We start from the raw sequence: 63,395 nt of genomic DNA on the forward strand, positions 1-63,395 counted from the left end.
GAAAACCTTTAAGTAAAAAGGGAACTTTACATGAGAGAGAACTGGAGAACTAAATTTGATGATTTAATTTCGAGTACAAGCTCCTCTATTTATAGTAGAGGAAAGTGGTAAAGTCTATATACAATTAAACTTCATTCTCCTAATTATATTCCAACTCTAACTCTTAAAGATAAGCCTATCATGATAAGATAACTCAACATAATTAGAAGTCTAACATAACTCAAAGACGTGACCATAGGCTGAAGATGTCAGTTTTTGGTTTATCTTTGTGGGTCCTACTTGATCTTCCAGCTCATGTGATAAGGATACCAGCTCGTGGTATCTTTGTGGGTCCCACTTGATCTTCAAATCTTCCAATTCATTCCAGCTTGTGCTTCTTATCTTCCAACTCATACTAGCTTGTGTGATGACTCCTCTTGGCTTCTCACGTCCTCGTGGTGGGTCCCACCAACTCGTGCAACCATGGTGAGTCCCACATTATAACAATGGGTTTGTTAGGTCCTACAATGGGGATGCAATCCAATTCAAAAAAATGATGCACCAATCAATCAACCACAATAACATAGAGATCTACAGTGGTTCACACTCTTTGTGTACTACTTGCCCATTTCCAAGGTGCTTGCACCTCAAAGTTAATTCACTATGTTCAGTAGCCTAATGCCATCTATAATGGCAAGTCACAAAGGTCAAAGTACAACACCTACCCACATACAGGACTAATTGTCAACAACAACCATGTATAGACACTTAGATCACCATGGGATTTCCAGCTATTTCTAAGTGTGCAGCTCACTAAGTTACAAAACAAATTAGAGCCTCAAAATATGAGAGTTCGTCAAAGCTAGAAGTGTTTGAGTGAGAAAATGAAAAGATCAATGTCATAGGTGCAAAGCTTTGAGAGTAGAATAAGGAAATGTTTGTGAGAAGATGCTAGAGCTCCAAGAGGAGAATGAACTCCTAAACTCCCAAAACCATAAGGCTAAAGAAAAGCCATTGAATTATCCTTTAGAGAAAATAACTCTAAAGATGCCAATTCTCCAAGAAAAATCCAACTAGGACAGAGACAACATGAGAACAAGAAATAGTAGCAGCACAATAGGTTGAATGTGGCAAGGACCACATTGAATTCCTCTTATACTAATACATATCACTATTGGATGTCATAGTAATTATATGTATGAGGGCTCAATTAGGAGATATGAGCTAAAGGGGATGAACAAAGAGTGATCAAAACTTGACTTCAAATGTAAGGATTGTGGAACCTAAGAAAATTTTGGTAGCCAAGATCACTTGACCACCATGAGTAGTGAGCATGCTCTAACACAAGTCAATTTAGGAGACATTACCAAGTTTATTTTTGAATTTATGGAAAAGAGAAATACTTCATTGACTTCATTAACTTATTATAATCAGAGTACATGAACCTCTATTTATAATAGAGGAAGGTAGTAGAGTCCAATTACAATAAAACTACCTTTGTCCCAATTACACCTAAACTCTAACACTTAAGGATAAACCTTAGCATAATTAAATAACTCAATATAGATAAAAGACAAACATAACTCAAACTGGAACTCTTCTAGGACATGACCATAAGATAAAGGTGCCTTTGTGAGTCCTTCTTGATCTTCCAACTTATAGGATAAGGATGTCAACTCATGGTAATCATGGTGGATCCTACTTTTTATGGACTTGGGCCCATCTTATGGGCCTTCCTTGGTCATGTGTGTTGGAGCCCATTTTCCAAGACTCCCCCTCAAGCTAAGGGTGAGAGAACATCATGAACTACCAGCTTGCTGCAAATTATGTATAGAATCTTTTTGTATAAAATGACACATCTTCCAATATGCTTTCATCTTCCAACACTCTCCCTCACATTGTTGCGTCCTTCCATGAGGCCTTGCTGGCATGATATAAGTGAGAGTAAAAATCACTCCTAGATGGTAAGATATTGCTCCATACTCCAGTCCTAATGCTGGATGTAGGGCACACTCCATCTTCTGTAAGTAGTGTGTCTATCGGCATTGCCTTGAAGTGTTCACCACCGTGTCCCTCCACGGGACAATGACTCTCAAGTGGTATGAGTAATAAAATCCATTACAGGGGGTAGTGGGTTTCTTTATAATGGTGTACCAATCCGAACACTGACTCTCATGGGATGTTTTTGAGAGTTAAATTTATCATGGTGTCCCAATCCGGTCACTGACTCTCATGGTGTCCCAACCGTGATATTTTTGAGAGTCAAATAAATTATGGTATGAGAAAAGGTACTGAGGCCACCTCTTCTTCGATAATAATGTCTCATCCAAAGAGACATAATAGCAACAATTTTAATGTAACCCGACCATCTTCCAACACATATAACACGAACCAAAATAATAAACCTTATAGAAGCACACATGATATAATCATAATCTGATATAAATATTTTTTCTTAGATGTAGAAGCTTCATATTTTGTGCTCCTTTCTTGAATATTTTGGTCACATAAACTTATCCCCAACATATGGGATAAAATACTTCTTTCTTGTACTTCTTCTACTTCTCCCCCTCTAGCTAGGATATAATGGCAGTGATTAGGGGTGGCATTGAGCCGAGCTGAGCCCGAACCTGCTTATGTTCGAGTCGAGCTTGATTTAAATATTTCGAGCCAAGCTTCGAGCCGAGCCTAAAATTGTTATCGAGCTCGAGCCCAACGAGTTCGAGCCGAGCTCGAGCCTCAACATACATTTAAAACTTTTCAAAAAATATATATCGAATAAAATATATATAAAATTATACATACATTTTACATAAAATTGGGCATGACCTCTACATAAAATTGGGCATAACTTATATATATAATATGTGTATAAGATTGGGCATAACCTCTACTTAAAATTGAGCATAATCTATATATATATAATACTTGTATAAAATTCGGCATGACCTCTACTTAAAATTGGGCATAATCAATATACATAATACCTGCATAAACACTCCATAAACACTCCATAAAATTGTCTATACATTTCATAAACACTTCATGAAATTGTTTATCCACTCCATAAAATAATCTAAACACTCCATACACTGCATAACATTATAAATAAACTCCATACAATAATCAAACACAAAAAAATTAAATAAAATATCACTATCAATTTACAATCACCCAAATAAAAACTATAAATCCTTTAAATAAAATCTTATTACTATTACAGACTTACTAGAAAATTACAAGAAATATTTTAAATTTTTCTTAGGAAAGTTAAATGGACCTCTTATTGCCTTTTCTAAGGAAATAAATAAAAATTAATAATTAATCTAATATATTATTATACTTATCGATAAATTTTTAATCACATAAAATGTCAAACACAAAATTGCTATGAAAATTGCCTCATGCTCAAAGTATTATATCATCAACTGTCAAATAATTATTCAAAAATTTTCAATATGGTTTTCTAACCCATCTTGGCAAGAAAATCTTACTTGGAAAATTATATGATTTTTAAAAAATAATTTATAATTAGAAAAATATTTTGAAAAAATATGAGGCACTAATGGTCCCTATATTTCTATTAAAAATGTCTTTTCAACATTTATTGAAAAAACCACTAATAATCTCTAGAAACGTATTTCTACTAACATATCTTTTCAATTTATTTAAGAGCCATGAGGAAGGGACAAAGAGTTTTTTTTTTCCTTGTTTATGATCTCGCACATAGGGGTGGCTTTGAATAAATTATATATAAAATTATGCATACATTTTTTAAAAATATAATGATAGGGGAGGTTCAGGATTGAATTTCAATAATGAATTAAAATACACCAATATTAATATTTTTTACTCCAATTGTTGTCTAGCTTGTTTTGTAATTTTTGAATCTGGCCATAATTTATTATGGCCTCCTTAGTACCCCTAGATAAAAATTTATATTCTAGGAAAAACTAAAAATATTTTTCCTATGATACATATTCCAAAAAAAAACCTTTAAATAAAATCTTATTACTATTAGTGACTCATTAGAAAATTACAGGAAATATTTTAAAATTTTCTTAGGAAAGTTAAATGGACCTTTTATTGTCTCTTCTAGGGAAATAAATAAAAATTAATAATCGATCTAATATATTATTATACTTATCGATAAATTTTTAATTAAATAAAATATCAAACACAAAATTGCAATGAAAATTGCTTCATGCTAAAAGTATTACAGCATCAACTGTTAAATACTTATTCAAAAATTTTCTATACAGTTTTCTACCCCTTCTTGGTACGAAAAATCTTACTTAGAAAATTATATGATTTTTAATAAAAAATTTCAATTAGAAAAATGTTTAAAAAAACATGAGACACTAATAGTTTATAGAAAATTATTTCTATAAAATTTGTTTTTAATTTCTTTCCAGAGGAAAAAGTTTTTTTATTTTTTTATTTTATGATCTCGCACGTGCGAAATCACACGTGCGAGATCATCTTCTAGCGAGGAAGGGGGAGATTATTTCTCCCCTGTTCTGGTTTTTCGCTGACAACGCGGAGGGAAGGGGGTTACGGCGCCGGGGGGGACCTATCGTCGGGGATGACGGCCACGATGGAGTCGGCGGCGACGGAAGTGGCGGTGACGAAAGCGGCGGCGACGGAAATAGAGGTGACGACAAGGAGAGGAAGAAATCGAACAGACGGCCATAGAGGTGGCCGACGAGCAGCTGCGACGGCAGTATAGACGCCGACGAATAGCTACGACAGCGGTAGAGGCGGCGACAACAACCGATGGGAGGGGTTGGCGGTGACAAAGGAGGAGGAAAAAATTTTCCCCCCTCGCTCTCGCTCCCACTCCCCCGCTCGCTAGCGATCCCCTTACTGATTCATACCGATCCGACTCATTTCGAGCCGGCTCGCGAGCCGACGAACCGAACCTAGCTTCGGTCGAGCTCGGCTCGTTAAGGTAAATGAGCCAATTTCGGTGCTTGAGCTCGGCTCGAGCTCGATAAATGACGAATCGAACCGAGCCGAACCGAGCCGGCTCACGAACCGGCTTGGTTTGAAGCCACCCCTAGCAGTGATCCTAGCTTGAACCAAATATCATAGATGTAGCAATAAGAAAAAATAATATAGATGTATAAATAAGCCCTCAAACCCATGAGAAGTGAGAAATTTTTCAGATATATCAACTCAAAAAGTGACGCAAAACAATGGGCATAAATTCGGATTTTTCAATGCGACAAAATACCAACATGACATTTGATTCTTCCAATGCTAATATATCTTTAAATATAGATTAGATTAACATGAAATTTTCTCCTTATGAAACTAGAATTAGATATATTTCATCCAAGTATAACTTCCCTTCATAAAATATAATTATCAGAAGATAAATAATCTGATAGATTTCGGCCTTTGTCATTTGGCCGAACTAAGCATTGTTTCTCCTTTTTTTAGCATGACCATTGACTCTTCCAAGATCCATATCTCCTTATAAAAAACTCAGATCGAGAATTGGTTAAATAGGTAAGAAAATAGTTACCGATATTTATTTTGATATATAATTATCCATATAAATTCTAGTTCTTGATAGCATAAAATACCTCGGAAGTTGAATCTTTCTGCTATTAGTCGAACCTTTTTTTCAATCTGACCTTCACTTCTTCAAATATCGATTTCTCTTTGTAGATAAATCCGATTGAAAATTGGTTGAAGATGTAAGAGAATAGACTTATAGATATATATATATATATATATATATATATATATATATATATATATAAAATCTCGTTCTTGATAGTATAAAATACCTCTGAAGTTAAAGCTTTCTGCTGCTGCTCTAACCTCTTTTGCAATCTGACATTCTCTCATTCAAATATTGATTTCTCTTTATAGGTAACTCCGATTAGAAAAAATAGTTTTTCCTGGAAAGTAGACTCAAATATATTTCCGTAAATATATAATTTGTATCATTAAAATCTCATTATAGAGGTGAAAAACGCAAAGCAAACCGGGTGTTAGGACTAAAAAAATAACTACAAACCTAAACTTAGGGTTTAGGGTTTAGAGAAAAGGATCTCATTATCTCTGTGGGTTGACCAAGTCAACTCACAAAACCTACTCTGATACCATGTTGAATTTATGGAAAAGAGAAATACTTCATTAACTTCATTAACTTATCATAATCAGAGTACACAAACCTCTATTTATAATAGAGGAAGGCTGTAGAGTCCAATTACAATAAAACTACCTTTGTCCCAATTACACCCAAACTCTAACACTTAAAGATAAGCCTTAACATAATTAAATAACTCAATATTGATAAAAGACAAACATACTCAAACTAACTCTTCTATGACTTGACCATAAGATAAAGATGCATTTGTGAGTCCTTGATCTTCCAACTTATGTGATAAGGATGCCAACTTGTGGTAATCATGGTGGGTCTTCCTTATTATGGGTTTGGGCCCATCTTGTAGGCCTTCCTTGGTCTTGTGGTCCATCTTATAATACTATTAGATATGTGGATCTTTCTTGGTCGTGTGGGTCGGAGCCCATCTTCCAACATTTATAAGGCATAGACCATGGACTACAGTGATCATTAGAGGAGTGAGCACTCATACTTTAAAAATATTTAAAACCTCCTCAAGCAAAGCATATGATCTCTCCTCTACCTATGGTGATTTGCATATCCAAGTCAATGAGCCACGTGATTTAATAATGGAAAATCTTAATTGTAATTTAGGTCTTTAATGGACCCAACTACTCCATGAGAGAGTAGCATCTCCAAGCTCAACGATTGGTTTTGAAATTTTAAAATCATGTGTGCTTGAGAAATTTGACTACTAGGTGATGATCATCTTGGAGTTATTAATCGTAACTTCAACATTTGGACTTGGATTTTAAAATCAACTCTATGCAATCTTGATAATTTAATTGTGTAGAAGTGTGCTCACCTTTGAAATTATTTGTCATTCACATTTTGAGATTTACATTTAGCATTAGGTTTCAATTGAACCTGAAATTTGAAATATTGAAACCACATGTTTTTAATGGTTGAATGTATTTGTGTGCTACATTTTAGTTTTGATACTACTCCTTGAATTTCATATCCTTAGACCAAGATGAAGTCACATAATTCCCCCCAATATGGTGACTTTAGTTGAGAGAGCCACTTTATCAATTTAGGAAAATTAGATTGTAAAATAGATAAGTTGAGCATACACTTTAAATGGCCACATAACTAATTAGACCACCTTGAGATAAAATAGCTTCTAGTCAAGTAGGTAATCTAAGTACAGACATTACTTTATGGATAAGTGAACCGATGCTTCCTTTAAATTCTACTACATAGTAGTAGGATCACTATTGTTAGACAATGAGCCAAATAGATATTCATAAATATTATAGGCATTGATTAAGTAAAATTTCAAATATAAAATGAAAATCAAGCACTTACTCATTCAATAAGTCATGGAAGATCTTAAATCAACATAACAAAATCTATAAAGTGTTAGAGTGGTTCCATCCACTCTTGTAGGCGGTAGATTTCCGCACCTAAAAGATCGGTCTTTTGGGTTGTATTGGCTAGCCGCTGTCATGGTATCAAAGCTGGGTACGCACGTCCTGTGTTCGAATCCCGTGAGAAGCGGTCAAGAATGGGCAGGGTGGGTGTCATAGTGGTTCTGTCCACTCTTGTAGGCGGTAGCTTTCTGCACCTAAAAGATTGGTCTCTTGGATTGTATTGGCTAGCCGTTGTCCAGCTCTGATACCATGACAACGGGATGTGGCGTACCCAGCTCTGATACCATGATAGCGGCTACCCAATACAACCCAAGAGACCGATCTTTTAGGTGTGGAAAGTTACCGCCTACAAGAATGGACGGAACCACTCTGACACCCACCCCGCCCATTCTTGACCGCTTCTCACGGGATTCGAACGCGGGACGTGGCGTACCCAACTCTGATATCATGACAGCGGCTAGCCAGTACACCCCAACAGACCGATCTGTTAGGTGCGGAAAGCTACCACCTACAAGAGTGGACGGAACCACTCTGATATGAAGATCTTATCAAAAAGCATATTTGATCTACATCAAGTCTTAATGATCTTCAAAACCTAGGTTTGAACTTAAATTGTGAAACTAAACTATACTTAACCAAAATGACTATTGGTATTGGCCTACTTATCCATTGAGTTCTGAGGTATATAGGCAAATCCTCATAAAGCTCATATAATCAAAAAGTTCTAGAATGAGCACGAAAATGCCTTGGATATGAATTTGAATTAAACATGAACATTAGACTCTGGTAGATAAGGAATGAAGGTAACCTTTCTTATCCTATCTGAGAATTAGTCAAAGAGAAATAAAATGGCTAATGACAGCCATCACTGAATTTCTTTACGGATTGAACCATAAAATTTAAAATCATGTTTTAAGTTATTAAATAATTTAGTATATTGTAATTATGCTTGCTTGAATGTATGAAGCTGAGTGTTTAGAGAAATGAGACAATTAGATGTCTCAAGTTATGCCCTATCCTTAAGTATCAAATTTAAGGATTGAGAGTAAACCTCTTTTGGAGATGAGAATTGAGGTCTTATGGTAAATTTATCAGTAAAACCGAAGAGTTTAAGGATTGATAGTAAATCTCTTTTAGAGATGAGAATCGAGGTCTTGTGGTGAATCTATCAAATTGACCATGTTGAACATGAATTATAACATCTAGAAAATTCTCAAAAAGAAACCTCTCTAAGAGATGAAATTAGAATAAAAATTTCCCTTTAGAAATGAAAATGAATGTCTTGAAAGGTACAAGAATCCTTCAAAAATATTTAGGTATATCAATGTCACAAGCCCTTAAATTCCCATAGGCTCACAAATGAACCAGAAAAAAAAATTAGACAAAGGCAAAACTAGAAAAGTTTTATTGGAACATATTGTTTGAATGACTAAAGTCATCCAATCATTGCATGTAACACTTCGTCCTCAGCACCAGATGATACAACAACGTATCAAACAATGTACCAAACAATGAGAAATAGAGAGGTATAAATAGAAAATGTTTAGTAAGATTGATCAAATGATGAATTGGACAAATGAAACCTGAGAGATAATAATAGAGTTAATATTTAAACTCATTATTGTTTTGGCAAGAAGTAGAACTTTGTGCATCACTATTCAATAGAGTTTTGGCAACCATGTCTAGCCTCTACTATGGAACAAAAGGAATTTGACAAACAGATCAATTTTGAACTTTGGAAATGTAAAGTTTGAGTTCAAAAAATCCAATAAGTGGCTAAAGGTTCTAGGCTCGATGACACCATTTATAGTGTATGAGAGAGAAGATGATGACCTCACTCAAGGAAAAAATATTCATAAACAAACTAAAGAAAGAGGAACCTCTAAATCGTGGAGTATGTCTTCTAAATGTACTTTACAGGAGTTGGATCAACAAGGCTATTTTACTTAGTCATGTGTGGCTTCTGACTCATTTTATAGAATATAGTGAACTAAAAATGAGCAAGAAGTAAACAAAAAAACTTATGGATTTTTATCATATCAGTGATATCAAATGTTCTTATGATAAAGGAAATGGAAGCAAGTAGAGTGAAAAATGAAATGAGCCATGAGGTTGTACCACTGGTGCATCGGAAAAGAAGAAAAAGGAGAAGAAAAAGTTTACAAAAGAGCTTATTGCATTACTAAAGGAGATTCATAGCTATATGGGCAACTGAAATGAATAATAGAAAGAAAAAAACAGTGTAGGATATAAGTGTGAAAGTTGATCGAATACAAATAGACATGTTTCGGTTCTTCAATAGAGATAGAAATCAAGCATAAATCGGTCCAACACACACTTTCTCCATCAGTGATATGAGATCCAACATGTCTCAATAGGCTTCTAACTCAATGCACAATGACAATAATGTTGAAGTGTCACAAGATGAGAAGGGAGCAGAGCTAGCTCAAAATAAACAATGGAGAAGGATTTGAAGTTACAAAATAGAAGATGTAGCAAAGAGACACTTATATCTCACTTAGGATAATAGTATCTTTTTTGTGTTGAACTTAGGGTGTATGATGTTTTGGACAGATTTGTTTGGTGTCCACTTTGAATGGATGTTTTTGAAATATTGATGACTACATATGTGGATGATTTGTGTATAAATGTTGTGATTGTGTTATAAATTTGTAGCCTATAAATTGCATATGAAAATTTGCCTCCAATGTGTGTGAATTATGAGACATGATGATTAATCTCAAGATCCCTCAAAGAAGGGATATGCATTGAATACCCATAATGATTGCATGTTTTTGAGTTCTAATTGTAATATCTTGTATCTCTAAATGATTGCATGCATGGAAATATGCGGGAGTGTAAATGAAAGAGAGTGAGAGCAGCTATATATAATAGAAATGTATATGCTAGAAAAAGAGAGCAATCCAAGGTGATAAGGGAAGAAAATTTTTTTGAAATAAATTGGAAGTCAGTGGATGGAAATAACAGGAGTATACTATAGCCACCATAGAAATTTTGAGGATGTCATAAGGGGGAAATTTATTTTAAATAATCATATGAAAATTATAACAAAAGATTAAGAGAAATTTGAGAAGAATTCTCATATTGAATGAATAAAAGAGGAAATTGGACCTAAGGTGTTAAGTTGGAAAAAATAGATATATAATTTTGGGGAGATTTTTTAAATTTTCCTCATGATTATGCATTCACATGAGCTTATATTTTAAAAAATTTCTTAGTATTTTCATCATTAAAAAGGTGAGAATTTGTATGCTCAAGATCTCCATGAAGATAACTTTGATGGTAACAAATAAAATCAACTAATGAAATGCATTAAGATTGATTTGCGTCTCATGAAAACCCAAAAAAAACTTTCTGGCAGTATACAGGTTTCGATGGGCACATGACCGACTAAAAGACTCATATAAGAGGGAAGCAAACAGCTTATGCCAAAAAGCACACTACCAAATAGCCTAGGACCATCACATTCTCAAGTAGTAGAGCTTAGTACAGTAAGCAAGTAAATCCTTGTGAAGAACAACAAAATGAAAAATAAAAAGAAGGAAAGTAGTAAATCGTCCAAAGGGCTCAGAGTCAATCGAATGACCCATGTAAATCATACTAGAAAAATAAAATTGAATGAAGAAACTCAGTCCATCCAAGTCAAGCATGCAAAATCCGAAGGAGAAGATAATGAAGGTCAACAGTTCTCCAAGACAATTGGACAAGTAAGTTGTAAGATGACATAAAATAAAAGGGGACTAAAAAGTCAACCAAATGATTCAGAGTTGACTTGAAGAGTTGAGAGGGAAAAATCTCTATTTGAAGTCAATTTATGCACACTATTATGACAACATGATCAGACTACCAGTTGAAATAAAGACGAAAAAGAAAAAGACTCCAATGAAGATCAACCGACCAAGTAAGAGATGATCAAATGATGCCTTCCAGAAAAGTTTGAAAATGAGATTGAAGGCTTCAATTTTGGCCAAGACAACTCTCCAATATGTGTAAGTGACATATCCATGTGATTTAGCTACTAATTGTGAGAATTATAAGTATTTTCTCAAGATTTTTAATAGAGTTTTATCAAGATTTCAAAATAAGAAAATGTGTTGCTTTATGAGCTCCATGACTAGTTTGTTTAATGTTGAGAACTCAAGTATTTAAGGCGATTTAGGTTTGAAATTTATCTTTTGAACTCTTGAAGTAAAACTGAGGACTCCAAAGAGCTCTCATAATTTGAAAAACTATCTAACAAAGAGTTAAGTACTTCTTATGCTTTTATTTTTGTTGAATTTAGGATCACTTTTTCCATCATCACGAAAAAGAGAAAGAAGAAAGAAAAAAGAGAAAAGGGAAGGAAAGCTCTGGGGTAGAGAGAAGAAAAAAATAAAAGGACAAGAGGAGGTTGCGCCAATCAAGGAGAGGGAGAGAGAGAACCAACTCGGGATTGAATGTGTGACTTGATTAATTCCGAATTACAACACCTCTCTTTATAGTAGAGGAGGAGGAAGAGTCCTTATACAACTTGTCCTTCAATCCAAATTACATTCCAACTCTAACTCTTCAATATAAGTAAGTCTATTCAAACTAAACTACTAGAAGACTAACTTGAGTAGAACTAGGAGTCCTTCATTATTCATGTGAATATAATGGATAAGCCAGCTCGTAGTCTTATCCTTGTGGGCCCCTCTTGATCTCCCAGTGCACCTTGATAAGAGTGCCAGCTCGTGAGATCTTTGTGGGACCCACTTGATCTTCAAGTCTTCTAAATCAATTCAGCTTGTGCTTCTTGCTTCCTTAACTCGTGCTTGCTTTGGGTGAGGACTCTTCTTGGTGTCCCACGTCCTCTAGGACTCTTCTTGATGACTTACGTCCTCATAGTGGGTCCCACCAGCTCGAACACCATGGTGGGTCCCACATTGTAACACTTCCCCTCAAGCTGGGGGTGAGAAGACATCATAAATGCCAACCTTGCTGCATATGGTAGACATAATCTTGTGAGTGACTGGTTTGGTGAGAATGTCTGCAACTTGATTTTGTGATGATATGTGCTTCAGGGATAAGAGACCAGCTTGGAATTTTTCTCGTATAAAGTGGTAATCTACCTCAATGTACTTTGTCCGCTCATGGAAGACTGGATTCGATGTAATATGTATTGCTGCTTGATTATCACAGTATATATCCATTGGAGCTTCTTTATAGAATCCCAATTCAGTGAGAAGAAATCTTATCCATAAGAGTTCACTTATAGTGTGTACCATGGTTGTGTATTCTGCTTCAGCACTTGACCGTGCTACTACTTTTTGTTTTTTGTTTTTCCACGTAACCATATTTCCTCCAACCATCGTGCAAAATCCATAAGTAGATTTTCTATCATCTGGGGATCTGGCCCAGTCTGCATCCAAGAATCCCTCAATGTTGAAGTGACCATGTTTTTTATAGAGGAGTCCCCTTCCAGGAGCTCCTTTCAGATAACGTAGTATCCTCTCAAGTGCTTGCCAATGACTAAATTGTGGCTTGTGCATGTACTAACTTACCACACTTACTGCATATGAAATGTCTAGCCTCGTTACATCTAGGTAAATAAGTTGTCCCACTAACCTTTGATATTTTCCAATATTCTTCTCCAGTGCCTCCACATAATTTTGTATTTTCTTCCATAGGAGTGTCTACCGGTTTGCATCCCATCATACTTGTTTCTTCTAGTAGATCAAGGGCATATTTTCTTAGGGATAGAACAATCCCATGTTTGGATTGTAAGATCTCAATACCCAAAAAATATTTCAGTAATCCAAGATCCTTCGTCTTGAATTCAGCACATATTCTTTCTTTTATTTTTTGGATGACCTCAGAGTTAAAATAATATCATCAACATAAACAGCTAGAATCACCTTACCTCGTGTTGTGTTCTCAACAAATATTGAGTGATCTGCAGAGCATCTGTAAAAACCTGCCCGTTTGATGGCTTGACTAAATTTCTCAAACCATGCATGTGGGAACTGCTTTAGTCCATATAGAGATGTTTTAAGGCAACACACGGACTCCCCCTCAACCACAAATCCAGGTGGTTGTTGCATATAAATCTCTTCTTTGATATCATCATTGAGAAATGCATTTTTAACATCCAGTTGATATATTGGCCATGATGAATTAGCTGCCAAGGACAATAAGATACGTGCCAAGGTCATTTTTGCCACTAGGGAGAATGTTTCATCATAATCAATGTCATAGCATTAAGTGTAACCTTTTGCAACCAATCATGCAATAGTCCCATTTGGATTATGTTTTACTGTATAAATCCACTTGCAACTAACGGGTTTTTTATCTATAGGTAGAGGAACCAGTGACCATGTGTGATTATCATTGAGTGCCTTTATTTTTTCATCCATTGCTGCCTTCCACCCTGGATGTTGTAGAGCCTCCTGATATGACAGTATGGAGGAAATAGAAGAAAGAAACTGACAACATAATGGTGAGAGGCGATGATGAGACACAAAATTGTAAATAGGATGAGAAGTAGAAGGTTGAGTGCATGATCGAGGTTATTTTCTTATAGCAATAGGACGAGTATCAAATTGAGAACCAAAAATGACTGGTGATGAAGGACTTACCTCTGGTGGATCCAACAACTCGGCAAGTGTGGTATCGGCCACTGTCTCTGGGGGCTGAACAATCTTTGTATCACGAGGCACAACCGGTCAAGGAAAACTTGGTACTGATGACATACCAGGTAGAGAGCTATCAGAATAATATGAGTCTTCAAAGAATGTTACATCTCTGGACACAAATAAGCGTTGCAAATGAGGACTATAACAAACACAACCCTTTTGTGTACGAGAGTATCCCAAAAAAACGCATTTGATAGATTTAGGGTCAAGTTTGTTGTGTCTAGACAATGTATTATGAACAAAACATTGACAATCGAAGACTTTCAATGGTAATGCAAACGGATCATCATGTGGTAATAGTTTAGAGTAGGGAATTTATTCCCAAGAATGGTAGACGGTAGACGATTTATAAGAAAACATGTTGTAAGGACAGCATGGGGCCAATAAAAGTATTGAACTTTCATGGCATATAATAGACCTCGAGCTACCTCAAGAATATGATGATTTTTCCGTTCAGCTACACCGTCTTGTTGATGAGTGTAGGCACATGATGTTTGATGGATAATGTAATTCTCTTGACGAAATGAGTCAAGGTCTTTTGAAATATACTCTTTGGCATTATCAGACTGGAGGATTTTTATCTTCTGACCAAATTGTGTGAGTACCATCGTATAAAAAGATTTAAAAATAGATAGTATCTCAAAACGCTTCTTAAAAATAAACAACCAAGTTGTGCAAGTGAAATCATCAATAAAAGAGATAAAATATGTGGCTTGAGAAATATTAGAGACACTCAAAGGCCCCCCAAACATCAATATGAATCAACAAAAAAGGAATGTTACTTTTGACTTCTGGACAAGGAGAGTATGTACTCCTTTGATGTTTACTTAATTGACTCACCTCGCAACTGAATTTTGACCTGATCTTAAGACATGGAAACATATGATGAAGAGACTGTAAGGAAGGATGTCCCAACCGATTGTGCCATAATCGTGTCTCATTCTCAGTAGTAGACACCATATTGATCTTTGGCACGTCCAAGTAGTAGAGCCCCCCTTGTTCATGGCTTCCACCAATTACCTACTTTGTTATAAGATCCTGAAAACACATGAAGTATGTGAGAAGGTAACTGAGCAATTAAAATATTTTGTAAGCCAACTCACAGAGAGTAATTTTAAAGGAAAAGAAGGAACAAAAAGAATATCAGTGAGCGGAAGTGAGGGGGTGACAGAAGTGGAACCTTTTCCTTGGACTTTGGTTTGAGAACCGTCAGCTATGGTAACAAACTTGTGTGAAAGACTCAGAGATAAATAATGTAATAAATTTTTGTTACCTGTAAGATGCTCGGAGTCTCTTGAATCAATTATCCAGGATGAAGATGAGGCAGATAGCATACCTGAAGCAGTAGTGACAGTAATAGTTGTAAAGGGACTAGGAGAAGACCCTAGCATGGTCTTCATTTTCTGAAATAGCTCGTACTCTTCATCAGTAATAATCTTCTGTGCAGGTGATGTTGTGGGACGGTCTTCTTGTGCATCAGTAATAAGGGCTTGATTAACCCTTGTCGATTCTGACTTGTCATTAGCCTTATAGCATATTTCTTTATAGTGGTCATATTTGCCACAGTAAGTGCATGCACTGTAATGGCACTGATCTATAGTATGGCCAGGAAATTTACAATGAGTACACTTAATATCATCTATTCTGTCAGCATTATTCCTTCCACCTCTTCCTCTGCCCCCTCTATAACTTCTTCCTCTGCCTCGGCCACGGTCAGAGGATGATCCTCTATGATCAAAATATATAGTGGATGACACATCAATAGTGGAGGAAAAAGTGTCTGGAATACGAAGTAATGTTGCACACACATCATCAAGCTTTGGGACAGTAGAAGCACTCAATAGTTGACTCTTGGCAATCTCAAGATGAGGTTTAACATTTGCAAGATAAACATCAGTAATTAAGGCCTCCTTTTGTTTATCTTGGATAGAAATATCAGTGGTGGAGGGCTGAGCTAACTTTCACTCTTGAAGAAAGCCTCTAAACCGAACCAAATACTCATGAATATTTTCTCCTTGTTTAGTATTCAACATTCTCTGGAGAATATCATAGGGTCTATGCAGTGTATCAGGGCATGAATATAGTTTCGTACATGTCTCCCAAATTTGTTTAGCAGTGTCAAGATGAATAACACTACTAGAGACAAGTTCTTCCATGCTATTTATTAGCCAACCAATTATTAAAGTATCATGCTTTAGCCATTTCATATAAAGAAATATCATCTTCATCAACAGGTGGTCCTCGGCTAGTGAGTGACCAAGTAGGTCTTTAGTTATGAGAAACCTCCTAACCGAGGTGGACCAACTCATAAAATTTGATACCCCACGTAAGGGTAGGGTGGTGATTCTCAAAATATCACCTTTGATATGCATATTATCATCAGCCATGATAAGCTTTTCTTCAAAAAACTTCAAATAATAACACCAAGTAGCACTTCTTCAATCAACTCGGTATATGTAAATATAGCATCAATGCTAAATTATATTTTTTTTCAAAAAACCACTCATAAGAGGCTCAATAGCAATCTTCTATATCAGGGAACACTTATCCCACGAAAAAAAAAATTCAATAATTTGAGTATGGAGTGCTCTCTGCATACAGAATTTCCAAACTGATAAAACTGTTTTGATAGCTCCTTCTAGATAGAGGGGCATGCATATCCATAACATAATAAGATGAAAGTATTCACATATTCATCCTTGAATCATCATCTAAATTTGAGAACCAGTTGCATAAAAAAATAAATTTGAACACTTATCTCTCGGCTAGTGTTCTTCCTTCATACAAGAGTCTTCTTTGAGTGGTGTTGATCATCACTTCTCTAGAGCATTCCTTTGTCGAGGGATCCTAAATATGTTGCTCTAATACCATGTTGAATTTAGGATCATTTTTCCATCATCACGAACAAGAGAAAGAAGAAAGAAAAAAGAGAAAAGGGAAGGAAAGCACTTGAGTAGAGAGAAGAAAAATATAAATGGAGAAGAGGAGGTTGCGCCAAGCAAGGAGAGGGAGAGAGAGAACCAAATCGGGATTGAATGTGTGACTTGATTAATTCCGAATTACAACACCTCTCTTTATAGTAGAGGAGGAGGTAAAGTCCTTATACAACTTGTCCTTCAATCCTAATTATATTCCGACTCTAACTCTTCAATATAAGTAAGTCTATTCAGACTAAATTACTAAAAGACTAACTTGAGTAGAACTAGGAGTCCTTCATTATTCATGTGAATATAAAGGATAAGCCAGCTCGTAGCCTTATCCTTGTGAGCCCCTCATGATCTCCCAACACACCTTGATAAGAGTGCCAGCTCGTGAGATCTTTGTGGGTCCCACTTGATCTTCAAGTCTTTTAAATCAATTCAGTTTGTGCTTCTTGCTTCCTTAACTCGTGCTTGCTTTGGGTGAGGACTCTTCTTAGTGTTCCACGTCCTCTAGAACTCTTCTTGATGACCTACATCCTCATGGTGGGTCCCACCAGCTTGAGCACCATAGTGGGTCCCACATTGTAACAATTTTGAAATGTCATTTGCTTAGGTTTAGTCTTGCTAAATTTAGAGGGCCATTAACTTGAAATCATAATAATTATTCAGGCAAGTAAATGTGAAATTTTGTTGCATTAATTTAAAGTTATTTGGGGCATTTGAAAGGGGTTGTTGCATATAATTGATTGATTGAGGGACAATTTTCAAAATCCAAGCATCATTGCATTTATATTTTGGAATCATTTCATTGAGCCTGGTCTATCAAATCTGATTATCAAATTTTGGATCCCTCACTAGTGTGCTCTCATTATGAAATCATATTTGTGTCAAACTACTTTTATTGATAATCCCTTGTTTGTAAAATCAATCTATTTTATTCAACTTATATTTTGAAATCTTGTCAATTAAGAATCTTTAAACCTCTATTTTCATTGAATAGGTACTTAACATCAGTGTGCCTATTTGTTTTGTATGAATTGCAAAATCTATCTATTAAGAGGAATTGAATTTGGGCTGAAGTGAAAACAAACGACCCTTGCTCATTTGGTCACGCCATGGCAAGGCAAGACAGTTCCCCCACCTTAAGTGAAATATGTCTATTAAAAGGCAATGAATTTGAGAGAAGCTATTGTAATTGTTAGAAGAAGCTAGTAAACCTTGTTTGCTACTATTGTGAACCATGACTCCTAGTTTAGGTAGATTGTGTTGAAAATCCTATTGTGGGTCTAGGCCATGTGTGCCTAATGAGTTACTGTTGTATATCCTAAATGTAGTTTTAGGCTAAATTGCCTAGTGTACCACTAAAAATCCCATTGTGAGCTGTAGGTTAGAAGCCTAGTGTATTATTTTAGATTAAGTGAAGTTGTACTATTCGAAGTTAACTATTGTAATCAATTGAGTGTCATATGTGCTTATACTTATAAACTATACATGTACATAGTGTAAATTAAATAAACAATTACACATAAGATATAGTTATAAATGAGTCAAATTGTGCAATTAAAATTAGGTTTGTTCACAAGACCTAATAGCATAAGGGTAAGACTTTTTTATGGTATTCACAAATCGTGAGCATTAGTAACCGAGGAAAGATATCTTCTGAAATTGTAGCTTTGGTTCAAGCCACCACACTATAGTCTCTATGGCCTCTAGTAATTTTCCCTGTATCATCCATTGTGGTACAATTGTGAGACCATAGCTAATGTAAAGTTACCATCATTCAGTTGCTCCATAAAGCACTACTAGAACATGATTTAATCGATTACAACAAAGAGGTTCTGATTATCCCACTCTAATACCATTAAAGGAGCAAACCAAACACTTCAACACAATTGATTTACATTGTTCAGGAGATTTCTCTCAATCACGGTAGTGAAGCCTTTAGATGATGAACTCATCATCCTAAAGGTTTATTATTTATTTTAGAGACATCCATCTCTAATGTCACCCCATATTACTTCTTGATCTCAAATAGCCTCATTAGCATACAAGGAAATACAAAATTCATAAATGAGCAATTCAACTCACAAGACACCAACAAACAACATTGGCTGGCATTAATTCAATCTCGACTGTTTCAACGATGGGATTATAGATCACCGTAAAAACAACAAAAAGAATAATGCAAACTCACAAATATAATAACTCAATGGGATAGGCCTGATGAAGCAATAGACAAAGCCAATCCCCAACCCTGCTACTTTTAACTCTACATATGATTCAAGAGATAATTGATTTCCCACTTACACCAATTTACACTACAGCCTTGGAGAAGGAAGTTCGTTTCGTTGTCAGAACAGCCAGAGCATTCTGTAGCAGCATCGGAACAGGCATCTTTCGATCAGCGGTCAATGCTGTCTGTCCTCACTAACTCCCGTACAACAAAAATATGTTTTTCCACAAAGGAAAGCGTCAGATCCTAGAAGAGCTCCTCTGAATTGATCTTATTCCAGGCTTCCTGTGCACATCGAACAGCAGACACAAAATATATGCTCAAAAAGATCATTTCTGAGATTCAAAACATACAGAAATCATTTTGTGGGTCTCAATAGCTGCTTTTACCCCATTTTCATGTTTATACATAAAAGAAAATAGGTGGAAATCAAGTTGCCCGATTTTTTCTATGACATTATATATAGACTAAAAAAGGGAAAAGAACAAAAACAAAAAACAAAAACCAAAAAATCTAATGAATATTGATAGTAAATGCCATAGGAAGAACAGGCTCCAGTAATGTTTTTCAACAAGGAAAGAGTTGTGTGACAGCAGATCCTAATTATGATATGAATTCCTACTGATCCTGCAACCTCAACTTACGTAATCACACGTACAAAGTAAAAAGCTTATAACTAGTACCAGATAATGATCCCTACTCTCTCAAATGTATGACACTCAATAACTAACCAAACAAACCTGAGGCATTAATCAGGATGGGAACCAGGGACACTTTTACTATCCTACCAAATAGGTACTCCATTTATTCTACCTTTCTCCTTATTCTTTCCTGACTTACAATGGTCCTCTAATGCCTTTCTCCATCATGGAACTGTACTCCAGTGCCTTACCCATGTATCGTATATCGGATCTCACATAACAGTGCACTTGCCTTCCACAATCTGAATGAGAAACCTATTTAAAATTATTGTCAACCTGAATCATGACAAACAACTTTAAAAACTGTATTATATACTTCCATTTTGAACACCATCATTTACTGAGAGTTACCAAACAAATTTGGCATGTGTAACCATCCAAAACATGGAAAGCAAAAAACAGAATTTTAGTACACTCTATATGCCTCTGACAGCATTTGGCTGCACTTTCTGTGATCCAGTAGCTGCTGGACATACCAAGGAGACTTTCCATCGATAAAGCAATCTGGTTACACCTTACAAAAGCTAGTCTATCAAATAGTGCTCTCACTTTCAATTATAAATACTTCCTCAGTATAAGAACCTGCCTCAAATTACATGAGTAAACCAAAATTACATCCTCAGAAACATTAATTTCTTAAGAGTTTTACTTTCATGAAAGGACATTTCAATTCATGCAGGTTCTCCATCTAATCAAATAATATGAACATATTGTAACGGAAGTGCACCCATTTCCTAATTAGTTATAATGATATTAAAATATGTAATTAAAAAATTTCACTTGTTTCGATTTTAGGGTTTTCCTCTTACATCTTCTTGGTCAATTTTTTTTCCTCGAATGTCTCATGATAAATGTTCATTTCTTTATTTTTCATTTTTCAGATGATAAAATGAAAATAAGGTACCGTTGTGATTAATCTAATATACACGACTCTTGAAGAGAAAAAAACAGTTAGCCACAGCCAACCATGGTAGAACTTCAGTCCAGCTTTTATATGCTTGTGTGTGTGTGTGTGTGTGTGTGTGTGTGTGTGTGCAGACGAAAGAAATGATCAGATATGGTCACTCAGGCCAGGAGCCACGATGTCATTGGATTGAAGTGCCATCTTATGAGTGTATACATGTATCTGTGTTGATGGCAAAGGTACCCATTTTGGAGGGACAGACTTCATGGTAAGTGAATTGCAAGATGGCAGTTCCATAAATATGTCAATGACCCATGTAAATCATAGCACATTTCAGGTCAGAGGGTATCTTTTGCCATATCGGAACCCTTAAAATCTAATAAAAAACACTGGTATATTTCCCTATATCCTGCTGTACCAGTCAGTCTAGTGAAATATCATAAGTAGAGATTGCAATAAGCAACACATTTCAGTCGCCATGTTACATACCTCAAAATTTGATTTGTTGATTGATATGCAACAGATTTTGGCAATACAGGTAACACAGAATTTTGTATGTGCGAATATATTTCATTTATTTTATATATATGTACAGATAAATCTTTATACACTAATTTGGCTTTATAATGTACTATAATCCTATTCAAACACAATACAGATTTACTCGAGCATCCCCAAATAAATAAAATTGAAAATCTTTTGATAACAGACTTCCTAGCACAAAGTTGCAAATGTTTTATTAATATGATAAAAAAATTCAAGAGCAACTTTTCCCCTATTCTTCACCAGTCCATTTCTAGTTAAAATGTTCAAGTGAAGCCCATCATAGCGGCTACATGTTACCAACACTATACATTGTGCCTTGGGCCTTTGCCTCAATGGTCACATAGGGGAATTATAGTGCATAATCAACATTCCAAATATTGAGGACATATGTTGTACCTACTGATGTACAAGGTCCTAAAGGTGTCAGGTTTCTTCCATCTACTAACTCTAGAAAGATAAATGGAAAAAGAAAAGGAGAACACCTAATGACTTTTATTTTACAAAGATCTAACTGCTCATTCAAAAGTTATAAATTGGTGTTTGTTTCATTCACTAAAGACTTAGACACCTATTTATCAGACTCAACATGAGGATAACTTGTATCAAAATTTACTCAAAATTATATAAGTTATATCAAAATCACATAAATTACATTAAAACCAAATGATATGCATGAGCACGAACCTTAAGGAGGTCAAAAACCTTTTCTGCAACATACTTCTGTTGAATATTTGCTCCTTTCTGTTGCACCTTGTCAGGGTGAATACATAAGGTTGCTTTTCTGTACACTTTCTTTACTGAAGGAGCGGTTATTAGATCAGTCAAAGATACAGGCTGCCAACCACATTCTGGCCAGAGCACCTACATAATTTCATAGCAAATGTTTACATTTGAGTTTTTCTTTTAATGCAGAAAAACGATGAAGAAGCTTCAAAGTTTCTCAAAGATGAGAAAATATGAGAAATAGGCAATATTCATAACTTGCAGAGTAGTTATCTTTGTCAAAATATACCTAAGTTGAGCCACAATTGCATATACACGGAAAAGGATCAAGCTAGAGAGTTACACAGACACAAGCAAAACAAGAACCTAAGATATCTACTTTTACTAGAATGGAATCACATTCATGTCCAACTTATGTTTTGTAGCAGTTGGAGGAGATTCATTAACAGTTACTACTAGGCCATCAGGGAAGTCTAATCCTACTTGTCCTCTTCAGAAGTATTATGATGATATTTTTCAACTTTGTTTAGCCATTTCAATTTCTTGGAAGCAAATGCTAAGATCGGCCAGCTTGACTAAAACAGGTTCTAGTTGTCCTTGTTAAAAGGGGATCTTTTCCCTTGTAACTTGAGAACCTTCCTCTCCACTTTCAATGTATTTGGCATTTATACTTATCAATTACTCAGCGTCTCAAAAATATAAGGCATCTGAAAATTGGTGCACCTGATATAAAATTAACATTATTCCAACAAAATCCTGACGGAAATAAATCACCATCTAAAAAATAAAAGCCATCTGGAAATCAACTCACCTCCACCAAAATTAACATTATTCCAACAAAAACTTGATAATGACTTGACCAATCAAAATCAAAATCTTCAAGATATTCTAGTCTTTAATCAAGAACAATTGTTGAGAGTTGTAATTTTAAAAGATATTTTCAGACAATTCTGCAAGATGCTTTTGGGATCTTGATTTTATCAAAAGCTGGAAAGATTTTTCCAGAAGTTACCAAATTAGACAATCTAGATGACTGTAGTAGCCACCTTTCTTTCAGTGATCTATTGAGATTGTAAAGATGCTTTGATTCATCACTAATGATGTGTAGGCAATGAAGATGAGAGATTACTGTACTACAATGACCCAAAAGGAATAAAAAAGCCCACAGGTTGATAATCTGTTTGATATTTTGGTCTTCAGTTCTATCCACAACTTTTTTTTTTTGGCCTCATCATACATGACTGCAAAGAGCTGGCCTATCAACCAGAATTTTGAAACTTTTGGAAGCATGCGTAGCTCTTTAACAATTATCATCATTGCCATAACGGAAGTTACAAAACTGATTCATCCCCAAATACTAATGCATATTCCAAGATTTAAGACCTTAGTAACAGCTTTTTAAAAAAAAAAAAAAAATTTATTATGTATTTCTCTCTGACATCATGGTACAAAAATTTGTCAGAAAAGCCACTAGCTGTGCAGGTAAGATCCACCTAAAAAAAAAGGGAGATCGTGAACACACTGATTACTGGTTACAATGTCCACAGGTTATCTACTCTAATTTTCAAGTCATGCTATGTTGTTCCCTTTCCTAAGATCAAAGATTCTGATGTATGTGCATTTCTGTCTACGGTTTGAAAGAGAAAGTGACAGGGTGGGAGAGAACGAGAATGTAGGGAAACTTTCTATTAATTGATTATTTAAAGCTTTGTGTTTTAAAAAGTAAGGACAGCGAGAGAGATGGAGAGAGAATGAGAGAATGGAGAAGAGAGCTCCAAAAAGAGCTGCATTGGGGGTTGTGCACAACCCCCAACTTATATATTTAAGTGGGATTCATAAAATTACAATAGTGTCTCACTTAAGTGAATCCCTAATCTCCTTATATCTCCCATTCTACATGTCCTATATACATGAAAAATAGACTATAGATATAATTCAACATAAGGAACAATATTACATCAAGATATGAGAATGAGGGTAAGGTATAATGACCAAAATGCCCCTATACTTATTTTTCAACACTCCCCCTCAAACTGGAGCGTATATGTCAAAGAGGCCCAACTTGTTACAGAAGTTCAGAAATTCACACTTCCCCAGTGCTTTTAGTGAAAATGTCTCCAAGTTGATCACCAGATCGAACATGTTGGGTTGTCACCTCCTTCTTCATCACTGCATCCCGAATGAAATGATAGTCTACCTCTATGTGCCTCGTTCTCTCATGAAATATTGGATTACTAGCAATGAAGATTGTCATCTGATTATCATAATACATAATCATAGGACCCTTCTAATATATGCCTAACTCCTGGGCAACTGATTTCACCCACATTAATTCACTTACAGTGCGGGTTATCGCTCTATATTTGTCTCGTTCCCTCATGAAATATTGGATTACTAGCAATGAAGATTGTCATCTGATTATTATAATACATAATCATAGGACCCTTCTAATATATGCCTAACTCCTGGGCAACTGATTTCACCCACATTAATTCACTTATAGTGCGGGTCATCACTCTATATTTGCCTCTGCACTAGATCGAGTAATAACATTTTTGTTTCTTACTTTTCCAGTTGATTAAGTTTCCTCCCAGAAATATATAGGACCCAATAGTTGATTTTTTGTCAAGCTTGGAGCCTACATAATCAGCATTGGAAAAAGTAACAATCCTCAAGTGATCATTGGGTCTAAAGAGAAGACCCTTTCCTGGTGCCCCTTTCAGATATCTTAAGATTCTCTATGCAACCTCTAAGTAAATCTTATGTGGATGCTCCAAGAACTATCTTACTACATTTACTGCAAACAAGATATTTGGTCTAGTAACTATAGCATATATGAGCTTCCCAATAATCTCCGATTCATTGTTTTATCTTTAAATTATGGACTTTGATCATGTCCTACCTCCATAGCTATATCAACTAGTTTAGCTCCCAAAAGACCATATTCTAGAAGCATGTCAATTACACACTTCCTCTTAGTCCAAGCAGTTCCCTCCTTGCTTGTTGCAACTTCGATACCCAGAAGATATTTTAGTTGACCTAGATCCTTAGTCTGAAAGTGAGTCGCCAAGTGTGATTTGACTTCTTCAATGTTTGATCTATCACTCCCTGATAAGATGATATCATCTATATATACCAATAAGATAATAATCACATACGATCTCTTCATAATAAACAGTGAATGATCACAGTGACTTCTAAGAAATCCCATGGACATAACCATTTAGCTAAATTTTTCAAACCATGCTCGTGGACTCTATTTTGAGCCATAAAGAGCTTTCTTGACTCTACATACCTTTTTCATCTATCCTTGAGCAATATACCCCAAAGGTTGCTCCATGTACACCTCTTCTTCAAGATCACCATACAATAAAGCATTTTTTTATATCTAGTTGAAACAAAGACCAGCCTTGATTCATTGCAACATATACCAGTATTCTGATAGAGAACAGGCGGACAATCGGAGAGAAAGTCTCGAATACATCCACTCCAAAAGTTTGGGTGTATCCTTGAGCAACGAGACAAGCTTTATTTCTTTCAACGGACTCATTTGTATTGTATTTTATTGTATACACTCATCGACAACCAACCACTGTAGCCCCTGGAAGTAAGCCACATAACCCAAAGGTTGCTCCATGTACACCTCTTCTTCAAGATCACCATACAATAAAGCATTTTTTTATATCTAGTTGAAACAAAGACCAACCTTGATTCACTACAACATATACCAGTATTCTGATAGAGGACATGCGGACAATCGGAGAGAAAGTCTCAAATACATCCACTCCAAAAGTCTGGGTGTATCCTTTAGTAATGAGACAAGCTTTATTTCTTTCAACGGACTCATCTGTATTGTATTTTATGGTATACACTCATCGACAACCAACCACTGTAGCCCCTGGAAGTAAGCCACGTAACTCCGAAGTACCTCTATCAATCAGTGTTTCCATCTCTACATCCATGGCTTTCTTCCAATGAGGAGACAAAATAACATCCTACACTGAAGAAAGAATAGTGCAAGTGGAGATGAACAAAGTAAACTTACGATAACTGTCAAATAAGAAATCAAAAGAGACAAAATGAGATAGAGGACGGCGAGTACCTTTCCTAATATCTTTTGAAGGGCAATAGGAAGGTGTAGGTCACTTATCTCAGGATCAAAAGACGACGCAAAGTCATGGTCTGGTGTGAGAGAGAGGTTTGGAGCAAGATGAGATAGTGTTAGTCAGCACCGATATACCTACAATTTTTTCTCAATAGGAACACATGTAGTTTGAATACAATCATCAACTGGAACAGGAATGACAGGACTAGAAACTAAGGGAACTGGAGGAATTGACTCAGACCTAGAAGGTTCAAAGAATGGGACATCCTCAAAACATGTAACATCTACAGATACAAATGTTTTTTTCTAGTAGATGAACATTTGTACTCTTTTTGCGTCCAAGAATATCCCAAAAAGACACACTTGATAGCACGAGGGGACAATTTATCCCTAGATGGTTTGAAAGTATTGAGTAAAATAGACAGCTAAATACACGTGGTGGAACAAGAAAAAGAGGTGTAGCGGCTAATACAATCTGAATAGGAATTTTACCTTCAAGAACCAATGAAGGCATTCTGTTTATCAAAAACATGTAATAAGTACATGCGATAAGTACATGTAATAAGTAAGGGCAGGAAAAAACTTACATTTATTAGGGATGACCTCATTTCCCTCAAGATGATGATTGGTAGGCTGAAGATAGTCAAGTGATGACTTGGATTGTCAACAACATGGAATCTACTATCAAGAGCCAAGTTATGAATTTTGAAACTGCTAAAGCCATATGGCTGTCTTTAGAAACTCTTTATAGACAAGAGAGCAATCTCTCCAGTGTTTATGAACTATATACAGATTTCTTTAGCTTGAAAAGGGGTAATAGAATTGTGACAGAATATTATAGTTTTTTTTTTAGTATTTGGCAGGATGATCAATGTCTTTCATCCATTTACTACGGATGAACAGGAACTTCAAAAACAACAAAGTCAACTCCTTGTCAAAATTTCTAGATGGTTTGGGTACTGAATTTGGCAGCATAAAAGCTCAAGTTCTGGCCTTTGATGAAGTACCTAACCTTTCTACTACCTTTAATAGGGTACAGAGAGTTGAAAAGACAGTTGTGCCTCAAGCTGGAAAAGATACTGAAGTGAGTAAAGCTACTACCCTTAATACATCAACTACAACATTTGATTCCACTGAGACATCCAGAGGAAGCACGGGGACTGGCAGAGATAACTCAAGTATAGGATGAGGTTGAGGAGATGGTAAATCTAAGAACAAGTGTGTACTTTTGCTCTTGATGGCAAGATTCCCATTCAAATTGGTTTACCCACTGCAACTATTTTCCCCATATCATCTCATGTGTTTGGGGTGTGTATGTTTTGCACATATCTTTGATCCCTCCAAGGATAATTATATCCTCATTTTGTCAAATGTATATTTTTGGGATATTCTCAAACACAAAAAGGATACAAATGTTATTGTCCATCTATGAGAAAAACATTAGTATCTATAGTTGTTTCTTTGAGGATGTTTTATTTTTTGAATCTTCCAAGTCTGAGTCAGTTCCTCTTGTGCCTTTTGAACCTAATCCTGTTTTTTCTATTCCAGTTGATGAATGTGTTCCGACTTCACGTGATGCTCCTACTAAGAAACCATTGCAGGTATATCAGCGCCGACAGCAACCATCGCATCCTACTCCAGCCCCTTACTCCCACCAAACCATAATTCTTCATCGTCCCTTGATATTGAGTAAAGTGATATCCACCTTCCTATCGCTCTTTGGAAAGGTGTTCGCAAAGGTACTCGCCACCCTCTACCTTATCTCTTTTGATTCCTTGTCTGATTATAGTAAGTTTGCGTTGTCCATCTCTACTTGCACTATTCCTTATTCAATGCAGGATGCTTTGTTGACTCCTCATTAGAAGAAAGCCATGGATGTTGAGATGGAAGAACTAATTTTTTTTAAAAAGGATGTATATATTAACAAAAGAACAAAGAATTACGGAGGGGCGGGGAGCAATTCCCTAACAACAAGAGATTGTAAGGAAGCTCCTGACTTGGCAAGCACATCTGCCACCGAGTTAGCATATCTCGGAATGTGAGACCAAATACAAGAAAATTGAGAAGAAATTTCAAGGATTTCCCGCAAGGAATCCCAATGGCGCCATGGGGGGGAGGAAGCCTTATCACACCAACCAATAACCACCTTCGAATGCCCCTCAATGTGAATAGGACTATTGTAATGATCACGGAAGAACTAATTGATAGAGGGACTTGAGAGTTATGTGATTTACCTCTAGGTGTTGTTGTGGTAGGGTGTCGATGGGTCTAAACTATTCAATATAACTCTAATGGATCTATTGAACTATATAAGGTTCATCTTGTTGACAAAGGACATATACTCAGACCTTTGGTGTGGATGTTTTTGAGACTTTTTCTCCAATTGCCTGCTTGTCTTCTATTCGCATACTCATTTTTGTTGCAATCCATCAAAGTTGGTCTTTATTTCAACTGGATATTATAAATGTCTTCTTATATGGTGATCTTGAGGAAGAAGTCTATATGGAGCAACCTCCAGGGTAGGTTGCCCAAGGGGAGACACATAAGATATGTTGACTCAAGAAGGCTCTTTGTGGCTTAAAACAGAGTCTACGAGCATGGTTTGAGAAATTTAGTCAAGTGGTTATATCCATGGGATTTCGTAAAAGCTATTGTGATCACTCACAATTTATTATGAAACAATCATCTGGAAATATTATCTAGTTAGTGTATGTAGATGATATCATCCTATAAGGGAGTAACAAATCAGGCATTGAAAAAGTTAAATCCCATTTGACAAATCACTTTCAGACTAAAGATCTAGGTCAACTAAAATCTCTTGGGTATTGAAGTTGCAAGAAGCAAGGAGTGAACAACTCTGACTTAGAGAGAATAAGTCACTGATATGCTTCAAGAGTATAGACTTCTGAGGGCCAAACCAACTGATACACCAATGGAAGTAAGACTTGATTTTCATGGTGATCAAACTCCATAATTGAAAGATAAAACAATGCATCGAAGACTAGTAGGCAAACTCATTTATGCTACAGTTATTAAACCAAATATCTCATTTGCAATCAATGTAGTAAGTCAATTCATAGAGCATCCGCATAAGATTCACCTAAAGGCCGCCGCATAGAAAATCTTAAGATATTTGAAAGGAGCACCAAAAAAGGTCTCATTTTTAAACCTAATAATCACTTAAGGATTGTGGCTTTCTCTTATGCTAACTATGCAAGTTCCAAGCTTGACAGAAAATCAACCACTGGATAGTGCGTATTTCTGGAAGGAAATCTAGTCAATTGGAAGAGTAAAAAGAAGAATGTTGTTGCTCGATCCAGTGTAGACATTGAATGTAGAGTAATGGCCCACACCATCAGTGAGCTAATGTGGGTAAAATCTGTTATCCAAGAAGTAGGCTTCTATCAGAAGGATCCTATGACTATGTATTGTGATAACCAGGCAGCAATTTTCATTGCAAGCAATCCGGTCTTTCATGAGAAGATGAAGCATATACAGGTACATTGTCATTTTATCCGAGATATGATAATAAGAAAAGAGGTGACCACTCCATATGTTCGGTCTAGTGATTAACTAGGTGATATCTTAACTAAAACACAATGAAAGCGTGAATTTATGAACTTTTGCGGCAAGCTGGGACTATTTGACATATACTCTCTAGCTTAAGGGAGAGTGTTGAAAACAATTATAGGGGTATTTTGGTCATTTTACCTTATCTTTATTTATATATCTTGATGTAATCTTGTTATGTATGTCCAATTATGTCTATGGAACAAGTCTCATGTAAAGAGGACACATAGAAAAGAACATATAGAGAGATTAGGGTTTATACTTAAGTAAGGGCATTTTGTAATTGTACCCAAGTCTTATTATAAATAGAGGTTGGGAGATATGCACGTCCCCCAATGCAGATCACTTTTCACTCTCTCTCATCTCCACCTCTCTCCCTCTCATTCTCTCTCCTCAACTCTCTTTGTTCTTAACTTTTTTCATCTTCTACATTTTTAATGGTAGCTAGTTGTTCCTAGGAAGTCTCATGCAGGTAGATATATGATTAACAGTTTTTTTTTCCTCAACTAGCTGCTGGAATACCTTTAGGTAGCTAGATGTTTCAATTCGGAGTCAAATTCCATTGTGATTGGAAATTTTAGTTCTAAGAAAGTTCTATAGAGGTAATGTATCTTGTTTTAACAAGCCTGTGACTGAGTTTTAACATGAAACTCAGTTATACAGACTATAAACAATGGGATCTGTTGCAACTTTGATTTATTTTTTAAAAAAAGTGTTAAATTGTTATACTTGGCTGTCAAGGAGATAATTTGTTTCCTTTCTCTTTGCTATCCTAAGAAATGCCCTCTCTAAGTGTTATTTTTTTAAATTTGTTAGCTACTGCTAGCCGTACACAACCTCTAAAAGTTCAAGTAACACACCTTGGCTTAAAAACCAAAATCTTCTTAAAGTTGTAAAAATAATGGCCGAGTTACACAAATTTCCAGTTTGTTCACCTAATAGTTTTGAGAGGTAACATGATATGTAAACACGGAACTTCAGATCAAATTCAATAAGCAAAACATAGATGAAGATCTGGAAATTTGTAAAAAAACTAAAAAGTAAAAAAGATTCAGAAAGTATAGATGAGATGCGTATTGGTTAAAAGCTTAGACATGAACCCACGTATTGCAATGTTGATAGTAAGGCCCGCAGGTTGCCTTCCTTCCCAGCTGCCCATCGTTTGATCTCAACATCCAGTGTTTCAGCAATCCTCTGAAATCAGTCAAAAGCAACATTATAAAACCTAAAATAATTAAAAACAGGGAGCATGCAAACAATACAATTAAGAAACTGAAATAATGTACAAGTGCAAGAAAAGGATAAGGACCAATAGATATAAAAATAACGTTTGTTTTTAGTTAAGAAACATATGTTCAGGCAAGTGTTCCTGTTTGAAAATTAAAATGCATACATGTCTCTCAGCCTGATCTCTTTGCGTTTGAATATCCCTATCATTCTTCTCTGCCAAAGCTTTTTTCTGCAAGATGAAGTAAAAAAGTAAAAAGGAAAACCAAATTTGGCATTAATTTAGCTGAATTGCCAATACTTTTTCAAGGAGAACAAAAAAAAAATGTTGATGCAAAATATTTACTGCACGCTCAAGTGTCCTTTGGTGTCTTTCAAGTCTTGCTCTTCGTCTTTCTTCACTCTCCCCTCCTATTTCTTGAAATTCCTCAGATGATGGAGTTGCTGTTGCAAGAAAAGATAAGTGAAATCAATTAGAACCATAAGTTAAAAAAGTTAACTTGTTACTAGGTTAAGTTACAAGTACATCATGAAATTCTATAAATTATTCTTTTGAAAAAATTATTTTAGAACCAACATGACAATCGTTCTATTATTTACAACATTTTAGAGTCAAGAACAGGAGATCATCGAACAGCTTTATTGAATATATATACCTCCAAATATTGAACTCAGATCATCAACAATATTGGCAGTGGAAGAGACCTTCCTCATGCTGGAGGTGGTTCCAACAGATGTCCTCCGAACAGCATCTGAGCCCTTACTCTGAAATTGTGTATGAAAGGGGTCCTGGCATATCAGACAAATATGCAAATAAGTTGTTTCATATTCTGGAGCAGAAAGAATGTGAATAACAATACTAAAATTAAAGAAGTAACTAAAAACCAATGTTAACAACCAGAAGCAAAATAACATAAATTCAAAGTGTTCAATGTACTGAGCAATACCCACTCAGAAGAATGAGAGGAAAAAAAAGACGACAATGGTAGATTTTTTTTTTTTTTGTAAAGGAAAAAATATATATGTAACACAGCTTAGAAAACAAGATTTGCTGGATTTTACTGAATGGAAGCTGCACCTCAATGGGCTACTCTGCACCTCAGCAGATGCAAATATTTGCAGGTCCCAGCATGGAAGGCCAGAGATAGTCATCCTATCTAATCGACAGCCTTCCAAGTCAGAAATTAAGCCCAATGATATTCAAACTTAGCATTAGCTCACAACGGATAATAAATGTAACTTCTGTGTAAACCACACTGTATCCTTTGTTTGCATCAATATCTTGCACCCAGTCTTGTATGTTATAAAAGCCTAATGCCAACTCAATGCTACTTCAATCAAAGAATACTCTATTAACATTCAGAATCATCAAGATCTTGTATTTTTTACAGAAATATTCGTGCAATTTCCATTAAGAAGCAGAGTTTGTTTTTTGAATATTGCAGCCCAAACCCCAGTGAAACATGATGTTTAGACATCACAGAAAAACATACCCCTACCCCCTCCACCACCCAAAACCATGCTCCCAATGGAACATTTGGGCCACAGGCCTAATGCACAATTGCAGACATTTTCAGATAACAAAATATTAAAAAATATTTTCAAAATGTTAGCATATACTTTAAAAAAAAAAAGTTGGCACAAATACTTTTTTAAACAGTACGTTGTACAAATGATAGGTCAAGAAACTCCAAACAATGAGGTTCATTGACAAACAAACATTAATCTCTTACCGAGGAAGTGGCTCTCTGCTTTGGTGCACTATTAGGTCGAGCACCCATGCTGAAAAATGACTCAAGATCATTGTCATTCTTCTGTTGCTTCTCTCTTGCTGCAGCTGCAGCCCTCTCTCGGGCCTCTGCCTGGGCCCTTTCAACAGCAGCTCTTTCAGCTCTAGCCCTCACTTCTGCTGCTGCCCTCTCCACTGCAGCCCGCTCGCGGGCTTCTTTTTCCCTTGCTTCTCTTTCCATCCTCTCCCTTGCTTCTCGATCTGCCCTCTCCATAACTTCTCTTTCAGCCCTCTCCCTCCTTTCAGCCTTCTCCCTTGCCTCAGCTGCAGCCCTTTCACGAGCCTCACCTGTTGCTCTCTGCACTGAAGCACGTTCAGCCCGAATCCGTGCCTCAGCAGTTGCCTTTTCAACAGCAGCTCGTTCAGCTCTTAGCCGAGCCTCTGCCGCAGCCCTTTCCCGTGCTTCCCTTGTAGCCATCCCAACTGCTTGTCTGGCCCTCTCCCTGTCTTCTCTTTCCTTTTCAAGTCTCCTTTGCTCACGCTCTTTCTCTTCGCGTTCCCTTTGTTCCCGCTCCTGCTCTAACTTTTCCTGCTTTTCTCGATTCTCTCTATCTAGAGCATCTTGGACAGCCCTATCATCTGCACCTGACCGAGAAGGGTCTCTACCTCTTGCAGCCCTGGCATCTTTTTCTCTTTCTCTAACTTCCTTTGCATGCTTAAATTTTGCTTCAGCTCTATCCATGGCTTCTTTCATGGCAGCTGCAGAAGCGGCAACAGCTGAGTTTGCCTCTATGTCTTCCTCTCCTGACAGAACATCTGAACGATCATCTGTTTGGACTCGAGGATGCCGGCCCATTGCAAACTCTTCAAGTTCATCTATTGGAGAAACAGGCGGGCTCTTAACCACATCTGGAGTCCTCTTTTGGGAGTAAAAATCTGTTTTTGAAACTGGCGGACGAGGCGGTGATCTGGCAGGTGGTGGAGCAGCTGTGGGTTGTGTGAACAGTGGGACTTCAGATACCGTGAGCCAAATATCATCTGTTTTTTCCACACTTCCATCTGATTTTGGGGACATGCCCACATGTGGATTACTCTCAGATATATTAGCATTCATATCAGGCACGGCGCGAGATCCATTATCAGGTATATTAGAATCAGATGAACCAGTAGGCATGTCAAATAGGGTCTGATTAGAGTCTCGATAAATATTTCTAGTTGAAAGTTTCTCAGCTGGTTCTTTCAAAGTAGGTGAAGAAGGTAAATTTTGTGTTCCGCGTAAGGGGTTCTTCTCTTTCTTAATGTTTGCAAGCCCGTCAAAGACATTAATATCATAAAAAATTCCACCCCCCACAGACGAATTATTGGCTTTGGGGCTGCTGGAGTTACTGGGCTTAGTTCCATTTTCTAGTGGGTCTGTAAAAAGTCCTGCTGATGAATATGCTGGCGTTGTTGTTGATTCTAAAACAACAAATGGATCATCTGTGACAGCTGAAGTTGAATTGCTTGAAGGAGCATTTGATTGGTGAGTTTTGTTTCTCTCTGATGTGTCTCTGTACAAGAAGCTCAGTGTCATAACATGCATGTTTTTGTGGCTAGGCCCGTGCCTGCCGTGTACATCAGTTGGTGAAATAGAGAAAAGTACAAGTAATTGTGGATACAACAGGTAGCAAAATGGGACAATTGTATAAAAGGATTAACAACAAACTTTACTTGGTTACTTTGATAAATAGGCTTAAAAAAACAAATGTAATGACCCTTTCAAAGACATCCAGTGAATCAAATTTGTGAAACTAGAGAGATAAAACATCTCAGAAGCACCATGACACCAGCCTTCAAGGAACAATTAAAAGACAGGAAAACCACACCTCATCCAACAAGAGAGACAAAGTACAAAAGAAAATAAGTAGAAGTTTGAACACACCACAACATATCAAAGAAGTTATTGATTAAAAAAATCCTCGCCATTCTCAAATAAAATACCAAAGCAGATATTGATATAAAAATTTAAAATAAAACAAGATGGTAATCAATCAAGAAGTTCCGATAAACTATACAATCTACAAGAACTACAGAGTTTGACAGATATAAACAATGGCATTAAATCTATGACAGGTCATATGATCACATCCCAAACCTTCCGTTTCATGTGGAAAAGTTATGGATTTTTATTTTGCTCCACAACATAATTTGAAAGTAACCTTTTTATTATGTTAACTAGAAAGTATAACTTGGATATCAAAAGAAGTTGCTTAGCTGTTCACCTTCATGCACTGAGACAGTGAATTCTACAATCATGTAGGAACAAGTACATTCCTTTTTTTTATTTTTTTATTTTTCTGAATCAAGGTTCAAATAGTCTTACACAGTTTTAGGAAAAGTATAATGCAGCAGAAAAGAGCAGCAGCAGCAGCATGCTGACAAAGTAATGTTGCATTGCTCACTCACAGTGTCCTTGAACCCATCTTCTCGATGGAAAACTTCCAATACAGTATTTTTACTTAATAGCAGTTTTATATTTGTAATTATTTTCCCCCAAAGAACAAAGATGCAATTTTTTATTTATTTTGAAGAACATTTCAGAAGTGTCTGGCCATTAAGGGGCAACAACAGGTTTTTATCTACAACACGTAAGATGCAACTATTTTCTGAAATTTCTCACCAAGCATATTGAGTGTAAATTTTCAATATCATAGTCTTGTTCATTTAGTTCAAATAATGCCATTTTATAGTCATGAGGAAGAACATGAAACCAGTCCACATAATTTTACTCAGATTACGCAGTGACTGGTAGACACTGTTTCCTTCAATGTGGCATCGCCTTTTATAACTTTCTTTCCAATGACGTAAATAAATAATTCGAGGGAGGTAAGGAAAATCAAATTTTCCGATTCAAAACAATAGTCCAATTTTGATTAACCAATGAGGAAATGCAGCCCAGTTATACAAATTACAGTTTGCATCATTTTCATTTACATTCGGGAACAAGGCAACTATTCTCGACAAAAGTGACTAGTGTAGCGGTCTATCTCAAATTTCATAAGAACGACTAGTTAGAGACAGTATTAGACATACAAACAAAACAGCTGATTTGGAATTTACCTGTTCTGGCTTCCACGGAAACCGGGAATCAAATCATCGAAGCCTGACACCTCCGGCTCAGGGGCTCTCCTTCCAGTCGAACCCTTTTGCCCCAATTCGCCCCTCCCAAGATTCCCAAGTAGATCATCGTACGCAGATGACGAATTGGCGGGGGCCGATGACATGGAAGCAAAAACATCATCGTACTTCACAGACGATGTGCTCTTCAAACCGGGGACCCCATCAAAAATGTCGTCGTCATAGACTGGCTTATCATAAACAGGAGAAGAAGTGGATTTTGCACCGTCCTTGGTGTCTTTGGAACCCTGAAACATGGAATCGTAGCCAAAAGCCGGTGAAGCAGAAGTATTCCCGCTCTCGGACGAACTCGTGTACCCAGGTGGACCCCCGAACACGTCGGCGAAGCCGCCATGATCCTGGGCGCTAGTCTGACTGGAGAAAAGGCCCTCGTGACTATCAAGGAAGGAACCCGTCCCGGTGGGTGTAGGGATCCAAGCAGATTTGGGTTTTGACAAGGATCGAACGGGCGCTCCCGATCCGTTCCCCGCCGCTCCCGCCTTCGAGGCTGCCATCGGAGAAGCTTTCCCCTGCGACCGGAATCCGAAATCTCGCGCTAAGAGGCCCGGGAATTCGTCCATTCCGTCGACGGTCGATCGTCAGATCCGGACGGAATTTGAACTAAAAAGGGCGAAAACCGGTCCCCGCGCCCTAGATTTGAAAAGCCGAGAAAAATCCTAGCAGAACAGATTGATCTCAACTTCCACGACTCCGTCACCTTTATAGCGAGAGACACGACAGGAGATCGAACAAAGCACGGACGACTTTCCGTACTTATTCAGAGGGAGGAGAAGATGAATGGATCGACAGACAGACTGAGGAAGAGGGAGAGGATTCAACTGGGAACGTCAAGGAAGGTGGAAACTTGATCCCTGCCCTTTTGAATCTCTCCTCCTATTTCCTCTTCTCTGTTTATAATTGTTTTTCCTATTTCTCTCTGTTTAAAATTGTTTTCGTAAACACTCTCTGCGTATCTTGATTCTTACGAGTAACGGGTATAGGGAGAACGGGTGAAGTTGTTAATGATTGTGCCTGTGGGCCCAAGTGACTGCTTGCTCTCAATTGGCCAACTACTGGATAAAGAAATATTGCATTGTAGCCGTCGATAAGGCTTCCCAGTTCCCAAGATCAAAGTGAGACGCTTCATTGGCATGGGCACTCTTGACCTTAGGTAGGAAAAGACTTGGAATAGTTCTTCCTTCCTTCGTCCAAAGCATATTCCTTGTTTTTGCAAAGTAGTTGTCATGCCTTAATATCTAACTTGAAGGATATCGAACGTTACAATTTTATTTTATTTTTGAACTGTTCATTATTACAACATTATGATACCTTCAATAACATCATACTTATATGCATTTCCAAGTATCCTCAGGTACAAATTCTCCATCTACAATGAACACAAAATAACCTATCATAGTTGGCCATTTATACTTACTCAAATCTCTTATATGTTTTTGCTCGTATGTGAAGTATATTCCTTTGGAAAGAATATCCACATAGATAAGGGAGTTTTTGCCTATTAAGTCCTACTCTTGGCCTCTAAATAATTAGAAACAAGATAAACAAACAAAAAGTCAAGGGAACTCTGTTTTACATGTTTCAAAACTCAACTAAGATTTTCATCTAAATCATACATTTAAATTTATTGACATTTTTATCATTAACAATGAAATTATTCGTCACAAGGATTAAAAATCATTATTTAGTAATCGTAAGAGAAACTGATACCTCATTAGAACAAATTCATTTTCAAATAACATTTGATACAGAATATGAAGAACTTACTCATTTTCTTATTCTACTCTCATATTTCATTTCATATGACAAAGATCGTTGTAGCAATTGTTTCACACACACATACCATAGTTGATCACCCAACGAGGTACTTATTTCCCCAATTGCACATGGGGCACAATATTTTCAAAGTCAGAATTAATAAAACCACATTCATAGTATTGATCAGCATAACCCTCAATTGGCATCCCAAAAGTGGTCTAGTTTGCCTACATGACATCCCAATTGAAGTTCACATCATCATCTTGTCTGCGCCCTAACAAGGTCCATATATTCCTCTTTTGGTTACCCATATGAGGGCCAAACTCCCCACTACAGATGGGGCACAATTATTCTCTCTTGGTAGCCCAATTGAAGACTAGATCCCCCACTACATATGGAGCACAATTTTCCTCTCCAGGTGACCTAGTTGAGGCCCAGACTGCCCACTGTAGATGGAGTATAATTCATATATTAATATTGTTGACCATAGGTTAACTCCTTTCTTGCTTTTTAACGATAAAAAAGCTTAATAGAGTTTATAATTTACAAAGTGAGTATTTCAAATACTTAACCTTCAAGAGAAATGTATCTCAAGGTCTGAAAAACTTAATAAAATTGACAATTTTCAAACTGAATATTTCAAATATTTAACCTTCAAGAGAAATGCATCTCAAGGTCTAAAGCTTCAAAACGATAAAGCCTACTCAAGACCTCAAGCATCATTGAAGGACATCTCTTGAGGAAGTATCCACAAGGAAGACGACAACAAGAAAATGTGCAAAAAGAAAATGAATAAATATTGCCTCTTGCATTGCAAGAACTTAATAAAACAAAACAAATTCAAACTTTTTTTTTCTATTGAGAATTCTCTCCAAGTGTAAAAAGTACAAAAATATTTATTGATTTTCTATTTTCCCTAGGAGAGAACGTACCAATAAAAGCAAAAAGAAAGTATGAAAATATTAATTATTTTTTATTTTCACTTGGAGAGAAAGTCCCAACAAAAAAAAAAGTTTGACTTTGTTTTGTTTTATTAAGCTCTCTCAATGCAATGGGGTAATATTTATTCATTTTCTTTTTGCACTCTGAATGAAGGTACCAAAAAGAGCAAAAAAAATACCAAAATATATATTGATTTTCTATTTGCAAAGTTCGAATGTAAAAGTCATATGTCAAAATTTAGTCGCAAATATAAGAGAGAATTCCTATACTCCCTTATTTATGTACAATGGTGTATATGGAACTTTAGGTCATACATTGCATATAAACATGTTCAAAAACATCATAAACATCTCTTAGTATATGATAGAACACTTGGACAAAATCATTCTAATGCTTTTAAAGTCAACTTAATCGAATTGGCATTAGAATGATCGATCAGCCTCAACCAATGATCGATCATCTAGGAGTGTGCAAGCCAAAACTATAAAGCATGATCAATCAACCATAGTCGACTGATCGATCATCCAAAATATAGACATATCATGTTATAAAGCATGATCGATCAATATTGTCTATGCAAGAAAATTTTACATTGAATGATCTATCATCCCACATGATTGATCGATCAAAGATGGTCAATCAGACAGAATCTTGCTAGTCAAGGACATAAAGAATGATCGATCATACGTGCATTGCATAGCTAGAGGGAGTTCTTATTGATTAATTATTTCCTTGTAATGATTGATCAACTTAACTTTTGAGGACCAATGATAACATATTGATCGATCGATCCATCGATCAATAAGTCACATTCCAACACAAAATGAGCCATTATGATCGATTGATTGATCTATTACTTTACAGTGATTGATCGATCACTTTATAGTCATCGATCAATTTATGTAATGATTTTTTAAAAATAGCCAAAAAAAATGCTAGTTTGGCTTGGAGAAGTTATAAATACCCCACCAAACCACACATAGAGATGTTAATGGGCATTTATTGGCAAATCCTTTGAGACTTTACTCTTAATCTTGCAAAACTTCTCAAAAGTATTTAGAGTAAAAGAAAGAGCCTCAACCGTACAAAATCATCTACTGTTTCCATTCATTTCCTTGCATTGCATTTTAGACAAGCCTCTCTCGCTCCATATTGTTCTACTAAAGAAGTGGAAGCTTGGATCTCTAAAGGAGAATGAACTCTCGAAGTAAATGGTGCAAGTTTTTCTTTCTTTATTTTTTTACTTGTTAAAGGTTCATGTAGAACCTATTCAATCTAGATAGAAAGGGCTAGCAAGAGCTAGAATCTAGCACCAATCTCTTGGGGAGATTGTTATTGTCAAAACGTGTATTGAACTACACATGGTTTAAAGAGAGCCAACAAATCTTTTTGTAAATTCCAACTATTAGAGCTTTAAAATAGTAGAATTTCCCAAAAAAAGTTTCTTGGGCAGTGAATACCATTAGGGGAACATCAATAACAAAATTTTGAGTGAGTTATAGTGTGTAAATGTTTATTTTCCATTGAAATTGCAAATTTGTATGATACTTTATTTACACACCTTATATTGCTTTTAATTTGAAATATTCAATTCACCCCCTCTTGAGAAACCACTTGGACCAACAATTGGTATCAAAGTAGGCCAAACACTTAATTGAAATCAAAATCATTTTGCTTTTGAAAAAGATTAAATGACATCTTAAGATAAATTGCTCCTTCCCGAAGGACAATCCCGCCAATCGTCCTCCTTTGTTCCATGGAACAAACTATGGATATTGGAAGGTAAGAATGATATTCTTCGTTCAATCCAAGGATTGAGACATATGACACGTAACCAAGAATGATCTTTTTGAGCCTCAAAATCTTGATAATGACAAGGGAAGATAAAAAGTAGTTCAAGACAAACTCCAAGGCAATAAACCTTTTGTTATGTGCTTTAAGACCAAATGAGTTCAATAGAGTTGTTTACTTTATAGAAAAGAGAAAAACATCACTAACTTAAAGTAATCTAAGTACATGAGCCGCTATTTATAATAAAAGAAACTAGTAGAGTTCAATTACAATAAAACTACCATTGTCCCAATTACACCCAAACTATAACATGTAACGATAAGTCCTATCATAATTAAACAACTGAACATACATAGAAGACTAACATAACTAAAACACCTTTTAATTGAAACTCTTCTGTGAGACCTCCTTCCATAATAATTCTGGCTCTATAAGACTTCTTATTGTGAGAGTCATGTAAGACTCTTCAATATCTACTCTTCAACACTCCCCCTCAAGCTGGAGTTTATAATTTTAATTTGCAATGAAAATAATTCTTGGTCTTTAATTTTATTTTGCTGAAAAGAATTCTTCACATATGCAATTCTTCATAGATGCAAAAACTTTATCTTTTGTGCTCCCCTTTCTTGAATATTTCGGTCACATAAAAAGTACCACAATATGTGGAATAAAATACTTATTTCTTGTACTTATTTTTCTATTTATCCCCCTCAAGCTGGAAGGTATCAGTGCAGTCCCAGCTTGAAACAAAAGCACATTGTATTTATTATCTCCTCCATTAAGTTGTCCTGAGGATAAGAACTCAATTGAACACAAACTCTCAAAAAATGAGATGGGTGATGTATGTATAAAAAATATCGAAACCAACCTCATAGGATTTCAAACAAAAGTAGTGATAATAATAACTAAAAGGATGACACCAGTCACTCAAAGGACAACGATAAAAACCCACTTAAGAGTACTCATAAAAAAGTTTCAATAGACTTAAAACACCCATATGTATATAAAAAGAGAAACCAACCAAACCAACACACAAGATGTATGCCTAAAGGGGTATGCGAGAGTAAAAAAAATGGATGGTAGGAGAAATGTAACCAATAAAAAGGGGGTATGTGGAGAATGTAATAAAGGAAAAAGAACCACCTTGATAAGAAGGAGACTGAAACGATAGAAAAACACCTTAACAAATTTGACCAAGTATGACCTCAAGATAATTTCATGAGGTTGAGCAAAATTTTTCGGAGTTGACGATGCTTAAGATATACAACCAACTAACAAAAACACAAAACTCGAAAATAACATTGACTATGTAAACTCTAATAATTGCATAACTTAACAAACAAGCTTCTGTTTCTAAATTGATAAAGTCCATATGAGGAAACTTTATAATCAAATACTCAATGAATTCCTTTCAGATTCTACATAATCAAAACAAAAACTTTCCAATGATAGACTTTCGTGAATTAGAAGCACTTTCCCAAATTAGACTTTCCAAAGATAAGATATTTCCGGGATAAAAAAAGTTTTAAAAAAGAAGATAGTGTTGAAGCCATACCAAAACTCTCTGATTAGAAGACAAATTTGGCTAAAAAAAAATCAAATTTTAGGAGAAAAAGAAACTCAATTTATGTCAATACTTGGCGAGATGAAAGGAAAGCAAATATAAAAAAAGTGATTTTTGGCAAAATTAACCTTTGGTACTTCTAATATCAATATCTCGCAAAATATAGCTTAGAATCACAAATGACTTTTTGCTCAAGATAGTGTTGAATTCAGACCAAAATTCATTGATTAGAAGACAAATTGGCTAAAAAAATCAAATTTTAGGAGAAAAATAAACTCAATTCATGTCAATGCCTAGAGAGATAATAAGAGAGAAACTAGGAAAAAAAGAGATTTTCAACAAAACTGATCTTTAGTACTTATGATATATATATCTCACAAAATATAGTTCAGAATCACAAATGATTTTTTCTCAAGAAAATAGACACAAAGAGATTTTATTTGATACCTAATTTAACACAAAATATTTATTATTGAATCTTTTATGAAATCTTGATTCTCTTTATTTTGTATCTTGACCCTTGCCGACTCCAATGCGAATATCTCCTTAAATATAGATCAGATTGATATAAAATTTTCTCCTTATGAAATTAAACTTAGATGCCTTCAAGTATAATATTAATTTATAAAATGTACTCCTTTTTAGATAAAGAATTTGATAGATTTTGGACTCTATAATCTGGCCGAACTGAGTACTCTTTCTTCTTTCTGTTGTTGCTCGAACCTCTCTTACAGTTTGAAACTTTTTCCTTAAAATATTGATTTATCTTTTTAGAAATCTCTGGTTTCCAAAATTATTTTTGAGTTGGAAAGTAGACTCGAAGATCTTTCCTTCATTGTATAATTTTCAATATAAAAATCTCAGTATGGAGGTGTGAATACCAGGAAAATAATGGGTTCTGGGACGAGATAGAAAGCAAAAAGATAGAAAATGAACATAAACTACTAGAGATGATAGATGAGAAAAGGATCACATAATCTCTATTGGTGGACCAAGTCAACTCATAGAACCTGTTCTGATACCATGTTGAATTTCTAGAAAAGAGAAAACCTTCACTAACTTGAAGTAATAGGAGTATATGAACCCCTATTTATACTAGAGAAAAGTAGTAGAGTCCAATTACAATTAAACTACCATTGTCCCTATTAGAGCCAAAGTCTAACACATAAAGATAAGTCCTAGCATAATTAAATAATTGAAAAAAATAGAAGACTTACATAACTAAAACATCTTTTAATTGAAACTCTTCTATGAGACCACCTTCCATAATAATTCTGGCTCTATAAGACTTCTTACTCTTAGAGTCATGTAAGACTCTTCCATATCTGCTAAAAAGAGTCTCCACATGTAAGACCGCCAAGGAAATTTGGAAAAAATTAGAGGTCACACATGAGGGACTACTAAAGTTAAAGACTCTAGAGTTAGTTTATTGATTGCTCTATATGATGAATTCAAAATGAAACCAAATGAATCAATAGCTGAAAGGAACTCTAGGTTCACTCATATAATTAATTAGTTGAACATCCTAGGAGAAGAGATTTCCTTGTATAGACAAAATGACAAGCTTCTCAAGGCACTTCCTAAGTCATGAGACATGAGGAAGACTGTTATTCGTGAGAATGCACACTTTAGAACTATGAGCTCGGAAGAGCTACTAGGAATCCTTCTCATATATGAGATATAACCTCAAGATGTTGAGGAAGAGGAACCCAAAAGAAAAATAATTGCTCTTAAGGCCAAGTGAGTGTTGAAAGCAACTCCAATGAAGAAAGCTCCAATGAGGTGAGTTTTATCACTAGACATCTTCAAAGAATTGATAGGAAAAAAGTAATTTTTAAAAAAAAAGGTCAACATAGAAATCAAAATGAAAAATATTTTAAGAAAATTGATGTTTGTTTTGAGTGTGGTATACCAGGACATAAAAGGAACAAATATCCAAATCTTGAAGGAAGAACTCCATCCACAAACAAAAATCCCAATAACAAGAAGCAGAAGGTCTTGATCTCAACTCAGGATGCTATGGAAGAAGAGTCTCACTACTCGGAAGAAGAAGAAGAAATTGATGTCAGCCTCATGGCAATTGAAGACAGTGATGATGAGTTTTCCACTTTCGAAGAGGTAAGTGACTTAGACTATGAGATCGAGTTTGAATTACTGTTGGAAGATGGGCCCCAAGCCCATAAGATATGAACCCACCATGATCACACGAGCTGGTGGGACTCACCATGATCACGTGAGGTGGCATGATGAGTCATCACATGAGTTGGAATCCTTATCACACGAATTGAAAGATTTGGCACGAGCTAAAATCCTTCTCACATGAGTTGGAAGATTTGGCAAATCTTCCTAGATTAATGTAATTGATTTATCTTCCCTTGATTTATGTAGATTTGGATAATCATGATTGATGTAATTGAGTTAAGTTCTAGGGGCATAATTGTAATACTATTGTTTGATTAATCTATAAATTGAGCTTTAGGGGAAGGGTTAGGATATAAGTCCATAACCTCCTCTTCCTCATATTTTCCCCCAATGAGTCCCTCTTTTTTTTTCTCCATGACCTAAATCCATGGAGTCCTGAAAATCAACATGGTATCAGAGCATTGATTTTTAGGACTCGTAGTCTAGTTTTCAGGATTCCAGAAAGCCAATTTTTTCTTTTGTTCATATTGCTTATAGTTTGTTTATAACCTTCATAGCCAAAAAAATTCTATTTTTTATTTTTCAAGTTTCATCTTTTTCTCCCCGAAAATGGTGATTCCATGATCTCATTGCAGCTATTGAAAGAGAGGGATTAAAAATAATCATTTTCATCGGTGACTATTGAGATCGCAAGCCTGACACCCACCTTGTTCAAGCCTTCCACTGGTAAAAAAAACAGTGCATGACAAGAACACCCATCTACGCTCACCGGCGGAGTCCCCAGAGCGAAAGACAAAACCCGCCTCGTTTGAAGCCAACCTAGTCCCTGATTGAAGTGTACTACCTGTTAGACTTGATGTCTAATAATAATAAAATAAATATCATAGAAATAGATATTAAATCCTCCATAATTCTCCTTATCACAAGAGCCATACATATATCATAAAATTGAAAGAAGAAGAATAAAGAGAGTGTACCTTTCATCTTGAAGAATATAAATAAAAATTGAAGTACACAAGATAACCTTTGATAATTCATTTACAAGTGATAAGTTTGCTCCCATTCAGCCAGACTGGGTGTGCAAATAGTGTTGGAAGACAGGGCCCAAGCCCACACAACCAAGGAAGACCTACATATAAAAGTTTATAAAAAGATGGGCCAAAGCCCATAAGACCAAGGAAGACCCATGGATATGAGAGATATAGAAGACGAGCTCAAGACCCATATATCAAGGAGAAGGCCCATAGACCCATATACATTGATGGCAGAAGAATAAAGAGAGTGTACCTTTCATCTTGAAGAATATAAATAAAAATTGAAGTGCACAAGATGACCTTTGATAATTCATTTACAAGTGATAAGCTTGGTCCCATTCAGCTAGACTGGCTGTGCAAATAGTGTTGGACTACAGGGCCCAAGCCCACACGACCAAGGAAGACCTACATATAAAAGTGTATAAGAAGATGGGCCAAAGCCCATAGGACCAAGGAAGACCCATGAATATGAGAGATATAGAAGACGAGCTCAAGGCCCATATATCAAGGAGAAGGCCCACAGACCCATATACATTGATGGCAGGATGGTAAATAAATGGTCATTTTATAGAGATGGCATTGATGTAATTATGTTAAAGTTCCAGGGTTAAAACCCTAAACCCTAAACCCTAAGTTCAGGGTATTATTGTAATATTTTAGTTTCATAAATCTATAAATACAGCTTCAGGGGGAGGGTTAGGAATAATCAATTCCATAACCCTTCTTCCTACTATTTTCTCTCAATGGGTCTCTCTCCTTTTTTCTCCATGACCTAAATTTATGGAGTCTTGAAAATCAACATGGTATCAGAGCTTTGATTTTCAGGACTCACATCTATGGTTTTTTGTATTAAAAAAACCCATATTTTATTTGTTCTACCGTTCCTTAGTTTTTTTCTCATCACCTTGCTGTTAGTTTTTATTGATTCTTTGATTAGTTTTTTCCCGTCATCTTGATTGGTTCTTTGATTAGTTTTTTTTTTTTTTTTTGCACTAGACCTCCTTTGTGTCTTGGTTGCCTTCCGTTGGAATCTCACCACCAACGATGCTCGTCTCTTGCTGTCTGATTTCCGTCCAAAGTTGCTCTTGCTAGGCTACAACTGGTTATATTTCCTGTAGATTGTATTACCATTACTTTACATTGCTAGCCAGATCGTGGTTTTTTTTCAGAAGCAAATGTTTCGGTTTGGTTTACTGTTTGGACACTTCATTAACGGCAGATACGTATCTCTTTAAGAAGCATATTTTTTTTATTCTCGTTGTTGATACCGAAAGTGTCAACCTCTGTACTGGTTAATAGCAGGTTTCAAAAATTTCCTATTTGGAAAGTTTCCATTTTCGTCTTCAGGATCTCTTTGTTGGATCGTTTTTCTGCCACTTGAAACCAAGCCCCACCAGTCTGCCGAGTTTTTTCTGTTGTCCCGTGTTGTACGGGAGCTAGGGTCGCGGGGAGGAAGACAACCACTCTGTTCGACGCCGTGCGTCTCTAGACTATTTTTTTCGAGAGTCCGTCGGCATCGAGAGAAAAAAAACAACTACTGTCTATGGGTTGCCGTTTAGTCGGGGGCCAAAGGTCACGTCGCCGTTGCCGGAGACGATGACACCATGAACGAGAAAAACGACTGCTACTGCATTTTTTTCTTCGTTCTCTGTTCGGCTCTTTTGCCAAAGAAGAAGTAACATCGGGCAGCATAAAGGGAGGCCAAGTAAACAATGGAGACTCCTTCGCCGCCTCTCTGAGAATTATTCACTCTGTTGGGTCCGCCGAGCTTCTTGAGCGCGAGCTATGCATTGCTGTTTTTCGGAAGTTGCCGTCGTCCCCGTGATGTCTCTTATTTCAGAAAGTTTCCATTTCCGTTTCATCTTCAAGATCTCTCTGTTGGATTGCTGTTATTTGGAAACTTTCCTCCCGAAGAACTCTCTCTTTCCGCTTTGTTCAGTGCCTATTCAGCGTGCCCGAGTCAACTAGGACAAGCAAGCCAAGTTCTCCGCCGATCAACTGCACCAGTCTACTGAGTCAACCCAGACCAACTCGGGTCCGAGTCAACTTGATTCGGGCCACTTATTTTCTGCCTTGGTATGCATGCCCAAGATTTCGGCGCGACTTGGTAAAATTTTTTTCTCTGGCTAGATTATTTTCTTTGAAGAATTGACAAATTATTCCTTGGTCAGCATATTATTTGGTCTAGATATGTGCATTGGATTATTTCATGGGTCATTTTACAAGGATTATTTTGGGTGGTGTTAAATAGGTCCAAGCCAAGCCCATTTCAACTGCTGCTATTGTGTCTCTATTGATGATACATTATTATTGAAGAAGAGGTAGCCTCATACCATTATTTATTGTTAACCCCGTCAAAAATATCAATTTTTTTTTGGTTGGGAGTCCATGACGAATAAAATTTATCCCCATAAAAAATATCAAATTTATTTGTGGTTGGGAGTCCATGACGGTGGAATTTCATCCCCGTAAAAAATATCAAATTTATTTGTGGTTGGGAGTCCATGACGGTAGAACTTCATCACCGTAAAAAATATCAAATTTATTTGTGGTTGGGAGTCCATGACAGAGGAACTTCATCCCCGTAAAAAATATCAAATTTATTTGTGGTTGGATGTCCATGATGGAGGAACTTCATCCCTGTCAAAAATATCAAATTTTTGTGGTTGGAAGCCCATGACGGAGGAACTTATTATTATATTTATGTTACTTCCCCCATTAATATCATATACTACTCTACCACTTGAGAGTCGTTGTCCTGTGGAGGGACACGGTGGTGGTGGTAGACACTTCAGAGCAATGTCTTAGTGGCTAGGAGTGATTTACTCTCACTAATATTTTACCAGTTTGGCCTCATGAACGAGAGCACCAGCGTGAGGGAGTGTTGGAAGACGAAGACATATTATACAAGGAAGATTTTATACATCATTTGCAGCAAGCTGGGAGTTTATGCTATTCTCTCACCCCCAGCTTGAGGGGGAGTGTTGGAAGATAGGGCCCAAGCCCACACGACCAAGGAAGACCCACATATAGAAGTGTATAAGAAGATGGGCCCAAATCCATAAGACCAAGGAAGACCCATGGATATGAAAGATATAGAAGACGGGCTCAAGACCCATATATCAAGGAGAAGGCCCATAGACCCATATACATTGATGACAGGATGGTAAATAAAGGGTCATCTTATAGAGATGGCATTGATGTAATTATGATAAAGTTCTAAGGTTAAAACCCTAAACCCTAAGTTCAAGGGTATTATTATAATATTTTAGTTTCATAAATCTATAAATACAGCTTCAAGGGAAGGGTTAGGAATAATCAATTCCATAACCCTTCTTCCTCTAGTTTTCTTCCAATGGGTCTCTCACCTTTTTTTTCCATGACCTAAATTCATAGAGTCCTGATAATCAACATTCGTTCAGCCAGACTAGGTGTGCAAATAGCATTCGCCTCACTTGTAAGACCATGGAGGAATTTATAGATTTCCAAAGGGTGTGGCACTAACGACTATTCATAAGGAAACATCCTCATAGGAGAGATACATCCTCTAAGGAGAGATACATCCCCTCAAGAGAGATACATCTCCTTATTCCCAAGGGATGTGTCCACTAAGTCAATGCACCCAATTAATCTACCTCTATAAGGGGATGTGTTGGCCATTATTCCCTGTACTGAACATCCAATGACAAAGCATCTAGAAGTGGGCCCCACGCCTATAAAATCATGATAATTTTATTTCATAAATAATATATTTGAAACCATAATTCCAACAAACTCCCACTTGGTTTGAAACCCATTTCAAATTATGATTTTCAAAAAAAATGAAAAATCAATCTTGACGCATAAAACCATACCATGGCCATAAGCATTACCTTAAATACTTTAATATACATGTGTAGTTAAACCGATCCTACGCAATATATATCTTAGATATCCAAGGCTGGGGAATAAACCAACTCCATACTTGTCAAATTTGCAAGTTCAACGGTCTCCATTCATAGCATACTAGGACCTGAACTCAGGGTAAAGATCTATACTAGTTCTAGTATTAGCCACTAAGGTAACTGTGCCTAATCATTACCATAGGCCTGAATAATTTAGGCATCCAACCCTAACTTCCTATTGAAACCCTTCTGTATACACATACAAGTATATACCTAATAGAAAAGTTGGACATCAAGACATCTCACCGTCCATAGCATACTCAGTACCTGAGGAGCTCAGGGTAAAACACTATACCAGCATGAGTATTAGCCGTAAAGGAAACTGTGCCTATGCAGTCCCATTGGTTTGGACAATTTAGAGACTCAATCATCACTCCCTATTGAGACCCTCACGTATACACGTACAAGTGCATACCTAATAGGGAATTTGAATCTCAAGGCATACACTGAGTACTCATATTATCACACAAAAGCATATGCATTCTTTCAAAATGGTCATTCCATGGAATATAAATTACAAAGTCATGACATAGTATTACAAATCATTGATACCACAATGCATACAAAACAATGTTCTCCAACTTGGTTTCATTAATTATAAACAAATCAAACCCATGTTCCCCACATGGAAAGTGAAACTGGTCACGGGAAGACACTTGGTTAGTGGATTAGCTAAGTTGTTCGGAGAAGATATCTTATAAATAACAACTTCCTTTTTCCTCCATATGTCTCATATATAGTGGTATGTCCCTTCGATATGTTTAGCCTTGGAGTGACACTTCGGATCTTTCGTGACAGAAATAGTAGATGCGTTATCACAAAAGAGAGGAATAGGTCATGTCACACAGTCTACCACTAGAAGACTTCACATGAATTTGCAAAGATAGACAACCTCCCTTGTAGCTAAGTTCTTAGCCACATATTCTGCCTCCATGGTTGATTGTGCGACACAGTCTTGCTTCTTGCTTTTCCAAGAAATGGCACCTCCGCCAAACATAAAGATAAAACTAGAAGTAGACTTGTGGGTATCAATACATCCTTGATAATCTGAGTTGGAATAACCAATCAATTCCAACTTGTCCCCCTGATAAGTTAAAGCATATGACTTTGTTTGTTTTAGATAGCGCATTACCCATTTAACCCCTTCCTAGTGAGTGAAACCTGGATTAGCCTGAAACCGGCTAAGAACCCCAACAACATAAGCCAGATCAGGTCTTGTACATAGAAGAGGATACATAAAACTCCCCACAGCAGAAGCATATGGATACTTAGATTCGTCCAACTGATCTTTGAGGCGAGAAGGACAATCCACCTGACTCATCTTTTTAGTGCTATCATAAGGTACTTTACCTTGTATACAGTTGGACATGTGACACCGATCCAAAAGAGTGTTGATATACTTCTCTTGGGACAAACTCAATTTCGCAAAGCTCTATCCCGTAGAATTTTAATGCCAAGAATATAAGAAGCTTCCCCAAGGTATTTCATATCAAATATCTGAAACAACCATGTCTTTTATAACTTGGAGTAACTGAATATCATTCCTGGCTAATAAAATATCATCTATGTATAAAGTAAGAAATGCAATGGGATCTCCCACTATTTTGATATAAACACAGTGATCTTATGGATTATGAGTAAAACCATACGCTATAATTGCTTCATTGAACTTGATATTCCATAGTCATGAGACTTGTTTCAAACCGTAAATAGACTTGTCCAACTTACACATTTTTGCTTTAGTTCCAGGTCTAACAAATCCACGTGGTTGTTCCAAATAAATCTCCTCATCCAAATTTCCATTTGGAACAACTCATAGTCATAATATACAACCAATGCCAGGAGAGCTCAAATAGACTGTATTCGTGCAACAGGAGAGAATGTTTCATCATAATCAATCTCGTATTGTTGAGTAAAACCCTTGGCAACAAGACGAGCTTTGAATCTTTCAACTTTATCTTCAACATTTCTCTTCCTTATAAAAATCCACTTGCACTTAATGGGCTTAACAGATGTAGGAGGATCTACAAGTTTCCAAACTTCATTTTTATACATAGAGTCCATCTCTTCTTCCATTGTCGACTTCCACTTGTCAGACTCCACATCAAGGAGTGCTTGCTCGTAAGTGTTAGGATTAGTAACGTCTTCATTCAACCTTGATTTTTTAAAGTTTCTCCAGTATAGGTATAAAAATCTGAAGATGATAGGAGTTGACTTGGTTTTCTTTCTCTAGTCCCTCTTCTAATATCCGTTTGGGGTGGAATTTTCTATATTAGAAGGAGATTCAGAAGAAGGCATTTCAACATATTCTTCCAAGTGAAACTTCGTACCTAAATCTTCATCACAATCAAATCTATCCTATATGAATTTTACATGTCTACTTTCAATAATCACCTTCTCCTTGGTATCATATGACCTATATCCTTTCGAATATTCAGAGTACCCAACGAATAAACATCTTCAAGTCTTAGCCTTCAATTTGTCCTTAGGATCAAGATTTAAAACATGAGCAACTCATCCCCATACTTTAAAATGGTTAAGAATAGGAGTTTTGCCTGACCATACCTCATAAGGTATTTTCTCAACCGACTTTGAAGGCACTCTATTTGAGATATAGGTAAGCTGTCAATAGTGCTTCGTCCCAAAAGAATATTGGCAAATTTTCAAGTGACATCATTGATCTTACCATCTCTAGTAAGGTTCAATTTCTCCTTTCAGCAATACCGTTCTGTTCAAGTGTATAAGGCATGCTAAACATATGGATAATCCCGTTTGACTTGCAAAATTTAGAGAATAACTCTGAACAATACTCTCCACCTCTGTCGGTGTGCAATGTTTTGATCTTCCTTCTTGTGGCATTTTCTACCTCCAATTTGAAGGCTTTGAAATAATCTAAGCTTCATTTTTACTATGCAGTAAATATACTCTTCCTTATCTTGAGAAATCATATATAAATATGATAAAATATGAATGACCATTACAAGTATTCACATTCATAGGTCCACATATATCAGAATGAATAATATCCAAAACATGAGAACTTCTTGAGTCTTTGGATGGAAATGGTATCTTTATCATTTTCTAATATATACAACACTCACAAATAGGAAAATCATTATGTGAAAGATTTTTCAATAATACTTGTGTCACAAGTCTTTCAATTCTATCCTTGTTTATATGCCCTAGTTGTAAATGCCACAAATTCAATTCATTTTCTTTCATATCCGAAGAAGTAGAAATATTGAACACCATATTTGCCTCTAAGTTACAATTGTTATAGATCAAAATTTCAAAAACCTCTCAAAATAACTTTATCATCATGTAACATAATAAACTTTCCACTTCTAAAGTAAAATGTAAATCCAAGTTTCTCAAGACAAGATACAGATAATAGATTTCTTCTCATAGAAGGGGCATAAAGACAATCTTCTAAATCAAAAAACTTTTTATCAACAAGTTTTAGCCGGTAAGTTCCTATGCCTTACACAATGGCCTTTTCATCATTTCCCATGTAAATAAAGTTTGTTCTTTCCTCAATCTTTCTTATCTCCTTGAAGCCCTACAACTCATTCGATACATGAACAGTTGCACCAGAATCAGCCCACCAACTAAAACGCTTGATATAAATAGTACAAGTTTCAAGAGATAAAGACTCACTAATTTTCTCTTGTTGCCCCCTTGCATGGTTTTCAAAGCCCTACATGTTATGGGCCAGGGTTAAGTACCTATGTCTTCCTCTCCTGATAGGCTAGTCTTTTGGGTAGTATTGGCTAGGTGCGTAACATTTAGTATCAGAGCTTTGGCTTGGTTGCGAGTTCGATTCCCGACAACGGCGCAGAGGCTGGATTTAAATATTGGTAGGTCCAGGGGAAACAACAGGTAACGGAACCCGGGTTGGGCCAGTGCCGCTGTGTTGCGAACAAAGGCTGGATTAAAATACAGGTAGGGTCGGGGGAAACATCGGGTAACGAACCCGGGTCGGGCCTGTGTAGTTGCGCCACCGTGGTTGTCGGCTCGTGAAGGGGGGATGTGGTGTTATGGGCCAAAGTGATCCCCTAGTCCTGGGTTAAGTACCTATGTCTTCCGCTCCTAACAGGCCGGTCTTTTGGGTAGTATTGGCTAGGTGCGTAACACTACAATACTTTTTTATATGTCCTGGCTTATTACAGAAGAAGCAAACACATTGATTTGCATGTACTTCAACCCTTGTTGATTGACCTTTTTGTCCTTGAAGTTTTGAAATCGAAAGTTCTTCCCTTCTTCTTAAAATTCTTCTTCTTCGGCTTCAAAAGTACATTAGCGCTAGGTGAAGGTTTATGTAACTTAATACTTGGATTGAGTCCATCGGACTGGTGGTCGATCATATTAACCAAATCAAATACAACCCACTTCATCTTGGACAAAGAATAAAAATCTTGAATATATTCGAGAGATTTGGGTAAAGAGTTGATAATGGTGACCACTTTAGTTTCTTCATCCACTGGTCTACCATGATATTGTAACTCATCTGCTATGGCAAACATGTCATTTACATGTTTTCTCACATCAGCATTTTCTTCGTATTTGGCACGAGTGAACTTTTGCCATAAGTTATTGATGTGAGTAGACGACTTTTTACCATATTTAGCCTCAAGCTGGTCATGAATCTCTTTTGTAGTGGGGACATGAAAATAAGTCATCAAGAGAGTCTCACTTAGAGCCCCAAGAATATGTGACCTAGAAATTTCATTAACATCATCCCATTCCTTGAATTTTCTAAGGTCCTTCTTATACTGTTTCAGATTATCGGGGTAGTTTATTCGGGAAGGGCTTTGAGGAGGAGTATCCACTTTGATAATCTTATCAAACCTATAGCCTCGTAGCATTAAGTCAACCTGTTGTGACCAGTTCACATAATTAGTCCCATCAAGTACATTTCTCTTTAGGGACCCAGCAAAATTATGTCCACTAATGGATGTTCCTGTCATCCAGAAAAAATTTCAATATTTGGGAGAACATACGTAATTATACAATCATCTCAGCCATTTAGTACTCCCACTTACCCTTTGGGGATTCATGAGAGTTACTAGCCAAATCATTCCACGCATAATAAACAAACAACAATATCACAAACAAACAAAAAAAATTAATTCATACTTACCCTTTGGGGATTCATATGAATTAATTTACAATATATTAATCTAATTATACAACTTGCATTACCCTTTGGGGATTTTGCTAATCGCATAATTAAATTAATTTTCACATACAAATACATTAATATATAAGAAGGCATGCAATAAGACAAATTATAAATACTTCAAGAATTTATAGCAAAGAAATAATTAAAAACAAACAATAAACTAAACCAATTAGATATGAACTATTTATAAAATATCAACATATAAATCTCCAAATAGCCAAATAAATCCCAAATTACATGGAAATTCCATTAAAAATAAAATTTTGGGTCACAAAACTCTTAAAACACATTCTGGCTCATTATATACGCAAAACTCGGTTTGGTTCATGGTCATGGGTCATTACAGACCCGGACCGCACAAGCCCGCGTGTAAACAGGCATGCCCAAACAGTAGGCCGCACATTGGCAGGCCCGTACCAGCAGGCCGGCGCACATCAGCCCGTGTGCGTGAAGGCCCGCGTGTATGAAGGCCCGTGCGCAAGAAGTCCCTCGCTTGTGGCGCCAGAATACAATAAGCCTAAACTAGGGTTATATCCATTCACAAATAAATAGCCAAAAAATCCAAAAAAATATGAAATAAATATAGAAAATTAGAATCTATCTCTATGATACAAGCAGAGGCATATGTCACTTGTAATTGTTAGACTTGATGTCTAATAATAATAAAATAAACACCATAGAAATAGATATTAAATCCTCCATAATTCTCCTTATCATGAGAGCCATACATATATCATAGAATTGAAATAAGAAGAATAAAGAGAGTGTACCTTTCATCTTGAAGAATATAAATAAAACTTGAAGTGCACAAGATAACCTTTGATAATTCGTTTACAAGTGATAAGTTTGCTCCGTTCAGCCAAACTGGGTGTGCAAATAGCATTCACTTCACTTGTAAGACCATGGAGGAATTTATAGATTTTCAAAGGGTGTGGCACTAATGACTATTCGTAAGGATACATCCTCTTAGGAGAGATACATCCTCTAAGGAGAAATATATCCCCTCAAGAGAGATACATCTCCTTATTCCCAAAGGATGTGTCCAGTAAGTAATGCACCCAATTAATCAACCTCTACAAGGGAATGTGCTAGCCATTATTCCCTGTACTGAACATCTAATGACAAAACATCAAAAAGTGGGCCCCACGCCTATAAAATCAATGGTATTTCTATTTTATAAATAAAATATTTGAAATCATAATTCCAACACTATCGTCGGAGCATCACCTCCATGGCCTACGACAGTGCCGCTGGTGGGATTAATTCTAGTCTGAAGATCGGCATTGCACTGCTACAAAAAGTTTCCATTCCATCTTGAGCTGATGCATCTTCGACTCAGGAGGCATATCAGTAAGGAAAGTCTTTTGGATCTATATAAGTTTCTATCCCGAATTGCTGACAAATTGCTCTTTGGACATTTATTTTTGGCTCACATGATCATCGCCAGCTTGGTTGCTCTCTGCTAAAGACGACTCTACTATTAATCAGAGTCATATTTCCATTCTTGCTCATTGCTGGTTCTTCGATTTTCTATTCCTACTATTTTATCAGCCGATTTTTGAATTTTGCTAGTGTATGATCTCTGTCGTGAATAACTGCTCTAGCATTCAGCCAATCGTCGTCATCATTGTGATTTTTTGCTATCTTCGGATGTTTGTTTTTCGTCAGTTGTCTTCTCTATTCAGAAGGATCTCTAGCGATTGCTAAAACTGTCGTTGCTGTTGTTATTTTCTATTCTAATATTCCATTCGCTGCTTCTCTAGGATATCATCGTTGTTTTATCTTTCACTCTTTTGGCTGATTGCCTATCTGTTGGTTTATCACAAACGGAAGTTGGTAATCCTCCGCTGGTTATTTCCCATTGTTGCTATGATTGTCGTATGAAGTCTCTCTGGTTCTCTGCTGTCCCGCACCGTTCGAGGAAGACGACGACACTATTTCAGGAATTAATCCGTCACTTAGGTAGGTTGATTTAGTCCAGCGAACCAATTTTTAATCCGCCAAACTGAACCACGTCGGTTCTGACCGAGACCCGGTCCGTGCTGAGTTAACCCAGAGGACCAGCGACCCACTTGGGTTACCTGCTTCTGCTTCTGACCCACTTGGGTTAACTCGAGCCAACTCGGACCGAGTCAACTCGGGTTTGGGGTCAACCTAACTTGGCCCAGTTATTTTCTACCTTGGTTATACAAATCCGTGTCCTGAGTTCTATACATAGTTCTTCAATGACTCGGCTATATTGATCACTTTTGACTCGACTTGACTCAGTTCCTTGTCTTCGGCTGGATTATTATTTTTGAAGTATTGGCAGCTTATTCCTTAGTCAACATATTATTTGGTGCACATACTCCTTATTCAAGGATGGACTCGTAGCAGATTATTTTATGCCTCATTTTTTAAGGATTTTCATTATTTGGTACGTGTTATTGGGCCCAAGTGCATTTCAATTGCTACTATTGTGTCTCTTTGGCTGAAACATTTTTATTGAAGGACTTCTCTGTTATTGATTGTTGTCAGTGTTGGCTTTTTTGATGAAGAAGAAAGCATAAGGTGGTCCCAAAATATTATCTTCTGGGTAATTACCCGTTACCCCCTCTTAATTGGCATATATTACTCCTACCACTTGAGAGTCGGTGTCTAGGGTTTAGACATGGTGATGGAGGAGTTTTATAACATTTTTGAGCATTGTGTATAGACCCACTACCTACAGAAGATAGGAGTGTGTCCTACATCCAGCATGGGTTTTGACTGGAGTATGGAGCAATGTCATACAACTTAGAGTGATTTTACTCTCACTTATCTTATGCTAATTGGGCTTCATGGAAGAGATCACTAGCGTTAGGGGGAGTGTTGGAAGATATAGAGGACTGCCATTTTATATGAGAAGATCCTATACACCATTTGCCGCAAGCTTGGAGTTCATGATGTTTTCTCACCCCCAGCTTGAGGGGGAGTGTTGGAAGATGGGCCCAAACCCACATGACCAAGGAAAACCGACATATCCAAGAGTGTTGGAAAATGGGCCCAAGCCCATAAGATATGGATACACTATGATCACACGAGCTGGTGGAATCCCGCTATGATCATGTGAAGTGGCATGATGAGTCATCACACGAGCTGGAATCCTTATCACATGAGTTGGAAGATTTGGCACGAGCTGAAATCCTTATCACATGTGTTGGAAGATTTGATAAATCTTCCTAGATTAATGTAATTGATTTATCTTCCCTTGATTTATGTAGATTTGGATAATCATGATTGATGTAATTAGGTTAAGTGCGAGGGGCATAATTGTAATATTTTAGTTTGATTAATCTATAAATTGAGCTTCTGGGGAAGGGTTAAGATATAAGTCCATAGCCTCCTCTTCCTCTTATTTTCTCTCAATGAGCCCCTCTCTCTTTTTCTCCATGACCAAAATCCATGGAGTCTTTAAAATCAACAATTACTTTTAGAAAAGTCTATTCATAGTCTAAACAAATACAAAGGAAAATGTAATGCTCAATTACACGAGATTTCAAAGTTCAAGGAAGAGCTTGTTGTGAATTTTTTTTCTTTTTTAGAAATTCAATATGGTATCAAAGCAGGTTCTATGAGTGGATTCCGTCACCCCAAAGATATAATGTGATTCTTTTATGATCTATCATCTCTAGTAGTTTAGGTTCGTATTCTATCTTTTTTCTCTAATCCCAATATCCATTGTTTTCTCGGCGTTCGCATGTCCATAATGAATTTTTCATATATAAAATTACATATTTAAGGAAATATCTTCTAGTCTACTTTCCAATGCAAAATAAATTATTGCAATCAGAGTTTTCTACAAAGAGAAATTGTTATTTGAATAAGAAAATTTCAGACTGCAAGAGAGGTTCGAACAGTGACATAAATCTTCAAATTTCGAACCATTTTATACCATCAAGAATGATAGTTTATATGGATAATTATATATCAAAATAAACATATGTAACTCCATTTTCTTACTTATCTAACCAATTCTCAATCTGAGTTTTCTTGAGGGAGATAGCAATCTCAGAAGAGTCAAAGGTCATGCTTGCCAATGAAGAAAGAGTACTCAGTTAGGCTTGATTAAAGAGTCCAAAATATATCAGATTCTCTCTCTAAAAATAACTATATTTTATAAAAAAAATTTATGGTTGGATGAAATTTATTATAGTCAAGTTTTATAAGGAAAAATTTCATGTCAATCTGATCTATATTTAAGGAGATATTCACATTGGAGTCGGCAAGGGTTATGCTACACAATGAAGCAAATCCAGTGGTCATAAAAGATTCAATAACGAAGTTTTTTTTATGTCAAATTAGGTATAAATTTAAAGATCTCTGAGTCTAGCTTCTTTTAAAATAAACTATTTTTTATCATGAGCTATATTTTTGGAGATGTTGATATCAGAAGTACCAAAGGGGAGTTCTTCCAAAAATCACTCATTTTTTCCAATTTCTCTCATATTATCTCTCCATGCATTGACGTGAATTGAGTTTCATTTTCTCCTATAATCTGAACTTTTTAGCCAAGTTTCTATTCTAATCATAGAGTTTTGTTTAGACTTAATCACTCCGTGATGTGCTCATTCAAGGTATGCAATATCTTACTTCAATGTTGTTTTCAAGTTTTGCGTTTTTGTTACTGGGTTGTGTATCTTCCCTATTGTTAACTCAAACAAATTGTGGTCAACCTAAACTAGTTATACTTGGTAAAATTTATTAGGTTCTACCTTTATGGTCTCTCCAAGCTTTCAAAATAAAAAAAAGGGCCACTTTGGAAGTATGAGTGTTGCATAGTCGCCTCCTTCCAGTTAAAGTAGCTTTTCTCTAGTATTTTTTTTCAGATTATCTTCTTGTGTTTTCATCACTTTAGAGCAATGCCTAAACCCACTACCTAAAAAGTATAGGAGTTTGCCCAGTATCCAGTTTGAGTAATGTTCTTTATTCTTCACCCAAGAGGTGATTTGTGTTTGAGCTACCCTTAAAAAGGTAGTAGTCTCTTCGTTGTGCCCTAAAGCTGGTCATTATTCTGCCTTTAAATTGAGTGAAGTGTGTTTCAGACTATGAGCTTTGTCATATGACTAGGAGTGATTTTCTTCTCCCATTTTTGACTGATGTATGGAGCTTTGTCGTAGGACCATTTATGTTTAGCGGTTCAATTGTTCTAGGACTTATCTTTTAGTGTTTAACTTTGGGTGTAACTGAAACAAGAGTAGTTTAATTGTAATTGGATTCTAATTGTTTCTTCTTTTATAAATAGAGGCTCATGTACTAAAATTACAACAAGTTAGAGATGTTTCTCTTTTCCAAAAAATTAAAACAGTATCAGATCTGGTTTTGTGAGTTGACTCGGTCAAACCACAAATATAATGTGATCCTTTTCTAATCTATCATCTCTAGTAGTTTGGATTTGTATTCTATTTTTTCCTTTATTTTTGTATCGGTACCCATTATTTTCTTCACATTTTTACCTCTATACTGAACTGGAAATATTTCAAATTATATATTTAAGGAAATATATTTGAGTCTACTTTCCAACTCAAAAAGAATTTTTTCAATCGGAGTTTTCTATAAAGAGAAAATCATATTTGAAGCAATAAAGGTCATATTCAAGGAGAGGTTCAAGTAGCAACTAAAAGCTTCAACTTTTGAGCCATTTTATACTATAAATAATGAGATTTTACACGAAGAATTATACATAAAAAGAAATATATGTAAGTCTATTTAATTATCTATACAACCAATTCTCAGTTTGAGTTTTCTAGAGGGTGATATCGATCTTGGAAGAGTTAATGATCACATTGGCCAAAGAAAAAAGAGTACTCAATTCGCCAAATTAAAGACTCTGAATTATGTCATATTCTTTCTCTCAAAAGAAGTGTGTTTTATGAAGAAAATTATACTTGGATAAAAGGTATTAAAGTCTTGTTTCATAAGGAGTAACTTTCACGTTCAATCTGATCAATATTTATGGAGATACTTGCCTTGGATTCGGCAAGGGTCAAGCTAAAAAATAAAGAAAATCAAGAGGTCATAAAAGATTCAAGAACAATGTTTTTTTATGTCAAATTAGGTACCAATTATCAAAAGTACCAAAGGTCAATTCCACAAAAAATATCTCATTTTTCCTATCTCTCCCATTATTTCTTTATGCATTAATGTGAATTGAGTTTCCTTTTCTCATAAAATCTAATTTTTTATCTAGTTTATCTTCTAAGTAGAGAGTTTTGGTCAGACTTAATCACTCCATGATGTGCTCATTCAAGGTATGCAATATCTTGCTTCGATGTTGTTTTCTAGTTTTGTGTTTTTGTTACTTGGTTGTGTATCTTCCACATAGTTAACTCTAAAAAATTGTGGTCACCCCAAGCAATCACGGCATTGCCGTCTTCCCACAAAAACCAGAAACTCCATCTAGTGAATAGATGGGAAGGCAGCACAGAGATGGCAAGTTAATTCGGGATAGACAGGTTAGACAACCGAAAATCAGCCAAACAATTTCAGGAACTGTATACAACTCCCGATGGCAGCAATGGCAGAGAGCATGTCTCTGGCGGAAGATAGACAACCTTAATTTCAGCAATGGTAGAATAATGTTGGGCAACAACAGAATCAACAATGCAATTGGCTCAGGTTGGAAAATTCGACAACCCCGAAAGCTTTTGGAATGACAGAAAAGAGAGAGAAAAAAACACAATAACAACAATATGACAGAAAAAAAACTAACAACAATATGAGCAAAGAAAAAAATAACAGGTTTTTTTGAATCTGAAAAGCACATATGAGAGTCCTGAAAAATCAATGCTCTGATACCATGTTGATTGTCAGGACTCCATGGATATATCTCATGGAGGAAAAAGGGAGAGAGACCATTGGGAGAAAACCAGTGAAAGAAGAGGTTATGGACTTGATATCCTAACCCTCCCCCTGAAGCTCTATTTATAGAATAATGAAACGACTGTATTACAATAATTTCCTTGAACTTAGGGTTTAGGATTTAAGGTTTTAACTCTAGAACTTTAACTTAATTACATCAATGCCATCTCTATGAGATGACCCTTTATTTACCATCCTGCCATCATTGTATGTGGGCCTATGGTCCTTATCTTTGATCTATGGGCCTTGAGCCCATCTTCTACATCTCTTGGATGTATGGGCCTTCCTTGGTCTTATGGGCTTGAACCCATCTTCTAACACACTTGGATATGTGGGCTTTCCTTGGTATTGTGGGATTGGGCCCTATCTTCCAACAAATAGGAAGATATTTTTGTGGTATTAGGAATTGCGGTTGTGTGATGGAGACTATCTCATACTTTAAACCATTTTAAAATACATATTAATATATTTTTCACACATCATCTACCACTATTTCATCTCATTTTTATCACATTATTTACTTGTATAATTTTTTGTTTTTATAGGATGTGTATAGGAAGTGCTAGTCGGACGGCCCCAACCATTGCCATTACCATCTCATAAAAAATTCCCCATCCCATATAACACTTCATCGCACCATCAATGACACCAAACACAAAGAAAATCCTCTTCACAAGATGAAGGTTCTATCCTACAAGATAACAAGTTTCCCCCAATACAACTTGATGGGGATTGTTAAGAGAGAAAACTAATTAATTCTGAAATAAAAATTTTTGAATTGAATTATAATAATTTAGGAAATTAATGACAAATCAATCTATTTTTTATTTTATTAAATTATGGAAATTAAAATCCTTATTTAAGTAAATAAATTATCCCTCTTTAGGTTATAACTAAGCAAGTATTGATTTTTAATTTTTTTTTGATTCAATAAAATTTCTCCCTCTCACTTTCTATCAGTGGATTCCTAGGGCTGAACCATGTACAATTGGTTTGTGCTTGTTGTTCCTTTCATCTTCAATTTAATTTTCACATTGAAATTTCTTATCAGGGACATCAAGCGTGATTAGTCATGGGAAGTTCACTAATCGGTCATACTTGTATTGCACAACCAATGGGAATTCTGATTGATCGATCATCCCCTATCAATGATCGATCATCTTAAATTTTGAGGACCAACAATAACATATTGATCGATCCATAAGTCACTTTCTAATAAAAAGAGTATCATTATGATCAATTGATCGATCAATCACTTTACAATGATCAATCAATTACTTTACTGACTTTTGAAAATGAGCAAAAAATGGCCAGTTTGGCTTGGGAATGTTATAAATACCCCACCAAACCACTTAGAGAAATTAATGAGCATTTATTGGAAAACACTTTGAGCATTATTCTCAAACTTGTAAATCTTCTCTAAAGTGTTTTTTGAGTGAAAGTGAGCCACAACCTGGCATATCCTTCATTCTTTCCTCTACCTATTCCTTGCATTTCATATAGTCAAGTTCCTATACATTCTCATTGTGCTGAAAAGAGGTGGATGCTTGGATCTCTCAAGGAGAAGATACTCTCCAAGTAAGGGTGTAACTTTTTCTTTTGTTTAAATTTGTGAAAGGTTCAATTAGAACCTATTCAATCTAGATACAAAGGGCTAGCTAGAGATAGAATCTAGCATCAATATCTTGGGGAGATTTTTCTTCGTAAAAGTCTGTATGAAGCAAGTGGCTTATAGAGAGCCATAATCTCTTTATGTAAATTCCAGGTATTAGAGCTTTAAAATAGTAAAATTTCCCAAGAAAGGGTTCTTGGGTGCTGAATACCATTAGGAGAACATCGATAACAAAATCTCCTTATGTTATGGTGTGTGCATGTTTCTTTCCATCTAAATTATAAATTTTCATGATGTTTATATACACTCCTTACATGCCTTATAATTTGAAATACTCAATTCAACCCCCCTTCCCCCTAAGCACCTAGCCAATACTACCCAAAAGACCGGCCTGATAGGTAGCGAAAAGCCAAGTACTCAACCTAGGACCATAACATCACACCCAACTTCATGAACCGACGTCCACAACGGCCCACTCTAGCGACACTGGCCCGACCCACCTTTTTTGACCCTACCAGTAATTTTAATCCAACCTCTAGGTCGCCCCCT

The 63,395-nt window shown here is 36.2% G+C and overlaps 1 protein-coding gene across 1 annotated transcript; it reads right to left on the bottom strand.

The window, feature by feature from the left end:
- Nucleotides 1–19,170: 19,170 nt before the first annotated feature.
- LOC137945284 (auxilin-related protein 2-like) lies at nucleotides 19,171–36,932 on the bottom strand. Its single transcript, XM_068791100.1, has 8 exons — nucleotides 35,924–36,932; nucleotides 32,829–34,374; nucleotides 31,752–31,884; nucleotides 31,442–31,539; nucleotides 31,262–31,327; nucleotides 30,973–31,062; nucleotides 22,155–22,331; nucleotides 19,171–19,604 (listed from the first exon to the last, which is right to left on the bottom strand). The coding sequence occupies exons 1-8, from the start codon at nucleotides 36,559–36,561 to the stop codon at nucleotides 19,566–19,568; spliced, it is 2,787 nt and encodes a 928-aa protein (XP_068647201.1). The 5' UTR covers nucleotides 36,562–36,932; the 3' UTR covers nucleotides 19,171–19,565.
- Nucleotides 36,933–63,395: the final 26,463 nt, after the last annotated feature.

This window comes from Aristolochia californica, unplaced genomic scaffold (genome assembly GCF_029961685.1).
Source record: "Aristolochia californica isolate CCGP_79_NKW_82.1479 unplaced genomic scaffold, dmAriCali1.0.hap1 SCAF_12, whole genome shotgun sequence".
NCBI lineage: Eukaryota > Viridiplantae > Streptophyta > Magnoliopsida > Piperales > Aristolochiaceae > Aristolochia > Aristolochia californica.

What these genes read in the sequence shown, in the direction of transcription:
- LOC137945284 (XM_068791100.1), bottom strand. Translation starts at nt 36,561, where the DNA reads ATGGACGAATTCCCGGGCCTCTTAGCGCGAGATTTCGGATTCCGGTCG. An exon ending in TTCCGTGGAAGCCAGAACAG is followed by an intron (nt 34,375 to 35,923) that starts GTAAATTCCAAA and finishes CTTCTTGTACAG; the next exon opens with AGACACATCAGAGAGAAACA. An exon ending in AAAGGACACTTGAGCGTGCA is followed by an intron (nt 31,328 to 31,441) that starts GTAAATATTTTG and finishes TTCATCTTGCAG; the next exon opens with AAAAAAGCTTTGGCAGAGAA.